The sequence below is a fragment of the Dreissena polymorpha genome, chromosome 4 (assembly GCF_020536995.1).
Source record: "Dreissena polymorpha isolate Duluth1 chromosome 4, UMN_Dpol_1.0, whole genome shotgun sequence".
In the NCBI taxonomy this organism is placed as follows: Eukaryota; Metazoa; Mollusca; class Bivalvia; order Myida; family Dreissenidae; genus Dreissena; species Dreissena polymorpha.
In genome coordinates this window covers 5,251,299-5,323,387 of record NC_068358.1, presented here as the reverse complement: position 1 = coordinate 5,323,387, position 72,089 = coordinate 5,251,299, and the positions used below count along the sequence as shown (strand labels likewise).

General features: G+C 35.1%; 2 protein-coding genes across 6 annotated transcripts; both read right to left on the bottom strand.

The window, feature by feature from the left end:
* Positions 1-132: 132 nt before the first annotated feature.
* On the bottom strand, positions 133-7,527 carry LOC127877792 (acetylcholine receptor subunit alpha-like 1). Its single transcript, XM_052424040.1, has 7 exons — positions 7,160-7,527; positions 5,097-5,207; positions 2,729-2,773; positions 2,200-2,309; positions 1,755-1,935; positions 589-1,383; positions 133-406 (listed from the first exon to the last, which is right to left on the bottom strand). The coding sequence occupies exons 1-7, from the start codon at positions 7,259-7,261 to the stop codon at positions 224-226; spliced, it is 1,527 nt and encodes a 508-aa protein (XP_052280000.1). The 5' UTR covers positions 7,262-7,527; the 3' UTR covers positions 133-223.
* A 19,316-nt stretch (positions 7,528-26,843) lies between these two features.
* Positions 26,844-69,938, bottom strand: LOC127879077 (CST complex subunit CTC1-like). Of its 5 annotated transcripts, none has more exons than XM_052425672.1 (21): positions 69,663-69,938; positions 66,168-66,265; positions 64,589-64,718; positions 61,906-61,992; positions 59,310-59,498; positions 58,972-59,033; positions 57,373-57,466; positions 52,289-52,360; positions 51,031-51,155; positions 47,968-48,106; positions 42,894-43,019; positions 39,832-40,977; positions 36,160-36,314; positions 35,799-35,903; positions 34,815-34,915; positions 34,225-34,289; positions 33,252-33,412; positions 31,836-32,108; positions 30,774-30,915; positions 28,955-29,090; positions 26,844-28,170 (listed from the first exon to the last, which is right to left on the bottom strand). In XM_052425672.1, exons 2-21 carry the CDS (start codon positions 66,248-66,250, stop codon positions 28,043-28,045), a joined length of 3,519 nt encoding a protein of 1,172 aa, XP_052281632.1. In that variant the 5' UTR covers positions 66,251-66,265; positions 69,663-69,938; the 3' UTR covers positions 26,844-28,042. The 5 variants fall into 5 exon arrangements, with proteins under 5 accessions (XP_052281632.1, XP_052281635.1, XP_052281633.1 ...); XM_052425675.1 differs by having other exon boundaries at positions 40,045-40,977; XM_052425673.1 differs by lacking the exon at positions 69,663-69,938 and adding an exon at positions 69,398-69,484.
* Positions 69,939-72,089: the final 2,151 nt, after the last annotated feature.

Sequence of the window (72,089 nt, the reverse complement as noted above, 5' to 3'; positions counted from 1 at the left end):
ATTATAGTCCTGATTAAAAATATGTTGTTTTTTATAATTCGAAATAATTGAAAAAACAACACAAATGAGAGCATAAACGTTTAGTAGAAGAAATATGTAATGCTTCAAATTACGCAATTATATCTTCTCCAATACTAACATTATGATAGATGCTACTATACGATGTTCAACTTCCAGATCGCACAACAACAGTTTATTGTAATGAAAAAAGACCAGTCAAAACCTAAACCAACGCTGCCCATCTTTTTGAGCAGTTAAAATTGTCTCTTGTCATGGCTTCCCGGGGGTCGTACAGAGATGGCGCGTTTAGAAAGATGCCGATGGTTCCACAGACGCACGCAGTTGTGAAGATGTACAGAAAGAGGCGGTCCATCACCATAGCGACGTAGTTCCAGTCACGTTCTTCCTGTAAGGTACCAATTTTATAATAATTATTAATAAAATAATAATAAAAATAATAATAACTATAAATAATACAAATACTGGTAATACAAATTGAAAAAAAAAACGTTTATCTGTTTTTTTTCTTATTTTATGGAACTCATTTAAAACATAGTCATTCTTATAAAGTGTGCTGCTTTGGCGTACCAATTTTGCATCGTCCGCAGTCTTCATGTGTTCCGCAATATACCGGACTCCTTTAAGCGACTCCCTTATTTCTGGCGGATATGTGGAAAAGGCTTCTGAACTTTCCGAAGATATTCTATGGCGCAACATGTCCGTGTGTCGCTGCCTGTTCATGAACACGGCTGTGTCGAGATTTGCATCTCTGACTTCCCTGTCTTTGACAGTTTGGAAGGCGCTTTGCTTTCTATTGACAGGCGGGCGTTTCATGCACAAGATCTTTGGCAGGATCTCCATCAGTAAACGCTTGATCCATGGCGACATCGTGTGAGTGGATGGTGACCGGAAGTGGACGCTTAGTGTTGATACGGTCAGGAATATGGACATGGTCACAACTATCATGGTGAACAGTAAATACTTTCCAATAAGCGGAATGACAATGGATGTTGGGGGATTAATGTCGGACAACAGAAGAAAGAACACGGTAAGTGCAAGCAATATTGATATCGAGAGTGTGATCTTCTCTCCGGAGTCGCTGGGCAGATAAAACACTAGCACTGTAAGGCATGATATTGAAATGCACGGCATGATTAGATTGATCGTGTAGAACAGTGTTTTCCTGCGTATGGTGATGTTGAACGTGATATCCGGGAATGGTTCCGGACAACAAGGGTAGAACTTCTCCTTGCGCCTGGCGGTCACATTGATGATGTCCCATTCCACGTTCTGGTAATAGTCACACAGGTCCACGCCGTTCGGAATCACCATCTGGTCACCTTCTGTCACCCCCTGTTTCTCCAACACGTGCTGCAGATCTACCTGTTATGTTTTAATGAAACAGGTAAACGATATTAATCTTGGTGCTAAACTTGACGATGACGATACATGGAATGATGGCGTTTTATTTAATTTATACGGCCCTTTTGCTCATTAAATTATTATTATTGATTATGATATTTGATGAGGTGATGATTTTCATGAAAATATTGATAATGTTGAGGAAACTGGTGTTGAGTATTTAGTTGCTTCTTATCATTAGTATTTGTATTATTATTGATAATGATTATTAATGAGATGATGATGACCATAATGAAGCTGCTACTGATGATGATGATGACGATTATGATTATGAAGCGGATGCTGATGAAGCTGTTGCTGTTGATGATACTAGCCTCTGAAGCTTATCCTACCTCATGGCCGTCGTAGGTCCACACACCGAACTTCATGAAGCATTCCTGCTGATCAAAAGGGAAGAACTCGACGTTGATTGGGCAGTAGGTCTTGTAGATTGCCGGTGGCTCCCATACAATAAGACCGGTGCTGTAGACCTTTGCTTTGGTAAGCAAAGTGATAACAAAGTCACCATCCGCACTGAAAAGCAAGGAAATATTAACTAAATATGGTATTTCCACGGTTTGTTGTATTATTTATATTGTATAAGTTTAAAAACAATGACTCTGGCTAATTGCGGACGCTTTGCTTTCTTTTTCTTGAGTACTCGCTATATTGCGAAAACGTAAACACACACAAATGCGCAACATGTATCAGCAATAGTTATTGTCAAATTTACAACATTTGCCCACTTCATGGTTTTAACAACACTAAAAAACACTACTGGTACAGTGGCACACATACTTGTTGTATAGCCCGATGTCCGGTATCCAGAGCTCCAGAGCTGGGATATGAGTCATCTCTATGCCTTGGAACATCGCTGGATTCCAGCGAAGGCGCAGGTCCACCCATTCCTGAAGAGACGTGTCCACAAACCTTACTAACATTTGAGTTGCGTTCTGAGAAAACTGGACATAATGCATGTGCACGAAGTGTCGTCCCAGATTAGCCTGTGCAGTCCGCACAGGCTAATCAGGGACGACACTTTCCGCCTAAATTGGATTTTTGCTTAGAAGAGTTTCATTTACACGAAAAATGTCATAAAAGCGGAAAGTGTCGTCCCTGATTAGCCGGTGCGGACTGCACAGGCTTATCTGGGACGACACTTTACGCACATGCATTATGCCCAGTTTTCTCAGAACGCGACTCATTCATGAACGTTGCATTTAATCTAAGTAGTTGTCTACTACTGCCAATAAAAAAATATTATTATATGTAAAGTTATCAATATTCGGCATACGTACCAACCTTAAAATGGTGAGTGAAAACTTACTTGGCGAAGCCATAAGTTGGTTGTCAATATCTGGTTCTTCTCTGACTGCAATAAAATCATATTGTTTTCTGTTATATGAAAACCACAATACAAATTAGTTTTATTGTCTTCTTAAGTCGAACAATGAGCAGTTATTTGTAAAATATTAGGTAGTAGAAATTAGGATAATGTCAATTCTGATGTCGACCCTATACACTACAACTTTCTTAAACGCCTATGATATTTGTATAACAATATCATGGCATGTTCTTTTATAAAGACAGGTATGTTAAAATGAAACTAGACCTTAAGTACTCAGTGATGTTTAAACATATGACATCTTCAACTGAAAAATCATAACGCCTCAATGGTTAACAGAGCGCACAATAGACTTTTATTTCTCATTTACTGAACCTCTCAATGGAATGTTTACAGCTGTCTCTAGGTCGTACATTATGCCAGCTGGTTAGTTTTACCATCAAACATTCATGATCCATCATAGCTTAATATATTATATATAAATTATACAATAAACATGGTGGTTTTGGTTTCAATTGGCTCTTTACTGACAAGATACTTAAATGAGCAACTTTTATCCAGATGTCTTCTGCCAAACTATAACTATATGTAAACAGATTTGGTTTTTAAGATATCAAACTTTGAGTCCTTTTTTTAATAACGCTTTTTTGGTCGAGGAAATTTTAAATATGTAAAAGTCATTCGATTTCTAATACTTTGACAGCCGATGATAATGACTCTATTAATGACTAACAAGCTGCTTTTACGTCACTTGATAAATATAATGAATGGAATGCGTGAGTGGAATTTTTTTTCAGACGTGAACGGTAACGCAATTAATCAAATGACTTTTTGAACGCTAGCCACTGAATTAATTTGCAATTAATTCAAGCCAATAAAACTTGAGGAAATTATTGAGATTTTGGAGGCTTAGGGAAATAAGATCTATGTCTGAATTCTAAAGTCTATTTTATCAAAATGTTAACGTTGTCGAAAAATACAATGAATGGCATGCTGTTTTGTTTGAATCTTAGACTAGTTTATTATGCAGAATGCAACTTCATTATGAATTTTTTAAAGTTTTTCTTAGAATTATTGTAAATTCCTGTACTTACTTTATACAAATAATAGTTAACAATAAAATATAGCAGGAATGAGTAAATGCTGCGTGTCTAACACTGAAGCGAAATATTTGTTAAATCACTAATCGACAAACAAGTCTAATTTGTATGGACCCGCAGATTTTGTTTGCATAACAACTATTATTATTAAGAAGTTACATTAATATAAAACATATGAATGCCAGGTCGAAATAAGTGTACGCAAATACATCAAAACTCGATAATGAAATATGTCTTTACTAGACAGTATTATTTAAGCAGTGTTATAAAAATACTTAAATTCAGATAACAGGTAAATGGAAAGCTAGAGTTTTTAACGTTTCATTCTTTCTCATGAATAACGACTTCTTTTCAAATAACACAATTGCACAAAAGTTTGTCTTGGTCCATAAAAAGGTTTCAAACACGTATTTACTTAACCTCTTTCCTCCATGCGATCCTTTGTGTCGCATTGAACTTCACTAAAAGACTCAAAAACACATTCAGTATTTACAATTCATTAATTCAATAATGTCACTAAATACACTTGTCACATTGTATATGTGATACATTCTTGTGGATTCAGTCTTAATAGGACATCAATATAACTTATCATAGTTGCAAGCAACTTAAGCAAATTAAGTTCAACCTATCGAGTGCCTCATTGACATTAATATTAATTGGCATTATGGGTCTCTGTGCGACGACTTGGATAGAATAGCTTTGTTAAAATATGACACTTGATACAAATTTGGTTATACCAATTATTTTTTAAGGCGAATGCTATTCTCTAGACACAAATATGTTGAATAGCAAGCGCTGAAAATGTTTTCAAGTCATTGAAGCATTGAAATAAGTATGGGTTTCTCTTGATAGATTACTTTTCATCACACAAAACATTCAATAAATAGATATTGACATTGGAATGTATATTAGTCAGACAAAGCACTATGTGTTACATGTATAATAAGTTTGACTTAATTTTGCATTTATGTAAAAGTCGAATAACAAAAATGTAAACTTGGTATTTAATGCATAAATTCATAAATATAATAACACAAAATTAAGCCAAAAATCACTTCATAGAACCGTGTTCGTATTAAACGTCCGGTAATATACTCAACATTTTTCTTTGCGTTTTTTGCAACAACAAAAACAACAAGACAAGACAATAGTATGCGTAATAATTACAGCAGCTGCCAAAATGTGAGTGATCTGCGTTTTTTTAATTACCAACATTTACAACAAAAGCAACACGACACCATGTGTACCACTTCCAGCAGTTGCGAAAGCCTCATGCCCAGCTTGACGGTCAGCTTGTTGACCGCAGTCCCGTTGGCGGTGCTCCCGGAGGGCCGGATGAGTTTGTTGTACGGGTGCCGCTAAAATATTTTTATTATAAAATTGATTTTTGTTCTAGTTCAGACTGCTACCACTTAAGAAGCAATTCATCGCGAAGTACCGTAGGTAGCTCAAAGTGGTATTTGAAACGCTTTCGCTATCATTTTTTTACATTCAAGTTCAATTAAATGTATCTTGCGTATAGCCAGGCAATCATTTCTGGAAACAGTACCCAATTTAATTCTGTAATTGCACGATCAATGCAGTTACTGAATGTTTGTCTGAGCTGTATGTTTTCCATAAACATATTTGATACATGAAAACAAGTAAATTAAACAAACAACTTTTACATATGGCATTGTAGAACATATTTATGTACGATATATGTTTTTATGTTTTCATACGTGGCATTATGCACACGTCCAAGTTAGCATTACAAGACACTTCTGGTAGATGCATCTACACATATAAAAAATAAGTGCCACAATTGATAAGAAGCGGCTTCAAAACTAATGCACATTCTGCACTCCACGCGGTTACTATTAAACGTTTCTCATAATCAACTACTAGGCACCCGAGAAGCTTTTTATTGTGACGTTTAAGGAATTGTGTGTCAGTTCAGCTCGCAATTTTCATATGATTTATCTGACAGCTAATGCCAATTAGACCTTACGACAGTGGTTCTCAAATAGCCACTGTATTGTGCTGTTGGCTTAGTGCAGAATTTATAAGCTTCCGTTCAAAAACACATGCGCGATTCCTCTATTGCCCAGAGCCATCCCTTGAAGCAAATATATTTTCTGCAAACAATTCCCCAAACCGTACACGAAATATCGCTCATTAAATGAGAAACAAATGCTAAAATGGAGTTTGCGTTGATTCTGTGCAAGTTAAAACTGATTGTTATAGTTGTGTATTTCGTACATATCGCTTATAAATACAAGAAACCGTCGGAGACGGGTGATGCTCCCCAGTTTGTTTTTGTCACAATATTGCACTATATATTCAGATAAAAGGAAACGTCTTGAGGGGAATAACTTTGGACAAAATAATACGATGGATGGTTTAGCAACTTAAAAATGTCAAAGGGCCATAACTCTCTAAATAAATCATCTAATCAGAACCCACAAATAACATGCGCATCTCCTCAAGGTAGTTAAGCTTCCCATAAAGCTTCATTGAATTCCAGTCAGTAGTTGGGGAGAAAAAGCCCGGACAAGAATTGCACCTTATGTTCAATTTATAGAAAATTTCAAAGGGCCATAACTGAATTCCGGTCATTTATTGCTGAGAAATAGCCCGGACAAAAATTGTGCACGGACGGACGGACACACGCACGGACAGACGAAGCGGCGACTATATGCTCCCCCCCAAAAAAATTGGGGAGCATAAAAATGTCATATCCCAGTTATTTTAAAATATCTTCTAAAGTGTTGATATATATTATTTTTTATTTCTTTGTGATGTGATGTATAATTGTTCATAGAAGCAAGTCTATGATTCAGTTTTGACTTTGCTCATTGGGTAAATACCCAACACTAACTGCGTTGCCATAATCATTAATATTGTTTTTCTTTAAAGCAACAAAGTTTATTGTATTATTGTTTCTCTTATGGCATGGGTATGGTATAAGTAATGGTGAGGTTATTCTGAACTATTTCGTATTGTTACCGTTCAGAATACTAAACTAATTAACATCATAATCGGTAACCACCAAGAGAATGAAAGATGCATAATTATGTCTTGAAATGAAAATTACAAATGTTTTGAAACAATAACAAAGACCATAAGTATGCAAACATAATTTCTTTTTATCGCACGTATCTTATTATTAAAGACACAATTGTATGCAATAAATAAATATAGAAATATTGATGCCTGAATCTTCCATGTAAGGTGTCACTTTCATTGAAAGTCATGACGTAACCGCTCGATGTATTTTAACGAAACTACCGGTAACAAACATAACATGTGTTATGTAACAAGTACTCACCTTCAGCAGGTAGTAATGAAGCTCTTGTTCCGCCGGTGGTTTTCCCAAAACGTCGAACACTGACGTCAACATGAAGACGAACGTCAACGCCAACGTATCCATGCCGTCTTTAGGATATAAGTATGTACCACAGTACAGCAGTAACACAGTCAATCAGTGATGCTAGTTATCAGTGTTAAAATAATAAACATTAACCAGACTGGACAAATATATGGTAAAGAACCGTTGTATACGATCTATAAAGCAACAATGTACCGTGTTGTTTCGCTGCGTCACTACATCACATGGTATCACTCTATAAACGGCTGTATTTCGTATCGGTAAAAGAAAACTGCCTCCATATGACCAATATATTTGTGTTCCACCGTTTTCCATGCTCATTCGAATTCCTTTGTTTGTTTTTGAAATTGATACATGCTTTGTGATCTTGCTGCAGCCTACATGTATATGTTTATTTCGATGCTTATTAAGCAACAAAATGTTTCTTGAAATGTTTCTTGTCTATTTATCATCCCAGTGACGGCCGCTATGATTTCGTTCGGTTTCAAAGATCTGCTTTATGGTGTCTATCGATAAACAAGAAATATGTCCGTGGGACATGGATGCCTCCTTATTGCGCCTGTGTACGAAAACTCCACTAATGCCACATTGAGGTGCGCCATAGAGGTGTGCAAGGCCAAATATATATATATATATATATATATTTTTTTTGTAAAGTATCAGCCCACAATCAACGATATTATTTAAGATACGCGCGACATTAGTTAAAACAGCATTTTCTTTTTTAATTAAAGATATGCAAAAACAGATGATTCCCTAATTGTGTAATTGCGCAACTTCACATACTGCGTAATATGGCTGCAAATTTTCAGCAGCAATACTTTGAGTAAGTTTAAACCTATTCATTTTAGCTCCATTGCATAGAAAGCCTTCGGCTTATTTAAAACGCTTTCGAGTCCGTTTCCTTAGAAGGCGGACACCACATCCATTACGCCTAGGCGACCTGAGTTACCGGGACACCCGTTTAAACAATGTTGTGTTTTTGTTTCTTAAAAAAGGGGTCATACCTCCGTTTGTGACAAGTTTCAGCCCTCTGGCAGTAATACTTTTAGGTGGGCGGAACACAAATGAAAACATAAAATAATTTCATATACAAATGGGCTATAATTCGTATGTTTTCGTATGACGCGGCTCGCATGAAATTAACTTTACAAATGTCTACCTGTTGAATATCTATCTTTTATTAACATTCAGAAGACCTTAATTTGTTTCACAGAACATGTTTAAGCCACATGACAAAACAATGATCACAATGTAAAAACAATGTAAAGTGTATTTCAGTAGTGACGGGCGAACGGACGAAAACACAGACAAACACATGGTAATTGAACAAACGATATTTTAAGAAGAATGTCAACGTGCGAGAAACGTCTAAAAAACAACTAGAGAACAGACACGGCATTTGTTCTTGGCTGTTGATCATATTGAAAAGACATGAAATTAATAACGGCGTTGTATGATCATGTCTCTTGTTTGAACGGCGTTCTCGCATTATTGACATAGAGTTGCTGATCAAATAAGGTAGCGTCATATACCACAGATACACTATCTAGTAAAGAGACCCATTATGTGGAAAACGAGTAGCTGAAATCAGGCTGTAACTAACAAATAAGTCGAATATTGCTATTTGATTTTATTAAATAATAGGTGTATTGTTAAAGACATTCTCCACAAATATTGTAGTATAATGCCATTTAAGCCTCGCCATGAAAAAACGGGATCGAAGCGAGTGCGTCAAGTGCAGTCCCATGTTTGCCCGTCCGTGCAGATTGCATCAGCTAATCAGGGACGACACTTTCAGCCTAGACTAGATTTTCATAAAGAAAAGACATCCTTTAAACGAAAATTCCATGAAAGCGGACGTGTAATCCCCTATAAGTATAAGCGGACTTGACAGGCTAATTTGGGACGCCGTTTTAGTTTCGCACATGTATTAAGTACCGTTTTCACAAAGCAGGTCTAATCAAAACGATATGTTGAAACATAATTTGCATAGCGAAGAAAACCTCCTTCAACTCATCATTCGAACGCGTGTTTGTGAAAATTATCAGACTCATAATAAATACGCGTAGGCCATAACAACGTATCTATCTGACGAAATATGCAGGAAAGCGTAATATATGTTTATAAAATATAGTTATTGGGCATAATTGATTGTGTTGTGGTAAACATGTAATCTTGATGTTGATAATCGACATGTACACGATCATAACAGTATACATCCGTATTATAAATGGGCCGTGCTCTGTGAAAAGGGGGTTTCATACATGTGCGTAAAATGTCTTCCGCACAGGCTAATCAGGGACGTCACTTTCCGCTTAAAGGGGTGTTGCTGCAGTTTTGCTGATTTTTTTTCCATCAACTAGATTTTGTCAAAAATTTATATTTAAGATATACATACAAATACTATATGAAAAATGAAATAAAAACATAGGGTCACCGGCCTTGTTTTGATTTTATTCACCATTATATAACATGTAATTTTTCAATAAAACTGAAAAATCTCAAATTGCGTAAAAATAATTAATAACCTAGGAAATTGGCAACATGTAGATATTATTTAAGCTAAGATACATCATATACCATTTAATTAAATCACACACTTCCAATAAAATGGAGTACAAAAGTTAAATTTTAAGAATTTTTATTAAATTTTTTTATGTCACTCAAAAAAACATCATTTTTTTTACTATTTTCACCACATAAATGGAATTTAAAAAAATTCTGCCAAATAGAATTCTGCGAAACTGCTCAAATATGTTCATCTACGTATTTTCATCATAAAACAGAAATAAAAAAGGGGGTCACCGCACTTTTAACAGAGATTTTTTGTTTTAATTATCCCTACCGTCTAGACGTCAAATTTCATAAAAAAAAAACAGCAATAAGACAAAACCAAAGTACCGGTACATAGATTGTCAGAAATATGCATAAACATAAGAAATTGTTTACAATCTTAACTGGGATCACAACAGCTTACCAAAAGACATTAATAAAAACAATATTTAATCACAAACATAATACCATACAGTATCAAACTCGACCTTAATCATTAATAACTTACATGTTCACTGATTTCGTCATGGTTTGAAGTTTGTGTTTAAATGCTTTAAATTGATAAATGTAAACAACAGGACTAAAGAGCTCCAGTATAAAACAAGTATGAAATCAAAGAAAGAAAAAAAAAGTAAAAAAAAAAAGTTAACCCCGCCTGGGATCGAACCACCCGAGTATTATGAACCAACTCGGGCATTTCTGATGATACCGATAACAAAAATATTGAGTTGTGATAATAGCATCATCGGTGTTGCTATAAATATATCCTCGATTAAATAAACTGCCGCAACACCCCTTAATGATATATTTCGTGTCAAGAAAGTATCTTGTTAGCAAAAAATAAGTTTGGGCGGAAAGTGTCGTCACTAATTAGCTTGAGTGGACTACACAGGCTAATCTGGGACGACAATTTACGCACATGCATGAATCCCTCTTTACACAGAGCACGGCTGAAATGCTATTTGATCGTTTGTTGTTGTTGTTTCTAAATAAAACTTATATAATACAATTACTTTATATTCTAATAAAGTGACTCAAGAAATGACACAATACAATAAATCAATCCCGAATTGTAGCCTGTACGTTTTGGCTGTTAACTCACAACACTTGGAACGAGGCACCTGGATTGATTGGCACAACATTGCTCTTGTGGCAGCAGCGCTTAATTAGCAGAGTAACGACTACATGCCTCTCGAGAAATGTAACTGTGTTTACACTTGTGATGGTTCACTGTGCATTTGTTGTTCACGCAAATATGAAACCAATTAGTAAACGTAATTGGATTTAGGTTTTGTTAATTTGACCCACTCGAGTATCGTCTTCCATTACGAGTTGTTCTTTATTCTGCCGGAGTATTTTTTTTCATTACTGTAACCATCATAAAACGACCCATATTAATATAAGGAAAAATACCATCATCGTAAAATATCTTAAATATGTAATTGCCGATGTTGTCTTAAAACCACTTCTTTGAATTGATCGATGGGCATAGCGGAAATTTAAACAATGCAAATGTACAACTCTATGGAATTAATATCATATTGCTGTTTTGTTCCGGATAAGATAATTACATGATATCAAGCGTTCTCCATTACCAGCGCACATTTCATTTGCATAATAGATCACTTGTGGAATCAGGTCAAAGAAAACCGAGATGAACGAATATCATGAAGACGTGTTTGCTTTTTACTATTTCAAACATTATGCGAAATGATATTGTTAATATGCAGACTAGTTTGTTTCATAGAACATCGTGTCGTTTTGTAACACGGTCATTTTGTATGCATTTAACATTATGTTCTTTTCTTCTTCGTGAATCTTTATTGCGCAGCATTAATATGGCAACACGCCGTAAAAGTGTAAGCTGTGTTAAGCTTGATCAACACTAAAATGATGATAAACCTGTCCATCAATCTCAGTTTGTAATATGTTCACATTTTTAATATCTACAATCATTAAAACACGTCTGGACATTAATATCAGTTATATAAAATGAAGCGTATCACTACAGAAAAATTGCTTGAGCGACAACTTAACATGACTATAACTTACATTTGCTTGCATAGCAAGCATGGACAACTTAGTCTTAATTGCCGACAGTCAAATTATATAAACAAGCAAATTCGTTGAATTGATATCCCCCTGCCAATATACTTCTGGAGTACAATGCCATTTGGCGTGCATCATCCTCTTATCCATATATATACTCAGACCAAGTTTGAATGAAATCCGCCAAAGCACTTCCAAGATATGGCTCCGGAAACACACAAAAAGCGTTTTTTCAAGATACAAAGAGCCATAACTCCGTTATTTACAGATGTTATACAATGCCATTTGGCATTTATCATCCTCTTATCCATATATATACTCATACCAAGTTTCAATGAAATCCGCCAAAGCACTTCCAAGATATGGCTCCGGGCACACACAAAAAGCATTTTTTCAAGATACAGAGGGCCATAACTCCGTTTTTATAGATGGTATACAATGCCATTTGGCGTGCATCATCCTCTTATCCATATATATACTCATACCAAGTTTCAATGAAATCCCCCAAAGCACTTCCAAGATATTGCTCCGGATGGACGGAAAGACGGACGGACGGAAAGACGGAAGGACAACGCCAAAACAATATCCCTCCGCCTATAGCGAGGGATAATATACATAAGTATATATATTATTTGCAATAAAGTAAGTTTGTGGTCAAATTTTAAACAAGGTAAGGGATACAACAATAGCAAGTCATTAATTTGCTAAAAGTTGTTTAGTTACCTCCCTTAGCAATTAAACAACTGGTCACATGCATAACATGTGTTGTTGAGAATTTAAAGTGTAATAATTAAAGTGTATGTGTACTACGCGAAGAGATCGACGAAAATGATTTCAATATTAGCAATAAGCATTTAAAACGTAAATTCATTTAGTTCGATCAAAAACTAATTTATAAAAGTGTATTCTTAAGACAATGAATTAGAAATTCCATGTCCTTAATCGACGTTAATGGTATATTGTGTTTGGTTCGTTGTTTATTTCCACGCTCAAAATATTGATATAATGATACACTAAATTAGAAGAACAACAAATTTACTCATATAAAATAACGAAGTGGCAATTTGCGGGGTCCCGTGGTAAAGTCGTCTCCATTTTGGTCAACACGTCCCTGTTTTTTGGTCAACTCGTCCCTACCCGAGTCAACTCGTCCCCGACATAAAGAAATATACAGAAGTAATTGTACACTGGCCAGATTTTAAGTCTAAATCATACAGATGATGTCTTATTTTCTCTTAATGTTTTTACCCTTGAATTGTTTAAGCATACGGTTGTCAAAATTTTGTTACTTGTGGTTGGTGTCTTTCACAAGTTATTCGTTTTTAAATGTGTGAAAGGTGTTATTTACAGAGTACGGTAATTAATTGCCTGCCATTATTCAATCAAAGTTGTCTGGTAATTTAATTAATCAGTTGCTATATACAGCGTACGTTAATTAATGGTATCTAGTCACTTTGGCATCTGGTTACTTCGGCACCGTAAAAAAGTGCCACTTTAGCCTGGGTCACGTGGTTAAAATGGCGCACAGTCACGAATTTCAGCTGTGCTGTAAAATTCATTAAATTCATTAAATATATGGAGATAAATAACGATAACTGTCTAATAATTGGATGTGCGATGGAATATTAAGATCTGGAAAACATAAGTATTAAAATCTGGTGGTTATTGAGCCTTGAAATGGAATAATTTACGATACAAAAAGTGAGTGAGCGAACAATGGATTACACTTTTTTAACTTTGTGAAAACTGGTTTTCATGGCGAATGTAGTTTCGGATAAAAAAGGAAAGCGAGTGACATTTCATTGAATAACGATGAAAGCAAATCAGGACGTTTTACACGTACACCAGAACATATAACTGTAAGTAGTATCTTAAAGGAAACTAATGCTGTATTATTTGATGACTTCGATGACTGTGAAATTTTGAACTTGAATGGTCTTTTCAATGCGGATCCAGAAGTTTCAGTGTCGCATAGTCAGATACCTATGAGCGATTTTATTCCTGTAAAAATGAATGAAGCAGCGGACGTAGCTCCTACAAATGCAGACTTAATGAAATTATTAGTGAAAATAGATAACCGTTTGGTTACAGTTGAAGAACAATTGGGGACATTAAAAACCCTAGAGGTCAAGGTTGACAAATTTGAAAAGGAAATGTCAAAATTATGGAATCTTTATCACGATGTGAAAATTCAAACTGGCAATATGATGACTATTATAGAGGAAAAGGTAGAAGGTGCAGACTTTAACTTGGGCATAGTGACCTCTAAAGTTCAGGAATTAGAAATTAAAAACAAGCAAATGAACGATGAACTACTATACATACAAGCACAATCCATGCGCAACAATCTAGTGTTCGGCAATATTGAGGAGGCCCGGGCAGGGGTGGACGAAAATGCGGAATATGTATTGCGGGAATTCTTAGTCAGCAAGTTGAAAATGGCCAATGGCTTAGTTACAGAAATGAAATTTGAGCGAGTGCATAGAATGGGTGAGAAGAATTCTGATAAGGTTCGTCCTATTGTGGCCAAATTTAACCTGTTTAAGGAGCGTGAACTAGTAAGGAGGTCGGCTAGTGCACTTAAAGACACTCCGTATTACTTGCACGAGCAATTCCCGAAGGAAATATCCGACAAGCGTAGGAAACTGGTACCGGAGATGAAAAAGGCGCGGAAAAGTGGGTCGAAGGCTTGGATTTCGTATGATACGTTGTTCATTGACGGGGTCCATTACACGAAAGGCAACAACTAGAGGTACGCCGGGGATGATCTGAAGGTGCTATCCTGGAATATTAACGGACTTACTGAGGATAAGAAAAGTAGTGATGACTTTCTTTACATTCTTGATAAATATAATATTGTGTTTTTGTATGAAACTTGGACAAATGCAAATAGTAATATCGAAATTTATGGGTACGAATCTTTTAACTTTTATAGAAAGTTTCAACATCGAAATGCTAGGAGAGCTAGCGGTGGTATTGCACTTTATTACCATGAAGCATTGAAAGATGGTATACAAATTATACGAACTCATCATGAAACTATATTATGGTTAAAATTAGATAAGAACTTTTTTAAATTTGAAACAGATGTCTATATTGGTGTTATATACCTATGGTGTGATGAATCTCCTGCTTACACCGTTTGCAATGTCGATCTTTTTGATATTATTCAAAGTGATATTTTTGACTTTGACAATGTTGGTGATGTTTATCTAGTAGGAGATTGGAACAGTCGTGTTGGCATTAGAAATGATTATATTGTATATGATACACACAATGCTGAGCTTGATATGGTTGATTATTTACCAGACGAACCCCTAGCCCGGGCCTCACTTGACAAAACTTGTAACGCGTTCGGTAATCGTTTACTGGATTTGTGTATAAGCACGGGCATTCGCATAGCTAACGGTCGTTTATATCGTGATCATATGATTGGTAATAACACCTTTTTCTCGAGGCTAGGGTCGTCCGTTATAGATTATTTATTAACTAAACCTTGTTATTTTGCAAAGCTGAGCGACTTCATGGTTCACGAGTTTAATGTGTGGAGTGACCACTGTCCTATTTCTTTTAGTTTACATTGTAACACTGTTATTGAAAATTGTGTAGATGATAGCGAAAGCTTTGTTATTCATAAATGGTCAGCAGAACTGAAAAATAATTTCAGATCTTGTCTTATTACCAAACTACCTGCTTTGGATAATGTAACAAGTAACGTAGATTGGAATAACAGATCAGCAATAGATAATATGTTGACTGAGTTTATAGTAGTTAATGCGAACTACTTTGTGTGGACTTATTACGCTCAATGCGTAATAATTTCGTCTTGTTATTTACACAAAATAAAGGTGAGCAAGTTAACGTAGATTTAAGTAAACATCAATTATACATGATGTTACAGATCCTTTATTTCGCAAGGATGTTACAATTACTAAAAATGTCTCGTTTAACCAAACCAAAAATGTAGATGATAAACCATGGTTTGACCTTGATTGTGAACGCTCAAGTCAGTTGTATATTGACGCATTGTGTCATTTCAACCGTTATAAATCATCTGCACATAGAGAGGAATTATGTATTTTAAAAAAAAGATATAAGCTTTTAGTTAAGAAAAAGCGAAATTGTTATAAATTACAACAAATTAAGGAAATTGAAAAGTTGAGATTGTCCAAACCTAAAGAGTTTTGGAAATATTTTAAAAGCAAAAAATGTTGTTAATCATAAATTGTCTTTAGACTTTTTTTTAAACACTTTTCCGAACTCGGAAAGGATATATTTAAAAATGTTAATACTGAGTCTGAGAATTTTGCCTCAACTTATGATTTTGATTGTTGTGATGATGCTGATGATAGTTTGGACCAGCCAATATCTGTAAATGAAATTTTAGAAGCTGTAAAATCATTGAAGCGAGGGAAAGCCTATGGGAATGATTTTCTACTAAACGAGTTTTTTATTGAAGCTATTGATATTTTGTCCTCTCACTTATGTGATATATTTAATAAAATATTAGAAAGCGGATTTTTTCCAAGTTATTGGTGTGAGGGTGTTATTATACCTCTGCATAAAAAGGGAGATAAAAATAATGTTAACAACTATCGTGGTATAACTTTAGTTAGTTGTTTATCAAAAATATTCACATCTATATTAAATAAACGCATAAACACCTATTGCGAGGAAAATTGTATTTTATCTGATGCTCAATTTGGATTTAGAAAAGGTAAATCTACTACTGATGCTTTATTTGTATTATCGTCTATAGTACAGAAGTATATTGATGATAATAAACGTTTGTATTGTGTATTTGTGGATTTAAAAAAAGCCTTCGACAGCGTGTACAGAAATGGTCTGTGGTTTAAATTATATAAAAAGGGTATACGAGGTAAACTATTGCGCATCGTTCAAGATATGTATAATAAAGTTAAATCATGCATTAAGCTATGTAATAATTATTCCGATTTTTTCGAATCTGCTGTTGGCTTGCGTCAAGGGGAGGTAATCTCGCCGATTTTATTTTCCCTGTTTATAGTTGATTTCGAGTTATTTCTACAACAAGATACAAATTGTGGTTTAGAATTGAATGATATTATCTTGATATTGTTGCTATTTATCCCCACGCTTTTTGAAAAAAAGGTGGGGATATTGTGGTTATCTCCGCCGTCCGTCCGTCTGTCTGTCCGTCCGTCCTGGCCACTATCTCCTCCTACACTAAAAGCACTAGAACCTTGAAACTTACACACATGGTAGCTATGAGCATATGTGCGACCCTGCACTATTTGGAATTTTGATCTGACCCCTGGGTCAAAAGTTATAGCGGTTGGGGTGGGGCCGCGTCAGAAATTATCACTAATTTTTTTAGGTTATTTTACATTTACTTCTTTATTTCTACACCGATTCACTTCAAATTGATACTGGACCTCTCTTATGACAATACGGTCAATCTCAACCATGCATGGCCCCATTCCCAACCCTGGGGCGCCCCGCCCACATAGGCCACACGTTACATAGTTATTGTACTAAATGGAGTCTAGATGTTAATGTAGACAAAACGAAAGTTATGGTTTTTAGAAAAAGAGGCGGACTGTTGCAATCAGAGAATTTTGTATATAATGGCTCCCCACTGGAAGTGGTAAATGATTATAATTATTTAGGAACAGTTTTCAATTATACTGGTAATTTTGCACTGAACCAAGAACAACTAAAGGGGGAAGGTCTTAAAGCTTTGAATGTTTTATTGATTAATTGTAACAAATATAAATTGAAGCCAAAACTACTTTGTCAATTGTTTGACTCTTTTGTTGGATCTACCTTATGTTACGCGGCAGAGATTTGGGGCTACGGTAAATCTAAAGTTATTGAAAGGGTTCACCTAAAGTTTTGTAAAAGGATACTTAATGTAAATATCAGAACTTCAAATGCTGCTGTATATGGCGAATTGGCACGTTATCCATTGTATATTGTCAGATATGTTAAGATAATTAAATATTGGTTTCGTTTACTTCAAACTGATAATATTATCCTCAAAGAAGTGTATTATATGTGCCTAGTTGATTGTAATAATGGCAAAAACAATTGGTTAACTAAAGTTAAAAATTTGTTATTTCAGTACGGTTTTAACTATGTTTGGAATGATCCATTTTGTGTCAGTAGTAAATCATTTATACCAGTGTTTAAACAGAGAGTGATTGATAATTTCATACAATTATGGTATGTCGACAAGGATAATAATGGTGTGTTAACTTTGTATGTAAATCTTAAAGTAAATTTTGAGTATGAAGCATATTTAAATATATTGCCTAGTAACCTTAGATTCTTTATTAGCAAAATAAGAATGTGTTCTCACCCATTGCGTATTCATACTGGTAGATATGGTGTAAATAGAGTTGAAAGAAATGAACGTTATTGTACATATTGTGATATGCATGATTTGGAAGACGAATATCATTTTGTACTTATATGTCCAAGATATAATGATATTAGACAAAAATATATCAAACGATACTATTGTTTTAATCCGAGTGTTATTAAATTCATTGAATTGTTAAATACTAATTGTAAGAATGTTCTGAAAAACCTAGCTCTTTATATTAAATTAGCACTTTCTCATAGAACTGCTATTACTTAAAATTAAACATCAGTTCATCCTCTTATAGTTATGTAATTGTTTAATTGAATGTGCTTCTTTTTTGTCCACTGTGACTTTATATTATGTTTGTAATATATGTATTTATGTAATGATTATGTACTTATTGTACAAGTCGTAAATAAACTTATGTTCTGTTTTGTTCTGTTCCTATTGATTTGAAATAAAAATGTGAAATGTTTGTCGGTATGTAAAGTCATTTAATTTGCATATCTAAATAAGTTAGATTGGTAAAAAAACTTTTTTAATTTATGTATATATTTGTGTGAAATGTTTAGTGTGTTTTGCTGCATTGTCTGTCCTTTTGAAATATAAAATATATCTGTTGGTAAGAATATTGCAATGTTCATGTCCATTGTTATCGATGTTTGCCATGTATGTTTTTTTTAACTTTGTTCAAAATAAAAAAATAAACTGATCAAAATTCGATGAATTATATTTGTTTGGTTATGACCTTTTTTTATCGGATGTTTGCCTTTTATAGTTGTTTTACGTTTTTCAAAGTAGAAAATACAAATTCGACATCTTTGTATCATACACATTTGTAATGATATCACCTTAAAAATGCAGAGTTTATATATGGTGCATTTCATTTGACAACATTTACAGAACAAAACAGAACAGACAGTTTATTAAGACTTATACATAAGTACATCGTCTTTAATGCATATAATTATAAATAAAGTAATGTCACGTATCCGTATACTATAGTAGGTAACCAAATCAATATAATAATGTATATATGTTAGTAAGTTAAATGACATTTCAGAACTAAATTCAATGAAATGACATTTTTAAACAAAATAAGAACAGAGATCAACAACGATTTTGACAAGGAGAAACATAATAATTTTAAAGGCAGAAAGGACAAAGTATTACAAATACTATTTGTGACTGCAAAGTGATACATACACTTCTTTGAAGAAAGTCAAACTATAATTCAGTGGTATTATTTAAAATAGCATTTCGTTCTGATAATGCTTCCTTAACATATTTACACACGTTTAATATTTCAAATTTACAAGTTGATGTTAATAAACTATGGAACTTAACAACCGATGGATTTATGAAATAAAAACGTTTAATGAATTTTTGCTGTAGAAAACGGTAACATGAACAAACACAAATAAAATGGAATTCATCCTCTATATCCCGTTGATTACAACAAAGGCAATAACGTTCTTCACGGGGAATATTGTTGCGTGAGTATCTTCCTGTCTGAATTCTCAATGGATGGGCAGAAGCCCTTAATTTTACAAAGTATAAACTTAGACTCTTGGGTAATAAATCTAAATAGTTTTCATATTCAAGAGTAGTTTTAAACATTCTATACATATCTAGAGTAGAAATTCTATTCATATCACCAAACCATTCTTGCTTAAAGGTGTCAATAATTCTGCCTTTAAATTCACAAACAAAAGCATGACTATTAGTTATATTTGCAGCTTCAAAAATATAGGAAAATCCGTATCGTTTAACAATTGTTTAACATTTGCAACCCAATTGTTGCATCCCTTAATACAATCATTTAATGCTTGAATATACACAGTTTGTATAATAATATTTTTACTGTTAATAATTTTTAACCAATACTTAACAATTCGTACATATCTATAAACATATAATGGATATCTGCCTAGCTCACCATAAACTGTAGCGTTACATGTGCTTATTTTCACATTGAACAATCTCTTGCAAAATTTTAAATGAATGCGTTCGATCTCTTTTGATTTATTGAAACCCCATATTTCAGAGGCATAACAACAAATAGATCCAACAAAAGAATCAAACAACTGACAAAATAATTTCGGTTTAAAGCCACACACCTTAAAATGAACTACATTTCATTGTAAATTTAAGTATAAATAAGAAACATATTATATATATGCCAATTAGAATATATCTGGTAGTTACAAGGTAGAAATCCATTTTTTTACGCTTTAAAACTTAAAAAATAATCGCGTTTGTCTAAATGGACGTATACGTCTAGAAATCCTACTATCGGTTTAAAAATCGGTACCGTTTAAAAAATAATAAATTACATGTACTTGCTAACTAGGCTATATATTTAATTTTATCTATGCCAATTAGAATATATCTGGTGGTTACAAGGTAGAAAAAATAATCGCGTTTGTCGAAATTACGTTTACATATAGAAATCCTACTTTCGGTTTTTAAAATTAAAACAAAATAATAAATTATTTGCCTACTAGGCTTTAGATTTAATGAAATTTTGCACACTTTCAAATTGCATCTAAATGTATTAATTAACATGTATTTCATTTCAAGGTGTCTGGCTTTAAGATCATACTGCTAACATTTATAGAGTAAAATATTCATAGCCTTAAGGGCTTTTCCAACCAAATGTTCTTGATTTAAAGTGAAACTACCAGTGTAATTTAAAACAGTGCCGAGATAATTAAAATTATCGACGATTTCTATATCTTGGCCATTATATGTCCATTTTTCATCTTTTCGAATTTAACCCCTTCTACGAAAATCCATTATTTTTGTTTTTGAAGTATTCACATTAAGCCCCCATGTATTACAATAGACATATAGGTTATCTAAGTGGTTCTGCACTTCTTCTGGTGATTTACCTAGTATAGCCATGTCATCCGCAAATAATAATAAAATTAAGGTTATGTCGTCTATATTTAGGCCAGACAGTGTGCTATCTTGCATAAATAGTTCCAAATCTTCTACAAACAGTGAAAAAAGAATCGGGGACATTACCTCCCCTTGTCTAAGACCGACAGCATAACTAAAGTATTCAGAATATGATTTACCCAGACCTAACTTGAAACGTTTAATTGTGATTAAAGAATGCACATCTACACAAATAAGTAATTATCGGCTTTTGACGACATTATAAAAATTAACACGCCACGCGCAGACAACAAACGTGCGAAATTACGCCCAATTAGCAGCTGATTTTAATTTGTGTCTGCAGTTTTGACTTCGGATTAATGATTGATAATTAGGTGCGAATTATAGTGCTGGGACCAACAGAATCACCTCGAATTAACGATTTCTTCGGTTTAACGAAGTTCGCATTAACCATAAAATTTTACATTAAACAAAGAAGAAACAAAATCGGGACCCAAATAATACTTCGATTTAACGGTGATTTTGGATTATCGGTGTTCGAAATAACGGTGTTGAAGTGTACAAGTTACAAAGTCACATGTGAGTATACAAGCAAAAGGGTTGGATAACAAGTTTTAACAACATTAGTAGAACCTCCTCTTTAATTGCTGAAGTTGTGATTAGAATGGTTATTTGAATTGTGTAACTATATGAATGTAAGCATTGCAAGAAACCATTTCATACTTTATGTCTCCAAAACGTATCCTGTTATTTAGTGATACAATTATCACTGTTGATTTAAAATGATGAATCTATGTATATAAACAATGACAGAAATTGAGCTAGTGTGTGAGGTTTGTTATCATGAAAAATTAATTTGTTTAATATTGTTTAAAAAAAGTACTTAAACATATTTTGAACAAACGATTTAGGTGAAAATATGTTAACAGTGCATTTGATGAATATCTCCATTTCAGGTTGTGCGAAATTCCTTCGACAATCTTTTGAGCGTTCACGCCTTCGTGAAAAAAGGCGATTGTGCTAAACAGATCCCCCTCATCTTTGTCCTGATGACTGGTCGACGCACTGTAGACTACGTCAAGGTTCTACAGGTTAGCATTTTGCTAATGACATTATGACGTTACGAAAATATGAATTTATTATTGAAATAATATAATGTGTTTATTTTCGTCAGAAAATTGGCCGCCTGCTAGACCGAGAGGTGGAGGTAGAGGAGTTCGTGGTCGACTTTGAAAAGGCAAAGTGGAAGGCGATACGATACGTGTTTGGTGAAGACGCCAAGATACATGGATGCGCATTCCATTGGGGACAAGCAGTTTGGCGCCATGTGCAGGTATATTGTATTTGTTATTATTTCTACATACTTTTTATAAAGGTTTGCATTAGGGTGTTATAAAAATATGTACATAATAATACTGTCGTCTAGTTATTATAACTGTTGAGCAGTTAATTTAATTGTTAATTTTTTATTTTAGGCAAAAGGACTCGCTACCGAGTATTCTTCAAAACGCGAAACCTACGCGTACATACGGAAACTGCCTATTGGAGTATATGCGTTCAATCTGGTTCAGGTCTTCAACTTGGCCTGTTTCTTGTTGGTCGGTGTATGGCATGAGCATTCGCAACAACAATGACGTTGAAGGTAACCAATTAATCAATATATAACCATTTTTAGATAAACATATTTATATCATACGACTTTGTGATAAGGCTTTCTATATCTATTAATGATGATATAGCCTTCCCATAATAATTGCTAACTACTAACTCAAATTTATATTAAGGTTGGCACAGACGTCTAATGGGAGAGCTGGGACTGCTCCTCCATTTTTATCTGCTTCTGCGGCTTCTAGCGGACGAGGCAAAGATCGCTCTGAGGAACGTCCAGCTTGTTACGGAGCTGCAACTCACTAGGTACCAGCGACGCCAGCAAACCTCAATGCAAGGGCAGATATCCCGGCTGTGGACATTGCACAGACGAGGCGAAGTGTCCGCGACTGGACTGCTGAAAAATCTCGGCACGAAATACAAGCCATGTGCGTGAAAAAACCCGTACAACTGTGCAATAACCTGTAAACTGTTCATAGGGTACAATTTTGTTTTTATGTGAAAGTATTGATTTTAAAATGCTGTTTTTAACTAAAAAGATGTGTCAGTGTGTCCATGGTGTAAAACTTTGTTATTTTGTGAAAGTTGCGAAATAAAAATGCTGTAGATCTACGTGTTAAACTCTATTGATGTGTTTCTTATTTATGTAATAAACTGTAAACTGTTAATGTTGTACAACATTGTTTTTTATTTGAAAGTATCGATTTAAAAATGCTGTTTTTACTAAACAGGTGTGTCATTGTGTCCATGGTGTAAAACTTTGTTATTTTGTGAAAGTTGCGAAATAAAAATGCTGTAGATCTACGTGTTAAACCCTATTGATGTGTTTCTTATTTATGCAATAAACTGTAAACTGTCAATGTTGTACAACATTGTTTTTTATTTGAAAGTATCGATTTGAAAATGCTGTTTTTACTAAACAGATGTGTCATTGTGTCCATGGTGTAAAACTTTGTTATTTTGTGAAAGTTGCGAAATAAAAATGCTGTAGATCTACGTGTTAAACTCTATTGATGTGTTTCTAATTTATGTAATCAACTGTAAACTGTCCATGTTGTACAACTTTGTTTTTCATGTGAAAGTATTGAATTACAAATGCTCTTTTTAACTAAACAGATGTGTCATTGTGTCCATGGTGTTCTACTTTGTTATTTTGTGAAGTTGTGAAATAAAAATGCTATGTTAAACTCTAATGATGTGTTTCTTATTTATGTGTTTGCATAAATAACGCGTCTCGAGCTCATTGCCAAATGAAAAGTTTGAATAAGATACGAGTTGACCATGGGACGAGTTGACCAAAATGGGGACGAGTTGACCACAGGACGAGTTGACTTGGGGACGAGTTGACTGTAAACCCAATTTGCGATTTCGTTTTTTCGATGAGATCATAACTTCTGTTCTAAGTAGCATATATAAACAACTTGTAAATAACACTCGCTAGAAAAGGTACCATATTTGTCTAAACATATTAAAACATTAATAATTGAAACAGGGCAACACAAAATAAGAAGTGCAACCATACCCGTAGCCAGGGGGGTGCGTTGGGTGCGTTCGCACCCAATCTTTTTGGACATGTAAAAAAATTGTACTATAAGTTGCATCCAACTTTATTGGACGAAAAACGGTTATTTATTTTTTCCAGGAACCAAGTGAGTCTTCGTATTTATTAAAAGCGTTAACATAATGTTTTATTCAATATGCAACCGACAGGTCACCATAAAATCATTTTTTCGATTAAGTCATTTCCAAGATAGCGCGTGATTTTCATTTACAAGTTTTAACAGTAGAATTGCTGAAATCAACAGAAGTTGTGACAGCAAAATTTTAGATCTAAGAAGCTGGTCCCTGCAAAATGGAATTGGAATCTTTGTTAAAAATATATATTTGTTTTCTGTATAATGCAAATTTATTAACCAGGAACTCTAATCCGTACACAATCGATACTTATTTATAGATATTTGATACTAAATGATTGTTTTGTATTTTTTGTCATCGTTATTAATGTCTATAACTGTATAATCATAACAAAATGTAGAAGCCTACTTATTGTGGGTTGAAATACCAGTTCAAGAACATTTTTTTGACAATGTTCTAAATGGCTGGAAAAAAAATTGATTAACTTGAATAAAAACATAATCTTATAAAAAAAGAAAATACATTTTAGATGATTATTAACGGAATGTTATGTCAGCTTCCGGAAACTTACGATACAGAAAGCTTTTTGGTTTCACTGGTCATACAAATTGTGTAAAACCGCATTTTTTTAGCATACTTGTATGGGTGCTTTCTAAATAAGCCTTGTTCCAATATCCCATTACCCTCATTACAACTAAATAGGATATATTCAAAACAAATAAATAATTAATTCTTAGCATTGGCTGCGTCTCTCTTCCAGACAGTTGATGTTATGTGCCTTCAACTGAATCTTTACTTGACTGAAATCAAATAACACCCTTCGACTATTGCTGAAGTCTACTGAGTCACTAGTTAATAACTTTGCATTATACCACGATTTATAACAAGAACGCATTGTGCACAGTATTTTCGACAGACTGAGTTGTCGTTTTGTTATATCCTGGTACAACCATTTTCGGATCTCTTAAAGTGTTTTCCAGCAAACAATATCAGCTATGCTCAAGACGTGATAATTTTTTTGTAAATATTTATGGGCAAATAAGTACATATAATTTCTTCAACGTCCTGTTATACATTGTTAAGGACTTTGAGACCACAGGGCCAGTAGTTTGTGGTTATAGGGTCTTAATGAAGCCTTGAGTGTTGTATGTTTCTGAAATTCGTTTAAAAACAGATAAATAATTTGTGAAAAATAGTAAACAAATATAAAGTAACCATATATACCATTTTGATCCCTTTATAGTATTAATGCACATTGAGAAGACCCAGTTTTGTTAATCGGTGTTTGTTGTACAATACACTTTTAGCACGTTTAGAGCAATGCTAGACCTCTGGTACTATCCATAGTAGCAGACAAACAATTGTTTTGAAAAAAAGTCAAATAATTCCATTTTATTTGCTCGATTTATAAATGGTAGAATGTTAGAATGGTAAAACACACCAATTTTATCAATATTCCAAGACTCCAATAAATAATGATATTTTATACCGTTCTTATTGTTGATTTTACATTCTATACATTTTTTGTTGCAAATGTATACATAAACAAAGTGTGTGCGCGCATGCTAATGTTGGGTTAAACACTGTATAAAATGATGTATTTCCGTGACTGATTGAAAAAGGTGGTTATTGAAAAATGTGGTGGGGTATACATGTATGTCATATCGTATTCATGTCGATCAGTCACTGAGTATGGTCAATGAAAGTGAAATTTCATATAAAATTGCTCTATAACTTCAGTCTCTAAATACAGTTAAAAAATGACCAGAATGAAGGAGTTTAAGTTTCATTTTTTTAAATTGTCTAGGGGGAGGACCTCCAAAGCCCCCGATTGCATGAGGAACATCCCCTCCCGCACATACCCCCTTCGCCACTTCGTTGCTCAATAACATTCGTCGATGGCACAAATTCGCAACCCCCTTTTCAAAATCCTGGCTACGGGCCTGGCAACCTGAGGAATTATCTGAGACAAAACCATGCTGTGAAACTTGGCATTTAACATTCGCTTAGTGACCCTGTACACTGTCGATTCGAATCATGCCCCTGACGTTATACACGAGAGGGAGTCGTTTCTTTTTTTCTGCGTAGCTGTTTAACCCAGCTCTTCACCTTAACTGACCTTTACATAAGGCCAGCAGAACCGAATAAATACGTTCAAATTGTTTAATGGATTATTCGAGAGAAATCCCCAATAACTTTGGCTACATCACTGCGTCGGTGGACAGCGTAGATGATATAGCAGTCTTCAATGTAAGGAATTCAAGACGAGTCTCTGGATGTTCATACGTAGCAAATTTTGACCAAGTTTAAATTACGCATATAAAGCTATCTCGCAGAATTTCAGGATCAGTACTCGGTCACTTAATCGTCCGGAAAAGACAAACGGACTATCGATAAACACAGATAATAACAGTATTTCTTTCAAGCTGAGAAAACAAACACTTCCGAAATAGTATAGTGTCGTGATAAGAAGGAAATCTAAGGAAGGAAATTATCTAACCACACATGCTTGCCGTACTCTGTGTGCACCTCTGGAAATCTTTATTGAAAGCCTGAATAGGCTACCGGAATTTCCCATAAATTTGCTATAAACAACACAGTTTGCCTTCAATTTTCTACGGAATATTGGGCTTAAATGTTCCATGTACAAGAAGCAACGAGATTTTTAGAGACACGTGTATGTGAAAATGGGTCTTTTCTCATATGCGGTTAGCGTAGCTATAGCTCAGCTTCGGATCTCGCAGTCTGGTCAGGAGATACCTAATGAAACCACAAAACTTAATTGTTTAGCCAACAGTGCAGCTCCTGACAACACTGTTCAATGTGTGAGATTTAGATACGCTGGCCAAAACGCCATAAGACCCATTTTCGCAAGACGCAGATATGAAAGTATTATTTGAATGTGCCAAAATAAAACTAATCAAATATTAACGTACCATATATTTTGATGGTGAAGATATAAACTCATAATAAGCCATGTGAGGACACATATGGTAACACTACATCTATCTGTAAGTTGACTAAAGGGGTCAAACATGTGACTTTCTAATGCAATGTATTTATGGTATACATTCATTTTTGTACTTTGAGAACCCTGAGATACCGTGCTTCCAAACATCAATTGCCATCTAAATGCCGTAATACTAAACTTTGCATATACAAACAAACAAGAGTACCAAATTTTCACAACATTCTCCCGTTTAAACGCTTGGGTTTCATTTATCCAGTTTGATGATTATATTAAAAAATCTAATTAAGTCCTTAGAACATTCATAGGCTCAACCATTACACTTTTTTGTAGCAAAAGAATGGTCTGACAAACCGATGGAAACGCAGGCCGACCATTGCTATTCATTAGTAAAATCCTCCCTCTTTTAAAGTGGTGTACATGATGAATACCATACACTTTGTGTGGTTTTATTAGTTTCTTTTATTATCATTAAATTTGTTTAACAAATCACAATACTGAACAGATTTTGGAACAATATGACTGGCGTTCAAAGAACACTGGACTTAATGCATGCACATTAATTGTCATCCCAGATTAAACTGTGCAGTCCGCACAGGCTAATCAAGGATGACACTTTTCAATTTTATGGAATTTGTTGTTTTAATGAGGACCCTTCTAAACGCAAATCCAATGTAGGCGGAAAGTATTGTCTCTGATAAGCCTTTGCAGGCTGCTCAGGTTTATCTGGGACTACACTTTACCCACGTGCCAATGTTCACATCTGATGTTGGATGATACTTTCTGGGCAGAACGTGCTCAGCTTTAGGCATTTCAGTTGTAGAAAGGGGAGGCACTGAGTGTTGACTCGCCCAGAGCCAGTGTCAAATTCCTTCCAAACGAAATCTGAAAATAGTACAATGTTCGAATAAAAAAATCAACCTTATTTTAAGAATTAAGCTATATTATTATCCTGTAATGAAAACAAAACCAGCCAATTTACATAATCTCAAACAAAACTTCGCTGTGTTTACTGGTGTTTGTTTGGACCAAGGCCATCATCTAGACAAACGAAAACAAAAAGAATCATTATTGATCAAATGTATTATGCAAACATGATATACACTGATACACTATTTGAAAAGTTTTGATCATTGAAAAGATGTTCCTACACTGAATCACTAGAAAGTACACATCTCAATAACAATATAAATACAACGTCGTTGTTTAAAATATGTACTTAATTATTACCTTTACATATCATATCGGTAAATAGTTTAGTAGTTTTCTTCTGTGAACAGATGATGCTCGCAAATATTTTAAAGTAATTCACGCCGAGTAAGGATCAATGAATACAATTTAGGAAAAACTTTAATGAAGTACATGTATGTGAACTTGGTTTTTGGTCAATGTTATAAACCGTCGGGTTGCTTTATAAGTGCTAAATTTTCAACCAATTACTGATCAACATTGAAAACCATTTCAGTGGAATATACAAAGTTGTAAAGATTAAAAATGATTCACAACTTGTTCTTATTGTCCATGCATATGGAAATAATTATAAAAAGGACAGAAGTGCTGGACACACAATGGGTCCTTTCATAATTGGGCTCTGATACAGATGTATGTATGTTTCAGCGCATTAAAGCACGAATAAAGACCATGTCGCAAACTTATACCGGCCACATACCCTCAGGCTCTATGGTGTTGATGTCAATTCTGGTAACACTTGGGGCCAAAAGCAAGTCCCAGGTCCGCTTCACGCTTCTGCTCTCTGACAACATGTGCACAAACTGATGTACTGGTGTCTCAAGAACAGGGCATACCTGCAGGATGAGAAAGGAACAATTATGTGGAATGCTTCGTTTTTCTGCATTAGTAAATACATTTAAACTGATTATTAGTCAATATATTATCGCCCCTTCAACACTAGCTTAGAACTGTGACTTTGGTAAATTTAACTAAAATTTTTAATGACATGAAAAAACTTTGTGAGTTCAGTACCTAGAAACATATGGTTCATTGACAACTGTTGGATTTTATGCTCTATGGCAGCAATATAAAAATATTTTTTAACAGGATTTCAATTGGAAATCATAAATTCCACATATTCATCTTATCAAACAGCTGAAATCATGGAATATCTTTTAAAATAAAAAGCAAAACTGATATTTCATTAACAGAAAACATTGAAACACTTGTGAAAACAAGAGATGTGTTTGTCAGAAACACAATGACCCCTTATGCGCCGCTTTGAATTATTTTTTTGACCTTTGACCTTGAAGGATGACCTTGACCTTGCACCACTCAAAATGTGCAGCTCCATGAGATACACATGCATGCCAAATATCAAGTTGCTATGTTAAATATTGCAAAAGTTATGAAGAAGGTTAAAGTTTTGGTTAAAGTTTTTGAATTTATTTTTTTGATCTTTGACCTTGAAGGATGACCTTGACCTTTCACCACTCAAAATGTGCAGCTCCATGAGATACACATGCATGCCAAATATCAAGTTGCTATCTTCAATATTGCAAAAGTTATGACCAAGGTTAAAGTTTTGGTTAAAGTTTTGGGACACACACACACACACATACAATGACAGACAGGCCAAAAACAATATACCCCCGATCTTTCGATCTGGGGGCATAATAACAAGTGCTGTTTGTAAAACATGCATGCCCCCCATATGGACTGTCAGTTGTAGTGGCAGCCATTGTGTGAATATGTTTTTTGTCACTGTGACCTTGACCTTTGACCTAGTGACCTGAAAATTAATAGGGGTCATCTGCCAGTCATGATCAATGTACCTATGAAGTTTCATGATCCTAGGTGTAAGCATTCTTGAGTTATCATCCGGAAACCATTTTACTATTTCTATTCACTGTGACCTTGACCTAGTGACCTGAAAATCAAAAGGGGTCATCTGCCAGTCATGATCAATGTGCCTATGAAGTTTCATGATCCTTGACGTAAGCCTTCTTGAGTTATCATCAGGAAACCATTTTACTATTTCGAGTCACTATGACCTTGACATTTGACCTAGTGACCTGAAAATCAATAGGGGTCATCTGCCAGTTATGATCAATGTACCTATGAAGTTTCATAATCCTAGGCCTAAGCATTCTTGAGTTATCATCTGACAACCATTTTACTATTTCGAGTCGCTGTGACCTTGACCTTTGACCTAGTGACCTGAAAATCAATAGGGGTCATCTGCCAGTCAATGTCAATGTACCTATGAAGTTTCATGATCCTAGGCCTAAGCGTTCTTGAGTTATCATCTGGAAACCATCTGGTGGTCGGACGGACCAACGGACTGACAGACCGACATGTGCAAAACAATATACCCCCTCTTTTTCAAGGGGGGCATAAAAAGTGTCAAACACCCTTAGACTTTTTCCAAGGGACACAAGTTTTAATCTTTAAATAGAACATAACTCAATGTGTTACTAATATAAACGTTAAAATAATAATATAATTACATATATGCATATTATGGATGTACTCACGCCTTGCACAAACACTTCTCCGACCATTGACACTTCCTGCCTCAGAGCGTTCCATTGTTCATCAGTCAGCTGAAGTAAGCTCTGTACATCGGGTCCTGTCAGGGTTACCATGGCAACACAGCTGCCATCGTCCACAACAATGCTGTAGAAAATAATTGACTTAATATAACATGGTAAATTCATTTAATTTGTGTCTTCTTATCTAATCATTCATACCATTTGTATTACTATTTACGTTAATCATGTTAAATAGATGCATTGTTGATCATAATGAATAAGACAAGCCGTGTAAAACGCATGTGAAAACCTATTCTTCTCTCAGAATTTCTAAACAAAGAGGCATAAAGAGAGTCCAAGTGGTGTAATCGGCATGTGATCCCAGTGGTGTAATCGGCATGTGATCCCTGTGGTGTAATCAACATGTGATCCCAGTGGTGTAATTGGCATGTGATCCCAGTGGTATAATCAACATGTGATCCCAGTGGGCATGGGATCTTAGGTTTTGATCTCTAAGAAGCATTCAAATGACTTTGTCTCAATATGCCATGATACTGGTTTAACCCAGGAAACAGACTCTGAGGTGCCCTAGTAAAGCACTGGGTTTTCTAACCAACAAGCTTCAATGAATAAGATATATATACATATATACAAAGAACACCAACACTGTATACATAAGAGCTGTTTGTTGAACCATTTTTCCCCTCTAGGTAAAACAAATAAAAAGGTTGATTGTATTTAAGATTGGATATATACCTCAAGGTCTATATCAGGTGATTAATGGGATATAAATCAACAATGCCTCGACAATGTGTTTTAAATTATCAAATGGTTTAATGGAAATCAACAAAAGCAAACCAATATACCCCTTCATCTTCTAAGAATGGCCGACAGGTAGTGACTTATTATGGTTTAGTGTAATTCGAACATACGTTTTACGTAATTTATACCTTGCTCTTGCAGAGTAGCCCCACAATATACCCCTTCATATTACAAGAATGACTGACAGGTAGTGACTTATTATGGTTTCGTGTAATTCAAACATCCATTTTACATATTTGATACCTTGCTCTTGCAGAGTAGTCCCATGTCTCTCCTGTGATGCATCCCGGGCTGGTACATTGCCCTCCCACTATCAGACTGGTGCAAGTGCCGCAGGTACATTTCAAGGACACCTTGGGGACACGGATGACGTCACATGCACACCTGTACACCTGACTTGTGTACACCTGACTTGTGCAAGACTGTGTCCATATATCGGACAGAAATACCAGAGGCAGAGCAGAGGCCTGGGCTGGAATATCATTCTTGACATTGTCCCTTGAGGAAAACGCTAATCTGTGAATATATTTAGCCCTTAATCACTTGAAGATACCATGCCATGAACAAATGTGAACAATTAAAAAATATTTATAAATTCAACATTATCAAACAGATCATTTTGATAGTTAATTTTTGTATAGACCATCAAGTGCTTGGTCGTAAGAAAACAAATACAACCCAACTGAACTACCATAAAGGAGACCTTAAAATGAGTAGATGCATACATTCTTATTGAGTATATAATGTGTTTCAAAGAAAAACAGTGGTAACAAGTAATTGAACAAACCATTGTTGTGAAAAAAACACATAAATGAGCAAACTAGTAAAGTGACAGAAACAAATCAACCTCTTATATGTAACAAGACTGTTGCAAAGCAATACAGTCCCCTACTGGCTCCACCATTGTCAGAAATTCCACCATTGTCTGAATTTTTTTGATTTTTTTTATTATTTGTTGCCATAGCAACCAGAACACAATGAAATGACGTGCATAATGTCCATATTGCCATCTGTCCATGTTTCAAGTTTCAAGAAAAAATATTAAGAACTTTTAAAAGTTATTGCAGGATTCAGAAAACCACCATTTTCAGAAGTATTTCTAGTATATTTGTTGCCATAGCAACCAAAATTTTTGATGTAGGAACACAATGAAATGACGTGCATAATGTCCATATTGCCATCTATCCATGTTTCAAGTTTCATGAAAAAATATTAAGAACTTTTAAAGTTATCGCAGGATCCAGAAAAGTGACTGACTGACAGACAGACAGAGCGCAAACCATAAGTCCCCTCCGGTGAAACCGGTAGGACACAAAAAGCAAAAATACACAACATACATGAGGGTCATAACGTCTTTGATGTGTTTACCTGATTTCAAGGTAAATTAATTGTCTATGACTTGACCTAGTGACCCAGTTTGAGACCCCACTAGATTTACATTGGAATATTAACCTTAATATTGTCACGATAAACATTCTGGCCTTGATTCATCAAGAGTTGCTGGACAAAAATGACCCAGATTTGATACAGTTTCATCCAAATTAGATAAAGAATTTTGCTTTTAGAGTGATAACAAGCTAACCACCATGCATAGTGATAAAAAAGCTCACCCAGGAAAGCTAAAAATAGATTTGAAAATCAATATTTTTTTCCATGTACCTATCACTTTGAAAGCAGAGTATTCGTACACTTGAAAACTGTACATATCTGCAGTAGACATTTCCATTCTTTGCAACCTTCCTCTCCACATTGTAGAATGCAGCCCGACTGCCCGGGATCAGACCTGCGGGGCATCTGGCATCTCTTTCATTCACATACAACTGAAATCGTTTGAAAATATGAGCCTTGCTCTGAGAAAACTGAACTTAATGCATGTGCGTAAAGTGTCATCCCAGATTAGACTGTGCAGTCCGCACAGGCTAATCAGGGACGACACTTTCCGCCTTAACTTGACTGCACAGGCTAATCTGGGACTACACTTTACGCACATGCATTACGCCCAGTTTTCTCAGAACGCGGCTCATATACTAGCTTAAGCCCTATTGATCCATTGACATGCTTCAAAAACATAGAAAAAAGGACCACAATACGACAATACATGCCAAATTACAAACCTCTGGGCTTAAAGGTTCCAGAGAAATTTAAAGTTTTTACTCATTCATTTATGAAAAAACAGAAACCTCTAAGGCTGGACAAACTTTGAATAGGTATGATTTGAAGACATTTTGGTAGAGGACCATAAGATGTAAAGCACCAAATATTAAATCAATGAAAAAGTGATTCAGGGTAAAAGATTTTCAGTTATTTGCTAGTGAAGTAATATAAATCGTGTGACTCTTGGGCACAGCAAGTATTGATTTAAATCATGAACAAATATGCTAGAGGATCACCATACACAAACTCATGTCAAATACCGGACCAGTCCGCCTAGCGGTTGCATTGAAGATAATATTATTTATAACTGTATACGCATATGGAAAAAAAGTGAACCATAGGGCTGGGCCAATTTAAACATTGAGCAATTCATGCTATGGTGAGCTAAAACAAAACAATATTCAATGTAATAGGTCATAAGGAAAATGACAGATTCAAAAGTGGACTGGACATTGCATGGTTTGCAAAATGGTATTACCCAGATTTTTTTGTTTTCATGAAGAATGTCCTCCACTAGAAGTCGTGCACATTGCTGTGGAACACCTGTAATACATTTGCAATGAATATCAGATAAACACTTAAAAACAAGCCATGTGTCAATAGGACACAGATGTTTCCACACGTTTATCTTGGTGGTTGGGAGACTGGTATTTAAATGACACATCGTCTTATGATGCTTTACATTTGCGCCAAGTAATAAAAAAATCCATTTATAAATATTAAGTATGTCTGAGACAGGAATTTTCACAATTTGACCTCTGAATGTCAATTTCAAGAAGTTTTAAAGCAAATTTGGACCTCTGATCTCTTAGTGTAATATTGACTTTAAGGTGAAAACATATATAAACTGATATTTAATATGCTAACCCCAGTATGTTTTCAGGAGCTATTCCCCATTGAGTTTTTGATCATTTTTGTTATTCATCTAAGATTTCACAAAAATAAAAACATACAGAGACGTTCAACAATTCAGCATATGAATCCCAAATTAATGCAAATATGATCAACATGAATCAGATGGTCTGGTTTAGATAAGCTATAAGATACATCAGTTATAGTTCCCCCCACCTGCTGATGACCAAGTGTCCTTGTGTGAGGATTCCCTATCTGGTGAAGTGGTCATCCTTCGCACTACCAGCCCTTCAAAGTTCACTATTCCAATCTGAAATCTAAAGAGAACTCAGAGGTTCATACATGAATAAGTAAACACATTAAACAAGAGATTGCCAAGCAATATTGTCCCCTACCGTTCAAACTCCACCATTGTCAGTAATGTTTATATATATTATTTGTTGCCATAGCAACCAGAATTCTTGATGTAGGAACAAAATGAAATGACGTGCATAATCTCCATATTGCCATCTATCCATGTTTTAAGTTTCATAAAAAAATATGAAGAACTTTTAAAGTTATCGCAGGATCCAGAAAAGTGTGACGGACAGGCAGACAGACTGACAGACGGAGCGCAAACCATAAGTCCCCTACGGTTTCACCGGAAGGGAACAAAAAATTGACGCCAGCTTTGTGAATGTTTATGTATATTCTGTTCCATCATTCAGAATCTATAAATTAACATAAACCTACCACTACATGTATTTAAAAGTTATTATGATCTTTACAATATTGTGTACAATATTTTATACTTTGCCCCCTTGGTGCAAAAAGGTACCATGTGACATTATAATAAGAAGGCATATGGCACCTTTTTGCACCCATGGGAAGAATTATATACATGTATATCATAAGGATTCTTGTTCTATGGAAAACACATAATAAGAATAAAGATGTATATATAAGTATATAAAATTATAAACACATAGGATAGCTTGTTTATCAAGGTCAATCAGTAATCTACAATTTGTAGTATTACTTAGTATTTCTTGATACATGGCAGATAGGCCCAACATCAACAAGATATGAATGATTTGTTGAAACAATAATCTAGCTTGGCTGCTGCTTATATCTTTTTTTTATTTACAATAGTTGTATGATAGATGGTCTATTGATGGAAAGATAACATGTCAATGACCATTAAGTAACAGTTGTAATTACCCTTGTTGCAAGACAGCAGTTAAGGAAGACAGTGTATCCCATGGGGACCAAGTCCCCTGCCATGTTTCACATACATCTGCTGCTGAATTCACAGACAGAAGTATCCTAAAATTGAGAAAGTAATTGCATTTGAGTCCGTATGGAATATGAACTTTAATTGACTGCTTGAAAAATGCGGTCTGGCACAGAAAAGCAAATACAAGAAAAATCGGTTAAATTCAATAAGAACATCACTGTCATATGCAAGTAGTGTTAAAAACTATCTTAGACAACTATTTTTTTAAAAACCAAGCAATTTTTATTTTGTTCTTTTTTTGTCAAGTTACATAAGGAAACTAACATGAGGTCAACACTTTCTCACCTTGTTTTGCTTTTAACTGCCATCTTCTGTATCTTCACATTGGAAATGTTCATGGCAAACAAGGGAGCTGACTTCGCTGCAACAAAGTTTAGGAACATGCCAGGATATATGACACCGTAATGACGGAGTAGTGGCCCTTCAAACAGCAAGCACACCTGAAATATATTCCGACGATAAATCGTTTAAGTATTAAATTCAAAACATTAATTCTATCAAATTATTGTAAAACAAGGGACAAAATTGTCACAAAACCAGGTTTTCAATATAAAACAAGAGATGTGTTTGTCAGAAACACAATGCCCCCTAATGCGCCGCTTTTTTCTTTTGACCTTTGACCTTGAAGGATGACCTTGACCTTTCACCACTCAAAATGTGCAGCTCCATGAGATACACATGCATGCCAAATATCAAGTTGCTATGTTCAATATTTCAAAAGTTATTGCAAAACTTTACTGTAAGGTTAAAGCTTTGGGACAGAATGACAGACAGACAGGCCAAAAACAATATGCCCCCGATCATTCCATCCGGGGGCATACAAAGTTATGAAAATTTATGTTTGTTATTTTTTGACTTTTGACCTTGAAAGTTGACCCTGACCTTTCACCACTCAAAATGAGCAACTCCACGAGAAGTAAGTAAGAGATTGAATGGAGAAATGAACATTTTTTTTATATTTTGACCTTTGACCTTGAAAGATGACCTTGACCTTTCACCACACAAAATGTGCAGCTCCACTAGATACATATGCATGCCAAATATGAAGTTGCTGTGTTCAATTTTAAACAAGAGATGTGTTTGTCAGAAACACAATGCCCCCAATTGTGCCGCTTTGAAGCCATAAATTTGACCTTTGACCTTGAAGGATGACCTTGACCTTTCACCACTCAAAATGTGCAGCTCCATGAGATACACATGCATGCCAATATCAAGTTGCTATCTTCAATATACAAAAGTTATTGCAAAACTTTAACCAAGGTTAAAGTTTTGTGACACACTGACTGACTGACTGGCTGGCTGGCTGGCTGGCAGGCAGGCAGGCAGGCAGGCAGGCAGGCAGGCAGGCAGGCAGGCAGGCAGGCAGGCAGGCAGGCAGGCAGGCAGGCAGGCAGGCAGGCAGGCAGGCAGGCAGGCAGGCAGGCAGGCAGGCAGGCAGACAGACAGACAGACAGACAGACAGACAGACAGACAGACAGACAGACAGACAGGCCAAAAACAATATACCCCTGATCTTTCGATCCGAGGGCATAAAAAGTTATGATAAAACGAAGGTTAAAGTTTTAGGAAAGAAAAACACAATGATATTTGACCTTGACTTTTCACCACTCAAAATGAGCAGCTCAATGAGATACACATGCATGGTAAATATCAAGTTGGTATGTTCAATATTGCCAAAGGTATCAAACTTAAACCAAGGTTAAAGTTTTGGACAGGCAGGCAGGCAGGCAGGGAGGCAGACAGACAGACAGGACAAAAACAATATACCCAGATCTATCGATATTGGGGGCATAACAAAAGTCTGATAAAGGGAGACAACTACAACTCAAAATGTGCATTGCTACTGATTGTAAATCACAGTTACCCCCCTTGTTTAAAAATAAATCTTATTATCTATTTTTAGTTGTGGCGACTTTGACCTTGGAGAAATCTATGTAATTCTTTTGCGCGACACACCATCCAATGATGGTGAACAAATGTGCCAAATGATTTTAAAATCTGACAATGAATGATATAGTTATGGCCCAGCAAGCTCCTTTATGGCCATTTTTGACCTTTGAACTCAAAGTGTGACCTTGTCCTTGGAGAAATGACTTAATTCTTTCGTGCGACACACTGTCCAATGATGGTGAACAAATGTGCCAAATGATTTTAAAATCTGACAATGAACCACATAGTTATGGCCCGGACAAGCTTGTTCCGCCCGCCCGCCAGCCAGCCCGCCCGCATTTGCCAATCTAATAACCAGTTTCTTCCTTTGGAAAACCTGGTTAAAAATAATTATTCAAAGACAATAAGTCTCTGAAAAGAGTGATGTAGCTAAAAAGCCTCACAACAAGAGCTGTCAGAGGACAGCGCGCTCAAATATTCAAGTGATTGACAGTATAATGTAAGCCATCATGAAGAGGGGGGGGGGGGGTATAATGTGGGTTTGTGGTCATTTAATAGATGATCTTTCAAAAATAAGGAAAACAAAAAAAAAATTGGGGGGGGGGGGCGGGGGATTCTGGGGGATGGTTTGGGTGGAGTGCATTGTGGTATGTCAGGTAAGTGTTGTTGTGTCAAAGTATGAAACAAATGTGATCATAAATAAAGAAGTTATGGCAATTTAAGCAAAATGTTCAAATATCTAAGTATAAAAGGGGCCATAATTCTGTCAAAATGCTTGATACAGTTGTCTGCTCTTGTTTATAGATTGGGGTCATGTTGGTAAAGAAGTATGTAAAACATAAAAGCAATATGTCAAAGGACATAGGAAATAATTGGGGTGGTACGCAAACTTTAACATAGATTTATCAATAATATGCATATTCTAAGTATAAAAGGGGCAATAATTCTGTCAAACTGCTTGATAAAGTTGTCTGCTCTTGTTTATAGATTGGGGTCATGTTGGTAAAGAAGTATGCAAAATATAAAAGCAATATGTCAAAGGACATAGGAAATATTTGGGGTAGTATGCAAACTTTTACATTTGCACGCTAACGCTAACACCGCGGTGAGTCGGATAGCTCCACTATATATATTTCATATATAATAGTCGAGCTAAGAAAGTGCATGTCCACTCTAAAACAAGTGCATATCACATTTCATTGAATTTAGATAATTTTTTCCAGAGATTTTGCAGGGAAACAAAAATAACTGTTGGTTGCAGGATCATTTCTCGTTTCACATGTTCTTTTTAAACATAACCTTTATTTATATAATTAATATAATATCTAAAATGAAGACAGATGATGTACCGTACTATGTCATGTTAATGCAAGCCATTATGATCTAATACAAGTTACAAAAGGGAAAAAAATAAATAAGCAAAACCTTTAAAGGAATTATAATGCTGTACTTAAAGCAGGTATCTATGATGTTATTTTTTTCAAACAGATAACAATTGACAAAAAACAACTAGAATAAAAGTTCATTACCATAACTAACAACAAACAAAAAAAGAGTTTACAATTTCAAATAATGTTTGTCTCCACAGACCAAATTCATTGATGCCGAAAAAGCATGAACACTGTTGGAGAATCTTGATTAATCTGCGCATATTTATTTATGTGACACATATATGTTCAGAAGATTTGTGGTTGTGCTACTGGTATAAGTTAAGGTTTCACTATCTGCATATAAAACATTTGATTTATCGTATTCATACCATGGGTAGATATTTAATTGATTTTATTTAATATTCCTCTTCATGTGTTGTTTTAAGATTGCAAAAATATAAAATGTTGACATCAAAATCGTATTGACCCAGTTTAGGATACTCAGCATGCAATTCTAAGCACAACCACATTTTAATTGTAAAAAACAAGCTTTTAAGCAATTTGTATGATTTAACATTTAAAGGAAAGATGATCTTTATGCAAAACAGCTTCAGATTAAAATAATGGATGACATTGAAAAATTTATTTAACTTTGTGAACTTCGATTTAATGGTGTTTTTTGTTATTTGTTTTTTACCTTGAAATTATTGGAACCAACAAAGAGAGCACAATCCATTACAAAGTGATGTATTGTCTCTTTCATCTTTCCAAATTTTTCTGAAATGAAATTTCCCTTACTTTCCACCATCACACTAGCCTCAAGGAGCCCACAGATCTTGTTAATATCCAATTCATTGCACTTTTCACCTGAGAACTTTGACTGTGACTTTCTTCTGCTATAAATCCTCACTTTATCTGCTGGTTCCATCAGGTCAGAACTCCCCTTCTCATGCTCTTTCTCAAATGCCTCTGTATCTATCTCATCAGGTTTAGACACTACATCTTTAGCATGCTGTTTTGTACAGTCAGCCTTAGCTGGTTTAACAGTGTCTGTCAGACCAGCGTCATTAGTGTGGCTGGGCGGTCTGCCAGAACAGGACAACTGTCTACAAAACACAAACCCACCACCAGCTCTTTCATGCTTATGTAACACGCCTTGACCTTGGCCACCACTGCAAGTATTTAACGTATTAGTTGCTGCAAATTGACACACACTGCTGTTAAACTTCTGATCATTTGCAATATCTGATGGTTTATATTTTATATCAGAACAACCAACATTATTTTCATTGCTCATCAGTTCTGCACTAGAACAACTCCTTTTCACTGTGGAGCATTTTTCCTTCCCGAAATCGCAAACCATTCCAGTTTTGAGCAAATCTAATACTAAATACCTATAAGAGCTACTGTATTCCAGTGCAGATGTAGAAGGCATACATTTCTTAATCAAAGTTTTATTTGTCCTAGGTTCAGTAACCAAATAAAAATTCCTAACACAAACAACTTTTCCCTGGCAACACTGGTGGGCATAGCAACAAGGAAATGTTTGACCATATGTCCTAGACGAACAACAACACCCATCAAAACATGAATGTTTCAATACAGCTCTATCCAGACCGCTGTCATCAGAATCACCCCCATCTATGCTTTCAGTTTCAATGCCCGTATCCATGTCTATGTTGACAGTCTGTGTGTTGTGCACACATTCTGTTGATGTTGCCATTGACAATGATGCTGTTGGGTTGCTATGGATACAGCATGTCACCACATCAAGGGCACCTGTTGCATCACATAGCAGGAGCTGACCAGTTTCTTCTGATGTCTTCAGTAGGCCTAATAAACACTGAAACAAAATATACATGTTTGAATGATAAGATCTCCAAATGATTAAGGGATAGTTTTAATGTGAGTGAAATTGAAAGCGATTGAATGCTGTTACAGACAATTTTATTTAATGGAATTGATCACAGTTTTATAAGATTTATACATTATACTCAACCAGCGAAACAACACAAATGACCAACATCAATGCATATTACAGAATGTTGCATATCCCTCCAAAGAATATGCTTGTCAGGGGGCTCTACTTTACTTTAATAAAAAAATTATCAGTATAACTAAGTGTTGACAAGTTTGTCTTCCAAAGTTCAAAAGCAGAATTGAAAATTCATGACCTCTGACCTTGAATTGTGACCTTTGTTTTTCACCTAGAATTAAACATGACACATCCTAGCGTAATCAAAGGAGAAATAATTCAACATAATCTTAGATTAAATTATTCTAATGTATCACAAAACACATAACAGAAATTTAACTTAACAAGGGCTGTTTGTAAAACATGCATGCCCCCCATATGGGTTGTCAATTGTAGTGGCAGCCATTGTGTGAATACGTTTTTTGGCACTGTGACCTTGACCTTTGACCTAGTGACCTGAAAATCAATAGGGGTCATCTGCGAGTCATGATCAATGTACCTATGAAGTTTCATGATCCTAGGCGTAAGCTATCTTAAGTTATCATCTGCAAACCATTTTACTGTGCCAAGTCATCGTGACCTTGACCTTTGACCTAGTGACCTGAAAATCAATAGGGGTCATCTGCGAGTCATGATCAATGTACCTATGAAGTTTCATGATCCTAGGCATAAGCGTTCTTGAGTTATCATCCGGAAACCATTTTACTATTTCGGGTCACCTTGACCTTTGACCTAGTGACCTGAAAATCAATAGGGTCATCTGTGAGTCATGATCAATGTACCTATAGTGTTTCATGATCCAAGGCCTAAGCGTTCTCGAGGTATCATCCGGAAACCATTTGGTGGGACGGACATACGGACGGACGGACCGACGTGCAAAACAATATACCCGCTCTTCTTCGAAAGGGGGCATAAATATTGAAAATTGCCTTTGACACAGGACTTTCACTAAAGATAAAAAAGAATGATACACTACATATCATATGAAATGGGGATTAATAATCAAGAAAATATCAACCTCCACTAAGACATAAAAGTTACATTAAACAATCATTCGCTGACTTTGATGTTGACTTTTATCTTTCAAAAAGGGGCCTAGGACTTGCCTGCTGTCCAGTGACTGGTCATGAAGAATAATTATCCAACGCTATACAAAAATCAACCCAGGCATGTTAGAGTAACAGAGTAAAAATAATCATTTATGACCCCTGACAATAAATGGTGACCTTGATTTTTACCAAGAAGCATCGGAGTTGTATGCAACAAATCATTTGGTCAATAAAAATAGTTATCTAATACAAAAATCCTTCTTCAAGGCATGTTGATTTAATGAATCTAAAGTATATTACTTTTGACCTTGGTGTGTGACCTTGACCTTTGACCTTGTTATGGGGAATGACAATCTCAAGTAATAGTTACATGTATATCCTCTCATGAAAGTTATAGAGTTTAATACGAATCAAGACAGATTTAACCACCCTACCACCAACAGAATGACAGTGGGAGGCATTACAATGTGGCTATTACAGCAGTTTTAAAGCATATGTAAACTAAAAGATGAACATAAGCAATACTTTAAACACACCAATCAAAACACTGCTTTAAGTTTAAAGTTACATATTTAAGCTATGCAAATTATTGATCCAATATGGTAGTGAGAAAACACAGAAGTAAACTCGAATAAGGCTGAAATGTGAACTGAAAAAGTGTATGCATTATTTATATACATAAAGCAAATACAACAGAATGTCATTACTGACTGGTGTGAAGAATTAGACACATGCCTGACTACCAAAGCGCTTGACACCATGATGCCAATCTGATGTGGGAGGTTTCATACTTGAGGGAATAAAGTCTGAGTCCCATGGTACCTGAAGAAGGTCTTTGATGCAGACAAAGCCAAACTCCGGCTGAAAAAACAACACATTAACATAAAATATTTTTGGAACTGGATCTGAACAGTCGAATTCGGGACAACACTTTCCACCTTAACTGGATCTGAACAGTCAAATTTGGGACAACACTTTCCACCTTAACTGGATCTGAACAGTCAAATTTGGGACAACACTTTCCACCTTAACTAGATCTGAACAGTCAAATTCGGGACAACACTTTCCACCTTAACTAGATCTGAACAGTCAAATTTGGGACAACACTTTCCACCTTAACTAGATCTGAACAGTCGAATTTGGGACAACACTTTCCACCTTAACTAGATCTGAACAGTCAAATTTGGGACAACACTTTCCACCTTAACTAGATCTGAACAGTCAAATTTGGGACAACACTTTCCACCTTAACTAGATCTGAACAAGCGAATTTGGGACAACACTTTCCACCTTAACTGGATCTGAACAGTCGAATTTGGGACAACACTTTCCACCTTAACTGGATCTGAACAGTCAAATTTGGGACAACACTTTCCACCTTAACTAGATCTGAACAAGCGAATTTGGGACGATACTTTATGCACATACATTCAGTCACGTTTTTCAACAGCTCAATTGCAACAAACATAGGTTTGCATCATCTTCCTGTTTGCCTAAGGTTGTTTTTTAACAGTTTTAAGTAAACTGCAAGGATGTTCATGCTTGTACCTGCCACTGTAACCCAAAATTTTCCAACTTAATCAGTGATTGATAGCCTGCTTCAACGAGTGGTATAAATCACTTAAAACATTTTTAAGTTGTGCTTTGCACAAGAAAAGTACATTATGTTGTTATGTTAAGAACAAAAACAAACAAGCAAGGGCAAAAACTACTATTGACAGAGTTATGGTTCTTTCAACCTGCACTTAATAATATTATCCTTTATAAATATATAAAGTTTAATGTTATTTCCTTCAATAACATTGAATTTATGGTTGTCACATTGTAAAAAGGGTAACAACTCTGTTTATCCTGAAGAGAATAATAGTTCTTATGCTCAAACTTTGTTTAAGATATCTATGAATACATGGAGGTTCATTTAAATTTAATGTGTGTAGAGTTATGCTCAAGGCAAAAAATGGGCAATGCAAAAATACACAAATGGCAATAATTCCAAAAATACTAATAACAAAGTTGTGGTGCTTGTTCTCTTTTATTTCTTCTAATGTCCTCTATAAGTGAACACAATTTTTTTCAAATACCTACCTTACCACAGAAATAAAACAAGAGGGCCTGAAAGGCCCAATGTCGCTCATCTGAGATAAAAAGAAATGACCTGTTCTTTGCAGCCCAAGATAGCAATGGAACAAATGTTCTAACCAAGTATCATGAAGAATGAACAACAAACTGCCCCTTGGCGGCCATGTTTTTTTAACAGTCCTGAACCATTTTTTAGCTCTTCCAAGATATGTCCAAATTTCATGAAGATTGGGAAAAAAATGTGTCTTCTAGACTGTTCACATGTTGTCACTATATACATATAAAGAAAACTGTCCTACTCCCTGGCGGCCATGTTTTTTCACTGATCACGACAATTTTCAAATTCGTCCGAGACATCCACATAACTAATATTTTGACAAAATTTGATGATGATTAGGCAAAACATGTGACTTCTAGAGTGTTCACAAGCTTTTTTACTATATAAATATAAGGAAAAAGACCTCCCCTGGCGGCCATGCTTTTATACCGATCCAAACCATTATCGAACTCAACTGGCCTATCCAGGTGTGGTAGTGCGGTCTCTTTCGCTTAAGCAAATGAACCGGTCACAGGACAGTTACAACTTATGTTACTTTGTAAGCACTTATGTAATGCGGAAATATTTATTTTACAAACTCTTATTTCCGGTCAGGATGAATATACTGACTGGTTGTAATTCAATTAACTAAAAGCGTTCAGTCAGGGACGCCTAAATACACTCAAAGAATTTATTTATAAGTGAAAACCAAGGCAGCTTAAACAATAACAACTAATTTTTATTCCAAGAACTCGGAAAATGAAGAACAGTGACAGAAAATTAAGAACAGGTTCAAGCAAAGTCTAAAGCATCTAAGCATCATTACAAAAATGAACAACATACAGCGAATACCTTAATGAATGTAAAAAGAAGTTCAAAATCTGTCAAAAAACTGATATAAATATAAGTAACTGTTAGTCTAGAAAGTGCTTCAAAAGTCTAGTTTACAAAATGGGTCTAATTTAATCTAAAGAACAATATTTATGGAGATTAGGAAACTTCAGTGAATCAAATGTAAAAATAAGAAAAAAATACTACAGTTATTGAAATAGAATAGAGTCTTTCTTATTAAGAAAATGCCAAATAAAAATATTCTAAATAATAAAAATAATTTAGAAAATAATGCCAAAATGTCTTGATGGTGGTGTTAAAAATAATTTAGAGTTTAATTATTTCCAAATTCCACCCTTTTTCAAGAGCTGTGAACTTTTCAAGAAAGCATCAAGAGGTGTTCAAATAAGCCCAAACAGCTTATGTTATACAGTTCAGAAGAGATCAATGGCAGAGTTAATTTTCCCTCAGAACAGTGCATTTATCAATATCTTCCCAAATTCCAGAGCAGAACTAAAAATAGATTACTGAAAAAGGTTAAACAAGGGAGATAAATACTGCATCAGGGGTGTGATTGAGGCAAAGTCAGAGGGGAGGAAAATTCTGTTGACTGATTTTGACTACGCGAATGGCGCGCATAACGAAACGACAAACATAAAAACAGACATTAAAATAAACAACTTTTTGAACTTCATAACAATATTTCTTTATAAAAACCTGTTAAAATTCACATTTAACATACTGAGGATGCAAAGTAAACTGTTAAGTAAGTATTTAGTGTGATCAATAGCAGCAGTTTTTCAATGTATTGAATTACAGTTAATATACTAAATATAAACAAACACACTTGAGTGTTCTTCTGGTGTTAATGATGTATTAACTGAGTTAACTTAATATATTTAATTTGTTTACCTTTCAATATCTTGCATTTCACATCTTCACTCAGTTCAAAGCTATTTCAGTTAACTGAACAGCGTGACAAACATAATAAAGCAGAATATGCATATGAATCTGATTATACACAGACCCACAGACATATAAAAATCAAATCATGTTTGTCTATTTCCATGTTCGAACGATACTCTTCTAAATTGTTTTACTTCTCGAGTAGACAAAACTCCAATTTGCAAACACTGGTTTCCGTGACACAAATTCAGTGGGCACATTTCTTAACAAAATATGTGTTGCTTGTATCTAAAACGTGGTCTTTTTTTGACAAACACATTTCATTATTCCTATCAGACTAGGTGATGTCAGTCGTTTATTCGATTGCTATTTGTTATTTCAATAATCTTAATTTTCTCTTCACAACGGCGCCATTTGCAAACAAATCACAGAGCGCATTTTAAGAACACGATTTTAATTGGAAGATTGGAAAACGACAGCCAATTATATGGCTCGTTTTAAAAATGCTTAGGCAGAATCTACCAGTGTAAAATGCGGAGAGATTTCGCGGGCCGCGGATATTTCGGGCCACTTATGAAATACGTCCGCGGAATCGGTGGTAGCCCCTCTCCCCCACATTTTTTAAAACCAATTTATGCAAATCTCAGAAGTGACATCCGGGACAACCCGCAGATTCGCGGAAAAATCACACCCCTGTGCATAAATACTGTAAAATCATATACATGTTGTCTTTCTTTCAGTTATCTCTTAGTTGAAAGGCTTATCATAAGTGTTAATGACTAAAACAGTTATGTTAACCATGAAAATTCTGTGTTATGAAAAATTACATAACACAGTTAATGTCACATAATATTGACATAATAAAACCAAACTTTACTACACAGGAAACCAATGTTCTGACCAAATTTCATGAAGATTGAGCAAACTAGAAAGTTAACAAGATTTTACTATAGCTATATATAGCCATATAAGGAAAAATGCCCCGCCCCTTGGCAGCCATGTTTTTCAAGCCAAGGTTACCATTTTTGAACTCATCCAAGATATCATTGGGACAAATCATCTGAGCAAGTTTCATGAAGAGCGGAAAATAAATGTGGCCTCTAGAGTGTTAACAAGGTTTTACTATAGCCATATAAGGAAAAATGCCCAGCCCCCTGGCGGCCATGTTTTTCAACCAACGGACATCATTTTCGAACTCGTCTAAGATATCATTGGGATGAATCTTCTGACCAAGTTTTATGAGGATCGGACAATAAATGTGGCCTCTAGAGTGTTAATAAGATTTTGCTATAGCCATATATAGCCATATAAGGAAAAATGCCTCGCCCCTTGGCAGCCATGTTTTTCAAGCAAACGTAACCATTTTCGAACTCATCCAAGATATAATTGAAACCAATCTTCTGACCAAATTTCATGAAGATAGGACAATAAATGTGGCCTCTAGAGAGTGAACAAGGCAAATGTTGACGTCGCACAATGCAAGACGGACAACGGACGACGGACAAAAGGCGATCACAAAAGCTTACCATGAGCAGGTTGTGCTCAGGTGAGCTATAAAAGTACAAGAAAAAAGACTAAAAGACAATGAGTCTGTCAATCCTGAAAAAAGTTATGGTTTTTGTACTTTGATTCCCTACAGCCCTCTCTCTATCAGTATATGAGGTTTCATTTGAATAAATTTGATATTTGTTGAATAATGCTTCACAAAGAAGGATGTACTGAGAGATCGAAGGACTGATGGACAATGCAACTATGTAACATAAAAACACTCAAAGCCGCAATTGAATTTTCTAAAATTTTAACAGAAACAAACTAAGAACTGGTTCGGTTTTGTCAAATAAAGGAAATTCCCTATCATAAACACACTCTATTGTGCCCTAATGTATGTTCAATACATACCAAGGTATCTCTCCTTGTCAGTGGGCAGTAATGCCCTAATGTATGTTCAATACATACCAAGGTTTCTCTCCTTGTCAGTGGGCAGTGATGCAGGCACGTCAGGAACTCATCCAGAACATTCCGGGAGTTGCTGATAAACATGGACCCAATACTGGGTTCAGTCTTCATCAAGTGCAAAAACATCCGGTCTGACAATCTGGTAAGATAGTAAATCTTAGTCATCATAGTCGTCATGATCATGATCATCATCACTTATTCTCCATAATATTAAATTGACTCCGCAATACATTAAGATTTTTTGTGTGACAATTCTATGAAATATGTCATGATCAAATTTAAATCAGATTTGAACTGTTTTTGTTCTGAAGAAAGTTGATTTTTTTTTTGGATAAAATCCTCATTCCCAACCCTGAATAACATTTGCGAGGTCATTGCCCAAAACATATTTTATCCCATTTTCACCGCGACATTGACGGTATAACACGTTGTGGAATATACTTGCTTGTATTCAACACTGTGGAATATACCTGTCGCGTGCACGGACTACTTTTTAAATGACGTCATGCGATATGCGCTAAAATTTGGTCGATATTGTTTGGTTCATTGATCGAATTATAAGGTCACCCATTAGAAGAAAATGTGCATATTTTGCAGAAATATATATATATAACATATTCACCAAAAGAAATGTTGAAATAAAATATAAAATTACACGATTTTTGTTTTGTTATTTTTTTATTTATATTTACTTTACCACTGAATGATTTTTCATAAGAAACACAGTCGACAAAACTTAAGCTTCAAAATTATAAGACCTTCAACCTTTAAATCTAGTCATATGACATAATTTTTCGCCATCCGTATAATGAATCAGCTGATTGATGGCGTCATAAAATGACAAACTTATTGCGTCATTTTCCCCATTTTTTTGACGATTTATTATAAACGCGACTTACTTCACATGTTTTCTACATGTCGAGGGGTGAACGGAAGACTGTTGTAACTCATATTATATTAAGAAGGAGATACTGCAGTTTTCCGTTCAGCCCTCGATGTACTGTATGTCGACATATCTGAATTGTCAATTGATCACATTTTCCTTATTTCGTGTAATGTGCATTGTTTATAACCAAAGCATATACTTTTGACATTTAACTTAAATATTCAGAATGTACAAGCCATACACATATCGCACAGTTCATGAATAATCTGCTATGTTTGCTTTCCTATTTAATTCACGTTAGGCATAGAGCTGTGTAAAGTATAAGATGGTAAAAATAGCCCACACTGGAATTTGGAACGTCCCATTTTGTACACGGGTATTTTCTACTCATTTATCTGTTGTGTACTGGAATGTTTTCCATTCTTTGTGTATTTATATATTAAATTATTTTCTCGTACAATAAGGGCATTTACCATGGATATATAAAACATTGTGCAAGTTTAAACATAATTATGTTTGTATGCAGAAATCTGCAAATTTTGCAACCGAGTTTACCAACGGCTATTATTAGATAAACTGCTCCGGTTCATTTGAACAGCAGTAATGTAGAGTACATGACGTAGCGTGTGACGAAGAAGAAAGTTTATCGCGTTCATAAACTCATTTGAATAAAGTGATAGAATGGCATAAGGGTCTTTATTTAACTATGCTAAAATAATTATTAAAGACCCTAGATGCAATATCGTCAATTATTGAGTTAAATGGATTATTAGATGGATTTTAAAGGATTATTAAAGGTAAGATACTAGTTCTTACGTGTTTTGATTTTTGTTTGTACTTTTGTCGTTCCCTGTTCTTGGGGAAATGATTTTAACATGGGCGCCATGCATCGAATCACACACGGCATACCCATAACATTATATAAAAACACGTTATGCGCGTCCTTAAATTCGTCGTCCGAAGTCGGAAAACGTATTGCCCTGTATTTTGTCAAATAAAGTGTCAGTCGCTGCAATTGTCTCTTTACTCGTCAAAATTGTCAAGGTCTTCCATAGCTAAAGAAACTTCAGCGTACAGTTTATTTAGTATTGACAGACCTGTACAAAGTCGCGCCAGTCAAAAATCATAAAAAGCGACATTTAAAGTTATGGTAGCCAGAACTAGGTCGTCGATGGTGTACATGTATGTTGACATCGACAGCATTTTATCAGGAGCAATCGCCGCCATATTGGATTTTGATAATTTTCTTTTGAAAATAAAATGAATTATAGTAAAGTAAAATCTTCTTTTCGCGGTCGTAATGTGTTAAAATTCGCATACTGCGTAAAATTGAATGTAGGCATATGGTGATATTTTTACTTGTTTTACAGTTTGTGTGTGAATTTTTTAAAGACTATTTTGCGTACCAGAACAAATACATGTATATCACTACGCATGGTTACATTTGTCAGATTTTAAGCGCTTTTATGACTGAATTAAAATTATTGTTAAGGTTATTAGATCTATTTATGTTAAATGTCACGTTGAAAAAATCAAATGGGATAAATAGAATACTAGGATTAGCGTTGAATACAGAGAAGTTTATGTTGCTCGGCTCGAACACCGAAAGCGCTCGCCAAGGCTCGCGCTTCCGGCGTTCTAAGCCTCGCAACATAAACTTCTCTGTATTCAACGCTAACCTAGTATTCTCTATATTAACGCTTATAAATGGGCCTTGCTCAGAGAAAACAGGGTTTCAAGCATGTGCATATAGTGTTGTACCAGATAAGCCTTTGTTTTCCACCTAGGCTATCAAGGGTGACACTTTCCACCTCAAATGGACTTTTGCTAACAGACTCCTTTTAAACAACAAATACAACAAGAGATTTCCAAGCAATATGGTCCCCTACCGGTGAAACTCCACCATTGTCAGTAATTTTTTTTTACATTTGTTGCCATAGCAACCACAATTTTTTGACGTAAGAACAAAATGAATTGACATGCATAATCTCCATATTGCCATCTGTCCAGGTTTCAAGTTTCATGAAAAAATATGAAGATCTTTTTAAGTTATCGCAGGATCCAGAAAAGTGTGATGGACCGACAGACTGACACACAGAGCGCAAACCATAAGTTTCACCGGTAGGGGACAATAAAAACGTAAACAAATCGTCTTTGATTATTTAGAATGATATAACCTTGGCTGAGGAAACTGCTGGTTGAGCATCAGTTTGATTTCACACAAATTCTCCACCTGACTCTGCGACAACAGACTGGCATACAGTGTCTTCTGTAGAGTGATGGATGGCACATCTGTGGAGTCCTAGAGTAAATGACTCACAAAAAACAACGTTGTTCAAGGGATAACTTATCAGCAAAGGTGGTAACCATTTGTCCATTTTGAATTGTATTGAGAAAAAGTTGAAATGATATTGCTCATCATGTAGATGAAGTGTATAAAGTTGAAGTAAATGTGCCAAATGATAATTATGAAAGAAGGTGGCTTGACAAAATAGTACAGTACGTATAATCCAACCAGGCATATAGTTTATTACTATATATGAAAATCTGCCACTTTATAAATTATAATAAATCCTATTGGCAGCTTTGAAGGTAAGCAATGCAAATACTAGTTCACCCTTGATCGTTCACATGTTAAATTGGGCTTGCAAGTTTCCAACCCAGGGGTATGATTTCAACAATCTTTGAAACAGAACACAATCTTAAGTTACATACCAAATATAAATCATATTTAAACATTTCACCCCACATCCCTTGGCAACCCTATTGGACCATAAAGACATACTTTGAAAAACTTAGTAGAGTATCACTATATGATGTACAGGTCAAATATGACACCTTTTGGTCTTTTTGTTTGAGATATTCTTAAATTTTCACTTTTTTAGTCAATACAAAGTATGTGACCCTAGTTTAAACTGACAATTTTTTTATCCAAGCATATGGCCATTTGAAGCTCATTTTGAATTTAACCATGAAAAAAGCCACACCACTTCTTCTTTTGATTGTGAAACGTTATACATTTCATATATTTTGAACAAACATCAATGAATTTATTCAAAAGACAAGAAAAGCTGACAGACCAATCGACATGGTGTTTCCATTATACCGTCTTCAAACTTAGGATGTTTAGGATCATATAAAAACAAAAATTCTAATTCATTCCCCACATAAGATATTTATTTTCTGATATAAATAGTTCACAGTGCATTGCAAAGATAAATTGTGCAAGGCTTAATGGCAGACTTTAAGTATAGTTATTCAATGCCTGAGACATATGTCTTTCATAATTTAAATGCTACATCAACATGTTACTGAAAATAAAATGTAATTAAAAAAAATACAAACAATCTGCTTTATTCACAGATACCCACAATCATTGAAATTTGATACAAATATGCATAATAGCTATTAAATATAATCATAAAAATAAATTACCTCCAGTCTTTCACGTTTACTTGATATCTGTATGGAGCTCAGCGCACAACAGTGTAATAGGAGCTTTGCATGCTGGAAACCATGACACCCCATTAACAGTTATTAAATTGTCATTCAGTGACAATCCTTTAAAAGCATTTATTATTTATATTCACAAATCTATGAAATATGACTATTCAAATATAAATAACATGTCTATTAAAAGGTTTATCAATCCGAAATCTATCTTGTTATTGCTCTGGAAACAAGATCAGATGACAGCAGAAATTAATAAAATAGTCTGAACACTTTTATGTGAACTTAAAATAAGACATACATTTAAGAATTTTTTTATATTTTTTTTAAAGATTCTTTGTATGCAGTTTTAAATGTCGTATTTATTAAGTTTGACAAATTATGTGTAACATAGACACTTGCATATATAATTGAATCTTTAAATTGATTTTACTTGAAAACTGGATGCTACATTAGATTTTTTTTAATCTTTAATGAATGGAATTGTGCCCACAATTCCATGAACAAAGTTTAAATTATACAAAAACAATCACTTAAAATGAAAGTAAAAAAAAATCCACAAATAAAATCAGAACATAAAATAAAAAGTTTTGTTTGAGAAAATTGCCAAAATTATGTCCATTCCCAGTTTGATGTCTAATTCCAGATTCATAAACATAGTTTTCTTTATTATATCATCATCTATTGAAATAACAGCAAAGGTCTTTATTTAAATGCATCAGTGCTTATCTTGAATTGTTAATACCGGTATACAAGCGTACAGCGTATCAGTTACTTAAAGCCAAATCAAATCAGATCAGATATTTCCAACTTGATAATTAGAGGTATGAACATAACTTTATTAAGGCACAGATGTACGAGAGGTAAATAGCACTGAAATAGAAATTAGTGTTTTGTGACAGATATTATGTGAAGAATAAATACAATTTGTAAAATTTACTAGAAAAGTAAATACAAAGAATGTTTCTTTGTAACTGTCATTGTTGTTACACATCACCTGATTGAGCTTTTAGTAAGCAACATATTTACTGTGTGCCGCGCCATGTTGACAGGATCATAATCTGTGAAAATTTATTTTGGAATTCCATCATGTATTTAAAAGAATTAGAAAACTCAAGAACTTCATAATAATCATATATAAGCAATAAGCATAAATTAAAACAGTCGTCTGTGAGACGAGCTACATGATTTTCACTATGACGATAACATGTTACAAACTATTTCAAATCTCAACATGCACAGACAATTATGAGCACCACCCCCCCCCTCCAACACACACGGACAAACAATAGACTTTTTTTGAAAGACATGGTTGTTCATAATCCTCATGTTGCACTTTATAAGTAGACCAAGTTTTATCCTATCATCTCTAATTGTTTTGAACACAGCTTAAAAATCTGTTTTTCAAAGGGAAGACGTGACAGACATGCAAGGGAAACTTTAGTGACCACTTCATTACTTGCCATGCCATTTAAGACTCCCTGAGAGACAAAAGCATAATAACATATAACCTTTTGGGACCTCTCAGTATGTATTAGTTTGTTTGGACAAACAGACATGACAGACCGAGGGGAAACCTTAAGTCCCTTCTGGAAAACAAAAGGAAGACTAAAAATAAACAAGAGCTGTTTCCATCGGAAGACATTTGCCCCCAAAAAACGCTTTTCCGAAACCTAAACGTAAATTTCGAAACCAAAACGCGGACCCTAAGTTCAAGGTCAAAGGACTCAAAATTTGTGTGCCTATGGAAAGGCCTTGTCCATATACACATGCATACTAAATATGAAGGTTACATCTGAAGCAACATAGAAGTTATGACCATTTTTCGAGTGGAAACGCAATTTTTTGATGATTCAAGGGCCCTAACTCAGAAGTGCCTGGGTAAATTTGGCTGATTATCGAACTTGACCTTGATGCTATTGCCTTACATATTTTCATGAAGTTTGTTGAAGATCTGATGACAATTGCTCGAGTTATTGAGCGAAAACGAGAATAAACACAATTTTACAATAATTGAAGGGCCGTAACTCCAGAGTGTCTGGGTCAATTAGGCCGATTGTCAAACTTGACCTAGATGTTATTGCCTTAAATATTTTCATGAAGTTTGGTAAGATCTGATGAGAATTGCTCGAGTTATTGAGCGGAAACGAGAAAAAACCTATTTTACGATGATTCAAGGGCCGCAACTCAAGAGTGTCTAGGTCAATTTGGCCGATTATTGAACTTGACCTAGATGTCATTGCCTTACACATTTTCATTAAGTATGGTGAAGATTTGAGGACAATTGCTTGACTTATTGAGCGGAAACTAATCCGGACAGAAAGACTAACTAATTGACTGACTAACGGTTCTGGGGGCATAAACAAGAGCTGTCAGAGGACATTGCGCTCGACTATTTGAGTGCTTGACAGTATAACGTAAGCCATCATGGATAGGGGGGTATAATGTGGGTGTGTGGTCATTTAATAGATGATCTTTCAAAAAAAAAGAAAAAAAAAAGAAACAAGAGCTGTCACCATAGGATGACTTATGCCCCTAAACCTAAACGCAGATTTGGAAACCTAAACGCAAACCCAAGTTCAAGGTCAAGGTCACAGGGGTAAATTTTTTTGTGCGTAAGGAAAGGCCTTGTCCATATACACATGCATACCAAATATGAAGGTTATATCTCAAGGGACATAGAAGTAATGAGCATTTTTCGAAACCTAAACGCAGATTTCGAAACCTAAACGCCGACCCTAAGTTCAAGGTCAAGGTCACAGGGGTAAAAATTTGTGTGCATATGGAAAGGCCTTGTCCATATACACATGCATACCAAATATGAAGGTTATATTTCAAGGGACATAGAAGTTATGAGAAATTTTTGAAACCTAAACGCAGATTTCGAAACCTAAACGCAGACCCTAAGTTCAAGGTCAAGGTCAAATGGGTAAAAATTGTGTGTGTATGGAAAGGCCTTGTCCATATACACATGCATACCAAATATGAAGGTTATATCTCAAGGGACATAGAAGTTATGAGCATTTTTCGAAACCTAAACACAGATTAAGAAATCTAAACGCTGACCCTAAGTTCAACGTCAAGGTCACAGGGTCAAAGATTTTGTGCGTATGGAAAGGCCTTGTCCATATACACATGCTTACCAAATATGAAGGTTACATCTCAAGGGACATAGATGTTATGAGCATATTTCGAAACCTAAACGCAAAGTGTGATGGATAGACGGACAGACCGACGAACTGACAGTCCGATCACTATATGCACTCCTACCGGGGGCATAATTATTATTTTGTGTGTGTGTGGGGGAGGGGGGGGGGGGGGGGATTCTGGGGTTGGGCATGGGGGATGGTTTGGGTGGAGTCCATTGTGGTATGTCAGGTAAGTGTTGCTTTGTCAAAGTATGAATCAAATGTGATCATAAAAAAAGAAGTTATGGCAATTTAAACAAAATTTATTAATTTGACCTTGAGAGTCAAAGTCATTCAAAGGTCACGGTCAAATTCAACATGCCAGGTACAGTAACATCATGATAGTAAGAAAGTATTTGCAGTTTGAAAGCAATAGCCTTAATACTTTAGAAGTAAAGTGGATCTAAACACAAAATTAAAAAATATATTCAAAGTTACAAAGACAAAAAGGGCCATAATTCCGTTAAAAAGCCAACCAAAAATTATGCAACTTGCCCTGTACAGTCCCCTTACAATAGTTAGCGAGTTTTAAGTCTAAAAAGCAATAGCTATGATACTTTAGGAGTAAAATGGACCAAAACACAAAACTTAACCAATTGTTCAATATCTAAGTATAAAGGGGCCATAATTCTGTCAAAATGCTTGATACAGTTGTCTGCTCTTGTTTATAGGTTGGGGTCATGTTGGTAAAGAAGTATGCAAAATATAAAAGCAATATGTCAAGGGACATAGGAAATATTTGAGGTGGTACAAAACTTAAACATAGACTTATCAATAATATGCATATTGTAAGTGAAAAAAGGGCCAAAATTCTTACAAATGCTTGATACAGTTGCCTGCTCTTGTTTATAGGTTAGGGTCATGTTAGATAAGAAGTATGCAAAATATTAAAGCAATATGTCCAGGGACATAGAAAATATTTGAGGTGGTACGCAAACTTTAACATAGAAAATCTAAGTGAAAAAAGGGCCATAATTTTACAAAATGCTTGATACAATCTGCTCTTGTTTATAGGTTGGGGTTATGTTGGTAAAGAAGTATTCAAAATATAAAAGCAATATGTCAAGGGACATATTTGGGGTGGTACGCAAACTTTAACATTCCAACGCTCACAGGAACGGGAACGCCGTGGTGAGTAGGATTGCTTTACTATATATATTTCATATATAATAGTCGAGCTAAAAATGTTGCATACCTTCTTGAAGAGTTGGTGATAGGCATTCTAATTGAGATATGTTGCATACCTTCGTGTTGAGTTGGTGATGTGCATTCTTAATGTGGCATGTTGCATACCTTTGTGTTGAGTTCGTGATGTGCATTCTGCATGAGGTATTTTGCATACCTTTGTGTTGAGTTCGTGATGTGCATTCTGCATGAGGTATGTTGCATACCTTCGTGTTGTGTTGATGATGTGCATTCTGAATGAGGTATGTTGCATACCTTTGTGTTGTGTTGGTGATGTGCATTGTGCATGAGGTATGTTGCATACCTTTGTGTTGAGTTGGTGATGTGCATTCTGCATGAGGTATGTTGCATACCTTTGTGTTGAGTTGGTGATGTGCATTCTGCATGAGGTATGTTGCATACCTTCGTGTTGTGTTGGTGATGTGCATTCTGCATGAGGTATGTTGCATACCTTCGTGTTGTGTTGGTGATGTGCATTCTGCATGAGGTATGTTGCATACCTTCGTGTTGTGTTGGTGATGTGCATTCTGCATGAGGTATGTTGCATACCTTCGTGTTGTGTTGATGATGTGTATTCTGCATTAGGTATGTTGCATACCTTCGTGTTGTGTTGGTGATGTGCATTCTGCATGAGGTATGTTGCATACCTTCGTGTTGTGTTGGTGATGTGCATTCTGAATGAGGTATGTTGCATACCTTTGTGTTGAGTTGGTGATGTGCATTGTGAATAAGAAGTTCATCTCCAACCCGAGGTCTGGGAGCAGCAGGGGGGCACTGACTCATGAATAACCTACAACAACGATTCCAGCCTCATTCTGGGGAAAATGTACGTTAAGTATCGTCCCAGATGAGCCTGTGCAATCATCATAACTAATCAGGGACAACACTTTCCGCTTTTATGGTATCTTTTTTTTTAAGGAAGTTTCTTCCTAGTTAAAAATCCCAGTTAGGAGGAAAATGTCATCCGATATTACACAGGCTAAACTCGGACAACACTTAACACACATGTCATCCGATATTACACAGGCTAATCTCGGACAACACTTAACCCTTTGCATGCTGGGAAATTTGTCGTCTGCTAAAATGTCGTCTGCTGAATTTCTAATAATAGCATTTTCTTTGATTTTTTTTCAAAGAATACTTTCAGAATAGCAAACAGTTTGGACCTCAGTTTTCATAGAACAAGGCTCATACTTTCAAAAGGCCAGTTTTAAATTGTCAATTTTTTTTTTCATTGTCACTTAAGTTCTGCATTATGATTCTGTAATTAACCCTCTGGATTTGTTTGTTATTTTCCAATACACCAGGTTAGAAGATAAATATGAGCCCAGCTCTGTAAGGGGGTTTAATGCATGTGCGTAAATGTTTTCTCCCCAGATTAGGGTCGATAAGGGCTAGTAAGGGTTGATACTTTGCGCCTTAACTGGATTTTTGCTAAGAAGAAACTTTTTCTTTAAACAGAAAATATCAACAAAGCGGAAAGTGTCGTCCCTGATGAAGCTGTGCCGACTGCACAGGCTAATCTGAGACAACAATCTAAGCGCATGCATTTAACCCCTTTTCGCATAGAGCACAGCTCATAAGTTAATATTCATGTCTAAACTTTTGGCAATTTTAAGTTGCCAAAATTCGTTATCTTTATTGTGAAACAATTACATACATGAATGGTGAATGCCTTACAGTTAATCAATAACAAAATTATGATGTCAATCTTTCGCATGAAAGTCAACAATATTATGTTCTACAAAAATTACATCAATAAAAGGGGAATTTGTATGCCAGCTGGAGAACATATGTTAAGGCTTTGAGCATGTTACAATTACAGCTGATATTCACTTTGTCTTGTAATAAGAAATGAATAGACTTCTTATGCCTGTAAACTGTGATAATGCAAGGAATATTTTTTTCCAGCAGCGTATTCACCAATGAAATGGCAAAATATCTTTTCAATTCTGAATTAAACAATCAATGTATTCAAAGTTAAACTTATCTAGACTTGATCTCAATTTTGAAATTTGCACATTTTCACATAAAAATCTTTTCACACAAGTGTACACCAACTCAAGGAATTTGCAACATTTCCTGAAAATTCTAATTAGCCTCAAACAAAACATACTAACTCAAACAACATACATACCCGGTACATTAAAAATGCGGTAATGGAAAAAGGAAAGTTGACAGGAGATCTATTACGGTAATAATATGCATGTGAATGCTATTTTTATGTCACCAACTTACAGTATTCATTTATCAAATTATCTACGCATACCAATCATGTTACACCAGTATTCATACCTCACTGCATTGTCTAACTCATATATTCGGAATGATACGTCAAGAACTTGTGTTACTGTGCCCTGTAAGAATAGCAGATGTAAACAAGAGTCTGTTAGGGAAAACAATTTATAAAGAAAAGAATAAATTAAGACGAATAAATGTGTACCAGTATATGTGAAAGATACAGGCCTGCACACACACGCAAACACAAACGTGTCATAAATTAATTAAAGATATAAAAAAATAACACAAACTGATTTTTAACTTAAGCACAAAATCATACACATAAATTAGGAAAATAGATACATGTACTCGAATAAATATGTATTTTCTTGTCATGTTGATCAATGGGTTACCTTATAAGAAAACAGATCTAAATTCTCAATGGGAGCAGGTATATTCTTGAACTCAGTGTTCCTGAAGGATGGTTTGGAGTGCTTTTGAAGCCATTCTTCAGCAGATATGATTGCAAAGTCCACATCGTGTCTTATATACATTTTGCTGCCTTCATCAACTGCATATAGTTCATGTTGATGATTGCCTCCCTGTGGAATGAATGTGACACATCACTGCTACTTGGAACTACTTACAGAAAGTAAAAGTAAGGATGGCCTCCCTGCAGAATGGATGGGATACACCACGGCTACTTGAAACTACTTACAGATAGTTATAGGAAGGACTGCCTCCCTACAGAATGGATATGACACATCATGGCTACTTTAAACTACTTATAGAAAGTAATAAGAACAGTGTGCCCCATGCTCTAGGAAAACAGGGCTTAATGCAGATCGCCAAGATAATAAGGGACCACACACTCCACCTTAACTGGATATTATTTTTGAAGAGATTTCCTTCAAACAAAAAATTCCACAAAAGCAAAAGCAGACCCATCTCTAACAATACTTTACGCGCATTTATTTAGCCTTGTTTTTCCTGAATATGACTCATATGTTGATGCTTATAACAACGTGAACAACACATATGGATTCCTCATATCTTGAATGAAACGCCTCCAGAATCTAAGAAAAAACTTAACTTACTGTATTAATAATCTCAATCAAATATTTATATATGGTACTTGTCAGTGTGGTAAAGGGTAAATTATTTCGGTTAACTATCAGTGTAATTAAGTAAACATAGTTATGTTTTGATTCTCTCACAATCTCTTAAAAGTTGAGAAAATATAATTGATAAGCTCACGTAATATTTTGATAAGTTAATAACCTGAGTTATTTATAAATTTACATATATATGTTCTTTTTATAGCTGTTCTGCTGATTCACCCAAAGGTCTTAATAACAAGCAAATTCGAATGGTGCTTTTTATTTACCAAACCATTGATGTGTACATGCTTATAATAAAATTATCAGCATTTCGAAATAATCTGTGTCTCTTATCTACATAAATGCATAACAAAAATGTTGTTCCAGGTAATATAAATCACAGGAGGGAAGCCCAAAGTATTATTATTTTTATATATATTATTTTATATATATATAAAAGTTTTGTCCGGACGCTCTTTGCACCCTAAAGAAACACACTCAACCATATGGAATAATGTTCGTCACGCAAAAAACTAATTGCAAAACAGGCTTTAAATAAAACTTTACAAAAAACTAGCAAAATAACACAATACATGTACTGATTGTCAAAGTTGACATTTGACGTGAATTGTTCAAGCTTGAATGCATAATAACAATGGATGAACTTCCGAATCAAGCGCGTTCGGGCGAGTTTACATAATCACAAAAACAGGTGGCGGAAAAAGCAAAGAAGATCACAGAAATTGTAGATCAATTATTAGCTATAAAATATTTACTTGGATGAGTTCAATTGTCTAAGAATTTTTCTATCTACAAAACAGCATTTTTTGTTATAAACATGACACTTTGCCTTTAAAGATAATATTTCCATGAAACATATCATATGTACATGTATCATTTCTACACAAATTATATTGCAAAAGGCAAACTATTATGAATTACTTAAAAAAGTTAAGTAACTGTACACTTGAATTACATTACAAGACAGTTAAATGTGAACGTGTAGACATTAAATATTCTTGATTTATTTAGAGACAGAAGTCGAGACAAAATTAATTAAGTCTAATATGGTCAGATTACAAATAAATCAAAACACATAATTCTGGATTTTTTTTATATAAATGTTTATATCCATAGATCCATAATTATACTGAGGTAGTCCTATTTTGCAGCATGCTACTTATTTAACAAACATTTATGATTTTGTAAATAGAGCCTTGTTCTTGGAATACTGGACTTAATGCTTGTGCGTAAAGTGCAGGATCTCTCAGATAAGCCTGTGCAGATAACACAGGCTAATTAGAGACTACACTTCCAGCTTTTATGGCATTTTTATTATTTGAAGAAAGTTCTTCTAAAAACAAGAGCACCGCATAATGGGTGCAAACGCTTGGCTGCGCAAGCTTGTCGGATTGATTTTTTTAGAGGTCACAGTGACATTGACCTTTGACCTAGTGACTCAAAACAGGGTGTGTCATGTAGAACTCATCAAGGTGCATCTACATATGAAGTTTCAAAGTTGTAGGTGGAAGCACTTTGATTTTAGAGCCAATGTTAAGGTTTTAGCACGACACCTACGGCGGACGGCGGACGACGAGCTGGCTATGACAATACCTCAGGTTTTCTCCGAAATTAGCCGAGCTAAAAATTAGTTTAAGTAGAAAAATTCCATAACAGCAGCAAGTGTTGCCCCTGATTAGCCTGTGCAAACTGCACAGGCTAATCTGGAAAGACACTTCACAAGCATATTTTAGCCAAGTGTTTCCAGAACACCACTCAATACATGTCAATGTAGTAAACTTTTATAGCACGGTTAGTATTGTCTAATGAGTTGTAGTCCACAGATGTAAATTCAACACAGGCAGCTTATGAAGGAAGATTAGGCACTTACATTTAATTAAACAATTACCTTTTGCAATGAAGTTGGAATGAGTTTGGTGTAGACATGCTCATGGCCAATCTGGATTTCATCATGCCATCGTAAACAGGTGCTTTTCTGTCGATAAAATGGGAGGTTTGCATCTATCATTGCTCAGCAATGCAGGGAAAACCTTGCTTAATGCATGCGCTTTAAGAGTAATACCAGAATAGCAAAGGATGACACTTTCCGTTCTTTTGAAACTTTTCTTTAAGTTGAAGTCTTTAATAAGCAAAAATGAAGTCAACTCAGAAACTGTGGTCCAAGATTAGCTGATTGCACTGGCTAATCTGGGAAGACTCTCGACCCACATCAATTAAGCCTAGTTTTCCCACAAAATGGCTAATTAGTTTTTCCTAAACCTGCATCATTCTATAGTTAATAGTTCAGTATGCACATATATGTTATACTTGCAATCAAGACACTGAAAAATCAAATGCATTTTTAATCACAACTGAAGAAACTGATAATTGCACATTTTGTGATTGTACTCAGCATTACAGTTTTTGCACAACTCAAATTGAGTAACAAATTGATTATTCTGTGACTGACAGAGGTATAGAGGATATTTGTTCATGTCAGTGTAAGATCTTTTGTTAATTCACGAGTGATAATAGAAAGTATATTTTCACGAGTGGCGCAGCCACAAGTGAAAATATTATTTTTCTATTATCACGAGTGAAATAACAAACAATCTTACACTGACATGAACAAATTTTCTGTTTCTTTTATGCCCCTTTTTCAAGAAAATAACTAACAACTGTTTCCCTTTCGTAGAAAAGTTACCCTTTCTCAGAGTTTCTCCCGTTGCGTGCCTCAATTCATATCAAAACACAAAATGACGTCATTAGTGTGACAAAATGACATCATTATACCACCAAAATTCTCCAATTAAACTCTTTTAAATTGTAAATAAACAGTGAAAAGCATAAAATAAAAAGAAAATTTGTTGGATTCAGTGGAATGTCGATTTTAATTCACTCGTGATCATAGAAAATATACATACAATTATTTATAATAAACTAAAAATAGAAAAAGGAGTTCCGAAAAAAATTGTTCTTTTCACCGGTGAAAAGAACAATTTGTTTATTTTCACTGCTGTTATTTCACTGCAGAAATGTCATATTTTATCATTGGGTATAAAAGAAACATGATTTTTAACAGGTAAGACAAATATATGATCGAATCACAAAGTATGATTCAATTTTTGTCCACAATGACAAATATTTACCAACATACCATTTGGCATTTAAACTAAAACAGACACAATTTACTCAAAAAATACAATTAATATAAAATTATGAATATTAAGTACCAACTCATTTCTATGATAATTATCATAATTCCGGAGCGATAGGATTAAAATGTCAAGAAAATGGTAGTTTGCTATCAGACCTGATGGCAAAAATGTCACATTTGCGACATACATGTACACTTGGGCCAATAATCATTCCCTTCAGATATAAAGAAATCCGTTTTTTTCTATATGTCTTGCAATTTCCCTTTGGATTAAATAAGCCACTAGGAATGAGCAGATTATAGATGAAAACTAACACATTATCTTGCAGATCTGGGAAAATAGGGTTTACAGGCTTACAGACCTTTTCCTGGATATCTACCGGTCGGTTGAACACCAATTCCCAAAGTCAAATGTTAAAAAAAAACAGTTTGCAAAAAAGTCCATTTTTTAAAGAAGTGTTTTGTGATTATTATACCGCAATTTTATTTTAATTTTAAATAGGAAAATGCATAAATATAATTTATATGACTTCTTCCTTAAACTTTTAAATAAGTATAAAGAGTTATATTAAATTAGTTTTTCCTAAACTAGTAGTCTTTTTTGCGAAAAAATAACCCAACCCCCATAAAGCATTTTGTCCAAAATGACTTAAAGGGATCTTTTCACGGTTTGGTAAATTGACAAAATTGAAAAAAGTTGTTTCAGATGCTCAAATTTTCGTTTTAGTTATGATATTTGTGAGGAAACAGTATTACTGAACATTTCCCATAGTCCAATATAGCCATTTTATGTATCTTTTGAAGATTTTAAAACCTAAAAATTATAATGCGTTGCAACGCGAAAGGATTAAATAATTTGGAGAGTTCTGTTGTTGTCGTTTAAATTTACGAAACTACGAAGATTGCTAATATAAGGTATAAAATACTTATACTGCGTATGCCCGCCAGAATAGCCGAGAGGGCTAATGCGTTTTTACTTCAGACTAACTCCAGGACTCCGGGGGTCACTGGTTCGAGCCCTGGTACCGGCTACTTTTTTTTCCTTTTTTAAAATTTTATTCTTGATTTTTTACTGGAGCTTTTAAGATCCAATGTTCACATTTACCAATATAAAGCATTTAATGACAAACTTCAAAATCTGTGAAAAGGTCCCTTTAATGCTTGCCAACAAAGTTTTGTCCCACATGAGCCTCTGCAGTCTGCACAGGCTAATCAGGGACAAACTTTTTTCTGCCTAAACTGGATTTTTTTGTAAGGAGATGCTTTCTTTAAATAAAAAAAAACAATAAATGTCGTCCCTGATTAGCCTTTACAAACTGCACTGGCTAATCGGAGACAACACTTGACACACATGCAGTAAACCCTCTTTTCCTAAAGCGAGGCTTATTCATACTAAACTACTGTTTGATGAAGCAGTGAGTGACGCTGATCTAACCTTCACAATGATGTTTATTCCACACTCTAACTTGATTAGGAAGAGTTTCGTCCCCTTTATATCAATCATCTCACTCCTAGTCTGCAGCACCCCACACAAATTAACAGCAGTCCCTCGACTCAGGCATGATCTGACAACAGAACAGGCAATTATGACAGTATTATGTGATGTGGTTTCAAATGAACGCTGGCAACAGTTGCAAAATAATAGATATAACAACATTAACACTTTCATGCTCAGGAGGAAATGGCTACATGCAAACTGCATAAACCAGAGCAGCCTGCCAGTAACTTGCAGTCTGTTCAGGTTTAATGCTTTTTGGTGCTCATCAGAATCTAAGGGTTGGACAAACTTTTAAACTTTATTCTGGAAAGGAAAGATTTTTTAATGAGATTTTCTTAGGGACTACACACATGCTTATCTAAGCAGGAAAGGGTTTACTAGAAAGCCATTCTTTTGATAAATATATTGATTTTTACTTAAACGGTACTGGTACTATCATAATGTGAACAAAAAAGGGGGTTAATAATCCAGTATTTGAAAAGATATTTGTGTGAAAACGCAATTTTCATATCAAATAGCTATTGTTTGTATTCCATAAATGCATAAAAATATTATCTATGAAATATATCAAATAAATTAATAACTATGTTCACTTTAACTGCAATAATATTTGGGTCAGTGAAGCCATTGCATAAATTTAATATGGATTGAACTTACAGTTCTTTTCCTTCAATTTTATGGCAAAAGGGCACAAACCTACAATTGGCAATAGTGCTGCAAAAATACGCAAAAAAACGTATTGCAATATATTGTCAATTCCAAAAACCCGTATTGCAATATATTGCTAACTTTTACCAGAATTATAACTCGCCAGCTAGTCACCAAAACCAACTTAATTACATGAATATAACCTTTGTATTGTTTGTTAAGGTTCTAGTTATATCCAAATGGCAATTCTAGCCTTTTGTACAAAATGCTTTACAAACACAGTTAACTCTTTTATTGGTATGACATGCAAAAGCAGATCTTAAGGACTCCCATGTAACAACGCTAGTCCGTATAATAGACTTTTGAGAATGCTATTTTTACGTAACAATTTATTTTTACTAAACACTGATTTGTTTTGTTTATCTTGATAACATTATTTCGGATGGCTTTTCTGGACGAATTGTGGATGAATTTTTGTAGAATTTTCGTACCGGTATGATGAAAATCGTATCGCAATACAATATGTGGATTGCGTATTGCGATATATAGCGATATACAGGTATATTGTTGCAGCACTAATTGGCAAGGAGTTCAATCATTTGCTTTAGGCGCAAGGACCTACAATTGACAAGTTCAATCTCAAGTGTTTGTGCCTTTATTCATGTGCACATCACTTCAGACATAAAACAAGCTCAAAGTGATAATATTTGGAATTTCAGGCTAAAATATTACCATGCACTTAAACCTGGTGACAAGCCAGCTTTAAAACATTCTTAATGGTGATAAAAATCAGAAAATGATTGGATAATACACCTATTGATATCTAATAAAAGTACTGACAGTATATAACAAATTTTCAATAACTCACCTGTTTCTTAAGATTTGCCATGCATCTTTACATCCGACAACATCACAAATATGAGTTCTTTCAACTGCCACTCGACCAGCCATCTTTCACAATATTTTCTGAAACACTTTTGAAATTATTTATTTATTTACAAAAATATATGCCTGTTAATAAAGTCTTTAATTATATAAAAGAACACATCAAGTGTAAAAGCATTGATAGGTTTATATCTCATTTTAATGTTTATTGAAAAGCCACAAGTGCTGAACAAAGTTTTCTTCTGGGCAAAGTGTTAATCACGTACATGTAGTTCTTAATTTTTACATTTTAGTTACCATGATTGAACTTTAACCTTGTACATAGTTCTTTCTAGTGACATTTATCCAATCTTGCATAATACTTATTTAAGTTGTTTGAACATTCATCCATGCTGGAAAATCATAATTTATTTTCAGGACAAGGGACAAAATTGTCACAAAACCAGGTTTTCATTGTGAAAAAAAAAATCTGATAAAGGGAGAAAACTCAAACTGAACTTTTGAAATGACCAAAAAAAATTAACCCCCTTTGTAAGTTTTTTTTTTTTTAAATCTATTTTTAGTCGTGGCGACCTTGACATTGGAGATATTGACGTGATTCTTTCGTGGGACACACCGTCCCATGATGGTGAACAAATGTGCCAAATGATTTTAAAATCTCACAATGAATGACATAGTTATGGCCAGGACAAGCTCATTTATGGCCATTTTTGACCTTTGAACTCAAAGTGTGACCTTGACGTTGGAGATATCGACGTAATTATTTCGCGCGACACACCGTCCAATGATGGTGAACAAATGTGCCAAATGATTTTAAAATCTGACGATGAACGACATAGTTATGGCTCGGACAAGCTAATTTATGGCCATTTTTGACATTTGAACTCAAAGTGTGACCTTGACCTTGGAGATATCGACGTAATTATTTCGCGCGACACACCGTCCAATGATGGTGAACAAATGTGCCAAATGATTTTAAAATCTGACAATGAACGACATAGTTATGGCCCGGACAAGCTTATTCCGCCAGCCAGCCAGCCCGCCAGCCAGCCAGCCCGCCCGCATTCGCCAATCTAATAACCAGTTTTTTCCTTCGGAAAACCTGGTTAAAAAAGTGCCAAAAATAGATTAATTATATCTTGAGATCTGATATTGACTATTTACAGCATTCTTGATTTTCCAGCTTGGTTATTCGAAAATAAATCAATGATACACATGGATAAAATATAAACATGAATATTTCTGACGGGTAATTTTTACCAGTTGACCTTAAATTTTGAACTTGGCCATAGGGATATTGAGTTCTTTCACATTTAGTCATCATCTCAGTTTCATAGTGCAGAACACTTCCAGCAAGGAATGTAACATACAGTACACTCCACGCGTTTTCCCAAAAAAACGCGCTCCCTCCGCGGGTTTTTTTCTGCTAGCGAGTGTTCACGCGGCGTTGGAAGAGCGAGGTGAACTCGATAAAACGCTCGGCGTTAAGCCGCCTTCGCTAATTCCAGCGGCGTGTATTACTTTAGGCTAGTCGGTAAATGCAGACACTTTCCGTTCTTTTCAGTGATCGCCGCGCAACGCTGCGTTAGCAGTGTGCTACTGGGCATGCCAAAAAATAAAAACATTGTTATAATAAATTGTTTAAATACTGTAGTACATGTATAAAAAAGATAATTGTATAGAAAATTAATATGTATAAAAAATATGTTTTTTAATTCACAGGTACGTCTACAACATGAATTAGTCTAATATAATACATTTGACAAATTAATATTTAAATCATAACACATATGACACAAGAATACATGTTCCGTAAAATTTCCAAATGAGAATAATAATTCGTAATCCGAAACACACTACGATTTTTAATTGTTAACACGACGTTTACAAATGCTTCCAATATACAGTCATGTATATTTCCCGACAAAAGCGCGCGAAAATTATGCTGCAATGTACAAGGTCAAGGTACAATGTATACTCCTGCAAAGCGTGCGTGTATTGATTTTTTTATACAAACTTTGTAGCGCAGAGAACATTTAATTTTGTTGATTTCGGTTAAAAGTTTCCTTGGTATTTATTAACGAAATTATATCGCGAATAAGTTGATATTTCCTCTAAAATAATTTCAAATCGAACACGCAGAATCTTTATCGTTACGGTATTTTAGTAGAGTAATTATTTAAACACAAATTGTATAGTAAACTGATTAAAGAAGACATCTGGGCGGAACTGGATTTTAAGTGTTTGACGTTATGAAAACACGCAAAGCTTGTCTACTGACCTATTGTGTAGACTGCTGTCTGCTGTGTTTTGACAAAAGGGATTAACATGTGTGAATGTCACTCTGCCGATTTGGTCCATAATTACTGGTAAACATTGTTTAGAATGTCAACGCAACAAGAATACAACTGTGAATATTAAATGCAATTATCAACTCAATAGTTACCACCTTTTAGCAATCAATGGAATAACCTACATACCAACAAAGAGAAAATCAATGCATTAGCGAGCAGAGAATTGAACCATTCCTTAGCATTCGTTGAACGTGTTTACTTGAGTAAGTTATGCCTGTAGACAGGAAGCGGCTTTTCTTTGATTACGTCAAACTGTCAATTCACACAGATTTGCGAGATTTTTAGGGTCCTTGGTCATTTGTATAGAAAATCACCTGCTAACATGAAAACTTTGGTTTAAATTATCAAAATAAAAACAATGTTGCAAACTGTGTTTATATTAATTGGTAAGTATTAGTTAAAGGACGACGTTTTGTGTGTCGTAAATAAACAAGTTTTCTATACAACAACAACTACTTCTACAACCACGTCGGGATCGATCTATCTTGGTTGTTTTTTTAATTGTAAATATTATACTACATGTACATGTATGTACTTAGAATAAATGTAAATTTATTTGAAAATCAGGAAGTCAAACAAAATTAAATTGATCGTTATCTCGTAAAACGCGGAGTTTCCCCCGCGTTGCAAACGCCAAGGGCTGCCGCGTCGGCTTATCAGTTTTGCCGATCGTTAACCGCCGCGTCCAAAATCATGCAAACGCAGCGTATAGCGGGATTTTCTTAATCTCCCTCCAGGTTGAAACCCGCGGAGTATGGAGGGAAATTGGGGAAAACGCGTGGAGTGTACTGTACTTCAATTTCAATCCTTGATTTATAAAAAAATATAGGTGTAGGATTTATTCTTTCTTAAATTTTACCTTTGATTTTGACCTTGATTGCAAAACTGACTTTGGAAATGAAGGCAGGTTTCTTGCATAAGATTCTCCGTAACTTGTCTAGTAAATAGTCAATTAAGTGATACTAATCATTAGTCTAATGATATTTTGCTTAAACAAACATCTCTTCAGGTGTGGACCAGTCTGAGTCATGTTTTATAAATTTCATTTCGTAGATTATTTCCCGTGTAAATCATGCTTATATTTTATTGCAAAAGTAAAAGTAGTAAATTAAAACAACAGTTACCTTAGTTAAGTTAATTGAATCTTGGAGAGCAAATAATTAACATGCTATTTGTAGAACACCTTCAGGCTTCACATCATTCTCGACAAACTGACCAAATATCATGATCATCATCATCCGAGTTGACCAAATCAGGTAGGTGTTGACGTTTAAATTTCTTACGAACCGAGTCTGACTATTTAGCGATAACTCTGATCAACATCACATGACTATACACGTAAATAAAGCGCAAAAACTGAGAAGATACTTTATTTGTATTTCCCTGCATTTCATGTCAATTTTCTTTCTAAGGGAGATAATACTTTGTACGTAAAACATCGGTTAATACACACTATTAAGGGACAGACAGACGCAAAGCGACTACAACAGACTTACAGAGATTTGAAGGCTGGGAGCAGGACTGGGCTATGGCTAGCGGTTCGACGCATAATCCCAAGAAACTAGGTTCTCGCTTGGAGATTGCACATGACTTCCAGAATCCAAGTTCACATTTGAAAACCAAGGCGCTCTGGTAACTAAGAACCTAGGTTCTCAGAATGAGAACCTTGGTTCTCATGAAAAACCGAGTTTATTGGGATTATGCGTCGAACCGATTGCCATAGGTTCTCATGAGAACCTATGTTTTCAGAATTACGCGTTGGATGGCGTAAACTTGTTCGTTTGGAATACGGGACACATATTATTCAGGGCGCATGATCAATGGGGTTCACATATGATTACACACGAGCTGGACAGAACGAAAACACGCCGCCAAGTACTTTATTTTTGCAGATATCTCAAGTTATGGAAATATGTTTGCAAAATCTTTAGTGCATAAGTTTTCTTGCAGTGTGGGCCGATATCTTAAGATTGAATAATACATTAATACACATTATCATTAGAGTTAAAACTTCTATTTATACCATAATGATTGCTTAAATATATGACAGACACACTTAAAATAGAAAACTAAAAAATAGCCCAATACTGTACCGTACGGTCGTTTGAAGCCCGAACAAGGGAACTGAATATCTGAAACTCATTTAATGCTGTAACAATGAGTTATGTAACGATTGATCTGAGTTTGTTTCAATTTTTAGTCTCAAAATAATATTTACAATTAAAGATGTATTTCTAAAAAGTTTAATTTTTATTCATGTGTTCAGACCAATGTAGACAGATTTCTTTACTAATTTCATTCCTCAAGAACACCCATGCACGGAACACGTCGTACATATGAACAAGAGGCTGTCACCGACGGCGTATGCCTGTTGTATAATCCCAAGAAACCAGGATTTTCATGAGAACCTAGGTTCTCATGAGAAACTAGGTTTATTAAATCCCAAGAAACCAGGTTTTTCATGAGAACCTAGGTTCTCATGAGAAACTAGGTTTAAGAAATCCCAAGAAACCAGGTTTTTCATGACCTAGGTTCTCATTTGAAAACCTTAGTTTACGCTAGATAACCTAGGTTCTCATGAGAAACTAGGTTTTTCATGAGAACCTAGGTCCTCATAGACACATAGAACTTAGGTTCTCATCAGAAACAAGGCTTTCATGAGAACATAGGTTCTCATTCTGTGAACTGAAGTTCTCGTTTGATATCCAAGGTTTTCACAAGAACCGAGGTTCTCGACAGCTTTTCACGTCGTTTTCTTGGATATCCTAAGTTTTCATGAGAACCCAAGATTTCATTTAGGAACCTTAGTTCTCATGAGAAACCTAGTTTCTTGGGATTGTGCGTCGAACCGCTTGCCATACGAACCCGCTTGCCATACTGGACTATTTAGTTCAACCAGGATAAGTGTGAGGTGCCAAGGATCACCCGTAAAAAGAATCCCACCATCTTCCAATATACTCTTCATGATAAAACCCTAAAATCCACCGAAACTGCTAAGTACCTTGGAGTAACCATTTCAAAAGATTTAAACTGAACCCATCACATTAATATCATACCGTAACCTCCTTTGCGTAGACGTAGACGTAGACTATTGCAGTCAATCCGGTTAGTACACCTGCGCAAAACGCAAAGCATGGGTTTAAAGGTTGCTGTTAGTTTAATGCTAATTAATACTGATTGGATGCATGATGACCATAAAAACAAACAGTTTAAATGTGATATTTTTTTTATCAAGTAAAAGGCATATGTGAGATAAATAAGAATTGTTTCGTAAGTATTCATGCCCAGCACAAGCATGCTTAAAATAAAACAGCAACAACTAGCACCACCACCACCACCACCACCACCACCACCACCACCACCACCACCACCACCACCACCACCACCACCACCACCACCACCACCACCACCACCACCACCACCACCACCACCACCACCACCACCACCACCACCACCACCACCACCACCACACCACCACCACCACCACCACCACCACCACCACCACCACCACCACCACCACCACCACCACCACCACCACCACCACCAACCAC

Bases quoted from the DNA above. Each gene is read 5' to 3' on its own strand.
- LOC127879077 (XM_052425672.1), bottom strand. From the start codon at position 66,250: ATGGCTGGTCGAGTGGCAGTTGAAAGAACTCATATTTGTGATGTTGTC. The intron at 36,315-39,831 runs GTAAAAAACAAA...AATATATTTCAG, and splicing joins TTGGTTCCAATAATTTCAAG to GTGTGCTTGCTGTTTGAAGG. The intron at 35,904-36,159 runs GTGAGAAAGTGT...TCTCAATTTTAG, and splicing joins GCAGTTAAAAGCAAAACAAG to GATACTTCTGTCTGTGAATT.
- LOC127877792 (XM_052424040.1), bottom strand. From the start codon at position 7,261: ATGGATACGTTGGCGTTGACGTTCGTCTTCATGTTGACGTCAGTGTTC. The intron at 2,310-2,728 runs GTAAGTTTTCAC...ACGTCTCTTCAG, and splicing joins CCAACTTATGGCTTCGCCAA to GAATGGGTGGACCTGCGCCT. The intron at 1,936-2,199 runs GTATGTGTGCCA...CTTGCTTTTCAG, and splicing joins GACATCGGGCTATACAACAA to TGCGGATGGTGACTTTGTTA.